Raw genomic sequence first — 71,001 nt, forward strand, 5'->3', positions numbered from 1 at the left:
GCCCCCAGACTTCAGCTCAGCCCCCAGACTCCTGCTCAGCTCCCAGACTCCAGCTCAGCCCCCAGACTCCTGCTCAGCCCCAGACCCCTGCTCAGCCCCAGATTACTGCTCCTCAGCCCCCCAGACTCCTGCTCAGCCCCGAGACTCCAGTTCAGCCCTCAGACTCCTCCGCAGCTCCCAAACTCCTGCTCCTCAGGCCCAGACTCCTGCTCCTCAGCCTGCAGACTCCTGCTCAGCCTTCAGACTCCTGCTCATCCTCCAGACTCCTGCTCAGCCCCCAGACTCCTGCTCAGCACCAGACTCCTGCTCAGCCTCCAGCCTCCAGACTCCTGCTCAGCCCCACTACTCATGCTCAGCCCCCAGACTCATGCTCAGCCCCCATACTCCTGCTCAGCTCCCAGACTCCTGCTCAGCCCCAGACTCCTGCTCCTCAGCCCCCAGACCCCTGCTCCTCAGCCCCCAGACTCCTGCTCAGCCCACAGACTCCTGCTCAGCCCCCAGACTCCTGATCCTCAGCCCCCAGGTTCCAGCTCAGCCCCCAGACCCCTGCTCAACCCACAGACTCCTGCTCAGACAGTCTCCTGCTCAGCCCCCAGGCTCCTGCTCAACCCCCAGACTCCTGCTCAACCCCCAGACTCCTGCTCAGACAGTCTTCTGCTCAGCCCCCAGACTCCTGCTCATCCCCCAGACTCCTGCTCAGCCCCCAGACTCCTGCAATCCCCCAGACTCCTGTTCAGCCCCCAGACTCCTGCTCAGTCCCCAGACTCCAGCTGAGCCCCCAGACTCCTGCTCCTCAGCCTCCAGACTCCTTCTCACCCTCCAGACTCCAGACTTCAGCCCCCAGGCTCCTGCTCAACACCCAGACACCTGCTCAGACAGACTCCTGCTCAGCCCTCAGACTTCAGCTCAGCCCCCAGACTCCTGCTCAGCCCCCAGACTCCAGCTCAGCCCCCAGACTCCTGCTCAGCCCCAGACCCCTGCTCAGCCCCAGATTCCTGCTCCACAGCCCCCCAGACTCCTGCTCAGCCACCAGACTCCTGCTCAGACAGTCTCCTGCTAAGCCCCCAGCCTCCTGATCAGCAGCCAGACTCCTGCTCAGCCTCCAGACTCCTGCTCAGCCCCACTACTCAAGCTCTCCCCATACTCCTGCTCACCTCCCAGACTCCTGCTCAGCCCCCAGACTCCTGCTCCTCAGCCCCCAGACTCCTGCTCAGCCGCCAGACTCCTGATCCTCAGCCCCCAGGCTCCTGCTCAGCCCCCAGACTCCTGCTCAACCCCCAGACTCCTGCTCAGACCCCAGACTCCTGCTCAGCCCCCAGCCTCCTGCTCCTCAGCCCCCAGGCTCCTGCTCAACCCCCAGACTCCTGCTCAACCCCCAGACTCCTGCTCAGACAGTCTCCTGCTCAGCCCCCAGACTCCAGCTCAGACCCCAGACTCCAGCTCAGACCCCAGACTCCAGCTCAGACCCCAGACTCCAGCTCAGCCCCCAGACTCCTGCTCAACCCCCAGACTCCTGCTCAACCCCGAGACCCCTGCTCAGCCCCAGATTACTGCTCCTCAGCCCCCCAGACTCCTGCTCAGCCCCGAGACTCCAGTTCAGCCCTCAGACTCCTTCTCCTCAGCTCCCAAACTCCTGCTCCTCAGCCCCCAGACTCCTGCTCCTCAGCCTGCACACTCCATCTCAGCCTTCAGACTCCTGCTCAGCCTCCAGACTCCTGCTCAGATCCCAGACTCCTGCTCAGCACCAGACTCCTGCTCAGCCTCCAGCCTCCAGACTCCTGCTCAGCCCCACTACTCATGCTCAGCCCCCAGACTCATGCTCAGCCCCCATACTCCTGCTCAGCTCCCAGACTCCTGCTCAGCCCCCAGACTCCTGCTCCTCAACCCCCAGACCCCTGCTCCTCAGCCCCCAGACTCCTGCTCAGCCCACAGACTCCTGCTCAGCCCCCAGACTCCTGATCCTCAGCCCTCAGGTTCCTGCTCAGCCCTCAGACTCCTGCTCAACCCACAGACTCCTGCTCAGACAGTCTCCTGCTCAGCCCCCAGGCTCCTGCTCAACCCCCAGACTCCTGCTCAACCCTGAGACTCCTGCTCAGACAGTCTCCTGCTCAGCCCCCAGACTCTTACTCAGACCCCAGACTCCTGCTCAGACCCCGGACTCCAGCTCAGACCCAGACTCCAGCTCAGCCCCCAGACTCCTGCTCAGCCCCCAGACTCCTGCTCAGCCCCCAGACTCCTGCTCAGCCCCCAGACACCAGCTCAGCCTCCAGACTCCTGCTCATCCCCCAGACTCCTGCTCATCACCCAGACTCCAGACTCCAGCCCCCAGACTCCTGCTTAGCACCCATTCTCCTGCTCAGCACCCGGACTCCTGCTCAGCCCCCAGACTCCTGCTCAGCCCCCAGACTCCTGCTCAGACTCCAGACTCCTGCTCAGCCCCCAGACTCCTGCTCAGCCCCCGACTCCAGTTCAGCCCCCAGACTCTTGCTCAGCCCCCAGACTCCTGCTCAGCCCCCAGACTCCAGACTCCAGCCCCCAGACTCCTGCTTAGCACCCATTCTCCTGCTCAGCCCCCAGACTCCAGCTCAGCCCCCAGACTCCTGATCCTCAGCCCCCAGGCTCCTGCTCAACCCCAGACTCCTGCTCAGACAGTCTCCTGCTCAGCCCCCAGACTCCTGCTCAGCCCCCAGACTCCTGCTCAGCCCCCAGACTCCTGCTCCTCAGCCCCCAGGCTCCTGCTCAACCCCAAGACTCCTGCTCAACCCCCAGACTCCTGCTCAGACAGTCTCCTGCTCAGCCCCCAGACTCCTACTCAGACCACAGACTCCTGCTCAGACCCCAGACTCCAGCTCAGACCCCAGACTCCAGCTCAGACCCCAGACTCCAGCTCATCCCCCAGACTCCAGCTCAGCCCCCAGACTCCTGCTCAGCCCCCAGACTCCTGCTCAGCCCCCAGACTCCTGCTCATCCCCCAGACACCAGCTCTGCCTCCAGACTCCTGTTCATCCCCTAGAGTCCTGCTCAGACTACAGACTCCTGCTCAGCCCCCAGACTCCTGCTCAGCCCCCGACTCCAGTTCAGCCCCCAGACTCCTGCTCAGCCCCCACACTACTGCTCAGCCCCCAGACTCCAGCTCAGCCCCCAGACTCCTGATCCTCAGCCCCCAGGCTCCTGCTCAGCCCCCAGACTCCTGCCCAACCCCCAGACTCCTGCTCAGACAGTCTCCTGATCAGCCCCCAGACTCCTGCTCAGCCCCCAGACTCCTGTTCAGCCCCCAGCCTCCTGCTCCTCAGCCCCGAGGCTCCTGCTCAACACCCAGACTCCTGCTCAACCCCCAGACTCCTGCTCAGTGTTAGACGGACCGGGAGGGTCGGCCGAGGTTACGGGGAGAGGTCTCCAGGGAGAGCCGTCTCCAACGACTGTACAGATAAGTAACTCCCCCCCCACAGACGGACACCACACAAGGTTGAAGGTTAACGAGACTTTATATGCAATTCTTAGGTTACGATGATGGATACAAGGAGGTCCGGACTCAGGGGTCCCCTCGGTTCTAGTCTCTGGTTTAGGAAAGGGGTAGCGGGACAGTCTTAGTTACCAATGAGTACAAAATAGCTCTCAATCCTCGAGCTCGGCGTTCTAGATGATCGGGCCGTGGAGGAGCCAAGCAGGTCCCGAGATGGATGAAGGAAGGACGACGGTCCGCGGCGGAGCCTGCAGGTCCCGGTGGAAGATGACGGTTACAACGGTCCGCGGCCACGCCAGCAGATCCCGACGACGATGAAGGATGAAGGTTACGACGGCTGTGGCAGCGCCAACAGGCAGGACGATGGTGCACAGGACAGAGCTATGGCAGCGCCAGTAGTCCGTCCAGGATGAGTTCCTCTTTACGTCTCTCGACTCCAAGATACAACTGCCTTCCTGCTCTGGAGCTGCCCCAGTTATAGGGCTGGCGGGCTTTGATGTCCGGACCCTCGCACTTGGAGGTCGGGAGGTCCGGGATGGGGGAGTCCAGACACCCAGCAGGGGGGTGGAGCCAGCGCCCGGGGAGGCGATGGGCGAGCGGCACTTGGTGGGGGAGAGCCATCGGCACCTCTTTCTCCCATTGACGTGCCAAGTAGCCCGCTCACCTCCTGGGTGGAGGGTGGTGCCGGAATGTCTGAGGCCGGGCCAGGCCCAGGGTTGAGGTCGATCGGGGGCCAGGCGGCCTCGTGGTGGAGTGTCCAAGATGGCGCCCCAGGCTGGGCGCGTGGGCCGGCAGTGGATCGGACCCACGAGGTCGGCAGGCTCGAGGGCAGGGGTCCCTGAGGGGACGGAGGACGTGCAATGGTGGTGTGTGGTACTTGCGGGACTGGGCTCAGGCCTGGTTGGGCCGGGGGAGAGCGGCCCTTCATGTGGCCTGTCCAACATGCGTCCCCCCCAGCTGAAGGCGGGGAGAGTTACCCATCCTCTTGGGGACTCTCCTCGTCGAGGCGGAAAAACCGGGACAGGCCATCCGCGTTGGCGTGATCTGGCCCAGGCCGGTGTTCGACTGTGAAGTCCATACCTTGCAAGGAGATGGACCAGCGTAGCAACTTTGGGTTCTCCCCCCGCATATGCATCAGCCATTGCAGGGGTCGGTGATCGGTCTGCACCCGAAAGTGGGTGCCGAAAAGGTAGGGCCGGAGCTTCTTGAGGGCCCATACCACAGCGAAGGCTTCCCTCTCTATGGTGCTCCAGCGTCGCTCCCGTGGTAGGAGTCTCCGGCTGATGAAGGCCACCGGTTGATCAAGGCCTTCGGTGTTCACTTGAGACAGGACTGCCCCAATGCCCTGGTCGGAGGCGTCCGTCTGGACGACCAACTCCCGGCTGTAGTCTGGGGCCTGGAGCACAGGGGCGGAACACATGGCGGCCTTTAATTGTTCAAATGCAGTTTGACACTCTGGGGTCCAGGTGACTTTCTTGGGTTGGTTCTTTGACGTGAGTTCTGTGAGGGGCCCCACTATGGTACCATAGTCTTTTACGAACCTTCGGTAGTAGCCCGTGAGGCCCAGGAAGGCTCGTACCTCGGTTTGGGTGATGGGGGGCTGCCAGGCCTGGATGGCGGCAATTTTCAGCTGTAGCGGGGCCACTAGGCCGCTTCCCACCTGGTGTCCGAGGTAGGTTACAGACCCTTGCCCAATTTGACACTTGCTGGCCTTGATCGTGAGGCCAGCTCGCTGAAGGGCTTGCAGCACTGCTCGGAGGTGGTGGAGGTGCTCGGTCCAATGGTGGCTGTATACAGCGATGTCGTCTAGGTAGGCGGCGCTGAATCCTTCGAGCCCCGCTAGGACCTGATTGACGAGCCGTTGGAATGTTGCTGGGGCATTCTTCATGCCGAAGGGCATGACCGTGAAATGGTAATGGCCATCGGGGGTGGAGAAGGCAGAACGTTCTTGCGCCCGGGGTGTGAGGCCGATCTGCCAATAGCCTGCTGTCAGGTCGAAGATGCTGAGGTAGCGGGCAGCTCCCATTCGGTCGACTAGTTCATCTGCCCGGGGGATGGGGTGCGCGTCTGTTCTGGTGACCGCATTCAAGCCCCGGTAGTCGACGCAGAACCGGAGTTCTGGTGTGGTGCCGGGGGCAGCTGCTTTGGGGACCAGTACGACAGGGCTGGCCCAGGGACTGTCTGAGGGCTCGATGACCCCGATCGTGAGCATCTTGGCTATTTCTTCCTGGATGCAGGCCCGTACCCGGTCTGGCACGCGGTAGGCCCGGTGGCGGATAGGGGGGCTGTCCCCGGTATCCACATCGTGCACACACCAGGAAGTGACACCCGGGGTGAGGGAGAACAGGCTGGCGAACTGTGATAGGAGGGCTTGACACTCCTGGCGTTGTTCTCTGGTGAGGGCCTCTGAGAGCCGGACCCCATCCACGGAGCCGTCTTGCTCTTGAGTCCGCAGGAGGTCAGGGAGAGGCTCGGAGTCTTCTTCAACCCCAGTGTCTGTGGCCATCAGGAGGCTGAGCTCTGTTCGCACAAAGTGGGGCTTTAGTCTGTTAGCGTGGAGGACCCGGAGAGGGTTCCGGGAGGATTCCATGTCGATGAGATAAGTGGCAGGACCCTTGCGCTCTATTACTTTGAAGGGCCCCGTCCATTTGTCTTGCAGGGCGCATGGCTCAGTGGGGGACATCACCCATACCTGTTGGCCAGGTTCGAATTCGATGGATGAGGCATTCTGGTCATACCATTTTTTCATGTCCTCTTGACTGGCCTCTAGGTTGGCCTTCGCTAGTTCTCTGAACCGCCGGGTCTGGTTGCGGAGGGTGAGGAGGTACCGGAAGACATCTGGAGGGTTCTTTAGCGGAGGCATCTCCCAGCCTTCTTTGACGAGACTGAGCGGCCCTCGCACTGGGTGTCCATATAGCAGTTCAAAGGGGCTGAAGCCCAGGGATTTCTGGGGGACTTCTCGATATGCGAAGAGGAGGCACGGCAGCAGCACATCCCACTGGCGACGGAGAGGCTCTTCCAATCCCCCGATCATTCCCTTTAGCGTGCGGTTGAACCGCTCAACGAGTCCGTTCCCTTGAGGGTGATAGGGGGTTGTGAATCTGTAGGTGACCCCGCACTGTTGCCAGAGGGACTTCATGTATTTGGAAATAAAGTTCGTGCCTCTGTCGCTGACGACTTCTCGGGGGAAGCCCACACGGGAGAAGATCCCCATCAGGGCCCGGCCGACCACCGGGGCTGTCACAGTTCGCAGAGGAACAGCCTCAGGGTAGCGGGTGGCGTGGTCCACTAGCACCAGGATGAATCGATGGCCTTGTTTTGTGCGTGGGTCCAAGGGCCCCACAATGTCTATTCCGACTCTCTCAAACGGGGTAGTGACCACGGGAAAAGGTTGCAGGGGAGCCTTTAGTTTGCGGCCGCTCTTCCCACTGGCTTGGCACGTGGGGCAAGATCGGCAATGCTGGTGCACATCGTTTCTCATTTTGGGCCAGAAGAAGTGGGTCACTAGGCGACTGTAGGTTTTATCTTGTCCCAGATGTCCTGCCAGGGGGACATCGTGGGCCAGGTTTAACAGGAAGTCTCTGAAACAGAGGGGTACCACTAGTACTCGGTTGCTCCCCAGCTCGGCGATTCTTTGCTCGCTGTACAGCAGATCATTGTCCCAGTAGACCCAATGAGTTCCGGGGGTATCCCCTGCGCTTTGGGCGAGCGCTTGCTGGCGGAGTCCCTCGAGGGAGGGACAGGTCTTCTGTTCTTTGCGAAATTGTTCTTGCGTGGGCCCCCCTTCTTGAGGCCACTGGTCGAGGTTAGCGAGGTCGGTAGGTTGAGCTGGTTCGGCGGGAAGGTTACGGTCGGTGTTTTCGGCCGGGGCGACCGGAGGCGGTGGCGCCGGCCATTCGGGTTCTTCTGGCTGGTGGTTGGCACGGGCGGCCATGGAACGGGTGGTGACGCACGCCCAGTCTGGGACGCCCAACATCCCCAGGTGCTCCTTTCGCTCCACGGCGGCCCACGGAGAGCTTTCCAGGTCATTGCCCAGGAGGCAGTCTACGGGGGCATCGTCTCGGACCGTCACTTTCAACATGCCGGAGACCCCCCCCCATTCGAAGGGGACGCAGGCCATCCGACACAGGCTCTCCGAGTTATCGGCTGATCGTACAGGGCAGAGAATGTTCGGTAGATACTGTTCTGGGGCCACCAGGTGACAGCGGACGGCTGTTACACTGGCCCCGGTGTCACGAAGGGCTTCGGCCTGGTGTCCATTGATGCTCACCCATTGGCTGTACTTCTGGGTGTTAGCGGGTAGGGGGACCCGCGGGACCATGTCTTTCCCCCCTAAGCAGGCTAGAGTCATGGCGGCTGGCTCCCACTCTTGATGCTCTTGTTCGTACTCTTCCTGTTCCTCGGAGATCTGTTCTTCCCCTAGGGCTGCAGCGGCCACTTGGCGGGGTCTCGGGCTCTGGTACTGCGGGCAGTTTGGGTCGTTCGCATAGTGGCCGACTCGTTGACATCGGTGACACGTGACATTGGCTCTGTACCCCGGTCGCGCTGGGGTGCTGCCCCGGGTGGCCGGGGGGGTGGTGTTGGTAGCGGGGGCGACCGGGGCGTTGTCTCTTCCTCGCCCTTGGCCCCCTCCTCCTCCTCTGGGTCGGTGCTGACCATTGTTGTTCCGGTTCTGTTCGTAGGACCCATTCCGGCCCACTCTGGTGATCTCCCACCGGTCAGCTTCGGCTGCGAGCTGCCGGGGATCCGTTAACTTGCTGTCGAGGAGGTGTTGGCGGAGTTCAATGAAGCAATTGTTCGACAGATGCTCCCATACCATCAGGTTAAATAGTTGCTCGTAGGTCGTGACGTTGCTTCCTCGGATCCAGCCCTCGAAGGCTCGGCTAAAGTATGTTACATAGTCCACCCAAGTTGTACCCGGGATGCGGGTGCAGTCTCGGAACCTCTGACGGTACATCTCGGGTGTGAGACCATAGCGGGTGAGGAGGGCCGCTTTCATATGGTCGTAGGAGGTCATCTGGTGGTCCGGGAGCTGTAGTAGGGTGTCGCGGCCCTCATTGAGGAATCTTCCCCAGAGACCGGCTCCCCAGTCGCTTCTATCGATCCGGTGTGCAGTCATAGCGATTTCATAGGCTTTAAACCATTGCTGGATGTCGTCCTCTCTGAAGTATTCTCGGACAACATCCTTGGGGATGTGTACCTTTTTGTCTGTGGCCCCTGGGGTGGGGGGTCGCTCGGGCACCCCTGCTTCTTTATTGTGCTTGCGTAGGTTGATCTCGGCTAGGTTTCGTTCGTGTTCGTACGCTAGTTTTTTTTTCTCGAGCTCCCTTTGTCTCTGTTTCTCCTCTCTTTCTTCTCGGAGACGCAGGTGCTCTAAGTTGATTTTTTGTTCGGCCAACTTAAGTTCAACGTCCATTTTAAGTCGGGCCATTTCTAGTTCGTGTAGTCGGGTCCTTTCTCTTTCCTGGATCTCGCCTTGCGAGAGACCCGTTCTTTGCCCTTCCGGGGCCGTGGTCGTTTTCTCTACGGTGCTTTGATCAGGGGTTCCGGCAGCCCCGGTTTCTGCCCAAGATTCTAGGGCATGCTTAAAATCGTCCTTTGTACTCAGTCCGGTGGTAGCGATACCCAGTTCGATGCAGAATTGTTTAAGTTCACGATGGTTGTACTCCTCCAATTTCTCCATTTGGAATTTCTCGGTTGATCCGCTCTCTTTCGTGGTCATTGTGACTTCGTCGTGGGGTGAGCTACTCTCTGTACGTTTATGCGGTGATTCGGATCGCGCCGCTGGCCACCAATGTTAGACGGACCGGGAGGGTCGGCCGAGGTTACGGGGAGAGGTCTCCAGGGAGAGCCGTCTCCAACGACTGTACAGATAAGTAACTTCCCCCCCACAGACGGACACCACACAAGGTTGAAGGTTAACGAGACTTTATATGCAATTCTTAGGTTACGATGATGGATACAAGGAGGTCCGGACTCAGGGGTCCCCTCGGTTCTAGTCTCTGGTTTAGGAAAGGGGTAGCGGGACAGTCTTAGTTACCAATGAGTACAAAATAGCTCTCAATCCTTGAGCTCGGCGTTCTAGATGATCGGGCCGTGGAGGAGCCAAGCAGGTCCCGAGATGGATGAAGGAAGGACGACGGTCCGCGGCGGAGCCTGCAGGTCCCGGTGGAAGATGACGGTTACAACGGTCCGCGGCCACGCCAGCAGATCCCGACGACGATGAAGGATGAAGGTTACGACGGCTGTGGCAGCGCCAACAGGCAGGACGATGGTGCACAGGACAGAGCTATGGCAGCGCCAGTAGTCCGTCCAGGATGAGTTCCTCTTTACGTCTCTCGACTCCAAGATACAACTGCCTTCCTGCTCTGGAGCTGCCCCAGTTATAGGGCTGGCGGGCTTTGATGTCCGGACCCTCGCACTTGGAGGTCGGGAGGTCCGGGATGGGGGAGTCCAGACACCCAGCAGGGGGGTGGAGCCAGCGCCCGGGGAGGCGATGGGCGAGCGGCACTTGGTGGGGGAGAGCCATCGGCACCTCTTTCTCCCATTGACGTGCCAAGTAGCCCGCTCACCTCCTGGGTGGAGGGTGGTGCCGGAATGTCTGAGGCCGGGCCAGGCCCAGGGTTGAGGTCGATCGGGGGCCAGGCGGCCTCGTGGTGGAGTGTCCAAGATGGCGCCCCAGGCTGGGCGCGTGGGCCGGCAGTGGATCGGACCCACGAGGTCGGCAGGCTCGAGGGCAGGGGTCCCTGAGGGGACGGAGGACGTGCAATGGTGGTGTGTGGTACTTGCGGGACTGGGCTCAGGCCTGGTTGGGCCGGGGGAGAGCGGCCCTTCATGTGGCCTGTCCAACACTCAGACAGTCTCCTGCTCAGCCCCCAGACTCCTACTCAGACCCCAGACTCCTGCTCAGACCCCAGACTCCAGCTCAGACCCCAGACTCCAGCTCAGCCCCCAGACTCCTGCTCAGCCCCCAGACTCCTGCCCAGCCCCCAGACACCAGCTCAGCCTCCAGACTCCTGCTCATCCCCAGACTCCCGCTCATCACCCAGACTCCATACTCCAGCCCCCAGACTCCTGCTCAGCCCCCAGACTCCCGCTCAGCCCCCAGACTCCTGCTTAGCACCCAGACTCCTGCTCAGCCCCCAGACTCCTACTCAGCCCCCAGACTCCTGCTCAGCCACCAGACTCCTGCTCAGACTCCAGACACCTGCTCACCCTCCAGACTCCTGCTCAGCCCCCGAATCCAGTTCAGCCCCCAGACTCTTGCTCAGCCCCCAGACTCCTGCTCAGACCCCAGACGCCAGCTCAGCCCCCAGACTCCTGCTCATCCCCCAGACTCCTGCTCAGCCCCCAGACTCCTGCTCAGCCCCCAGACTCCTGCCATCCCCAGACTCCTGTTCAGCCCCCAGACTCCTGCTCAGTCCCCAGACTCCAGCTCAGCCCCCAGACTCCTGCTTCTCAGCCTCCAGACTCCTTCTCACCCTCCAGACTCCAGACTTCAGCCCCCAGGCTCCTGCTCAACCCCCAGACACCTGCTCAGACAGACTCCTGCTCAGCCCTCAGATTCCTGCTCTGTCTCCAGACTCCCGCTCAGCCCCCAGACTTCAGCTCAGCCCCCAGACTCCTGCTCATCCCCCAGACTCCAGCTCAGCCCCCAGACTCCTGCTCAGCCCCAGACCCCTGCTCAGCCCCAGATTCCTGCTCCTCAGCCTCCCAGACTCCTGCTCATTCCCCAGACTCCTGCTCCTTAGCCTGCAGACTCCTGGTCAGCCTCCAGACTCCTGCTCAGCCACCAGACTCCTGCTCAGCCCCCAGACTCCTGCTCAGCACCCAGACTCCTGCTCAGCCTCCAGACTCCTGCTCAGCCCCACTACTCATGCTCAGCCCCCAGACTCATGCTCAGCCCCCATACTCCTGCTCAGCTCCCAGACTCCTGCTCAGCTCCCAGACTCCTGCTCCTCAGCCCCCAGACCCCTGCTCCTCAGCCCCCAGACTCCTGCTCAGCCCCCAGACTCCTGATCCTCAGCCCCCAGGCTCCTGCTCAGCCCCCAGACTCCTGCTCAACCCCCAGGCTCCTGCTCAGACAGTCTCCTGCTAAGCCCCCAGACTCCTGCTCAGACCCCAGACTCCTGCTCAGCCCCCAGCCTCCTGCTCCTCAGCCCCCATGCTCCTGCTCAACCCCCAGACTCCTGCTCAACCCCCAGACTCCTGCTCAGACAGTCTCCTGCTCAGCCCCCAGACTCCTACTCAGACCCCAGACTCCTGCTCAGACCCCAGACCCCAGCTCAGACCCCAGACTCCAGCTCAGCCCCCAGACTCCTGTTCAGCCCCCAAACTACTGTTCAGCCCCCAGACACCAGCTCAGCCCCCAGACACCAGCTCAGCCCCCAGACTCCTGCTCAGACTCCAGACTTCTGCTCACCCCCCAGACTCCTGCTCAGCCCCCGACTCCAGTTCAGCCCCCAGACTCTTGCTCAGCCCCCAGAGTCCTGCTCAGTCCCCAGACTCCAGCTCAGCCCCCAGGCTCCTGATCCTCAGCCCCCAGGCTCCTGCTCAACCCCCAGACTCCTGCCCAGACAGTCTCCTGCTCAGCCCCCAGACTCCTGCTCAGCCCCAGACTCCTGCTCAGCCCCCAGCCTCCTGCTCCTCAGCCCCCAGGCTCCTGCTCAACCCCCAGACTCCTGCTCAACCCCCAGACTCCTGCTCAGACAGTCTCCTACTCCTCAGCCCCCAGACTCCTACTCAGACCCCAGACTCCTGCTCAGACCCAAGACACCAGCTCAGCCTCCAGACTCCTGCTCATCCCCCAGTCTCCTGCTCATCACCCAGACTCCAGACTCCAGCCCCCAGACTCCTGCTCAGCCCTTAGACTCCCGCTCAGCCCCCAGACTCCTGCTTAGCACCCAGACTCCTGCTCAGTCCCCAGACTCCTGCTCAGCCCCCAAACTCCTGCTCAGCCCCCAGACTCCTGCTCAGACTCCAGACTCCTGCTCAGACTCCAGACTCCTGCTCAGCCCCCAGACTCCTGCTCAGCCCCCGACTCCAGTTCAGCCCCCAGTCTCTTGCTCAGCCCCCTGACTCCTGCTCAGACCCCAGACGCCAGCTCAGCCCCCAGACTCCTGCTCATCCCCCGAACTCCTGCTCAGCCCCCAGACTCCTGCTCAGCCCCCAGACTTCAGCCCCCAGGCTCCTGCTCAACCCCCAGACACCTGCTCAGACAGACTCCTGCTCAGCCCTCAGATTCCTGCTCTGCATCCAGACTCCAGCTCAGCCCCCAGACTTCAGCTCAGCCCCCAGACTCCTGCTCAGCTCCCAGACTCCAGCTCAGCCCCCAGAGTCCTGCTCAGCCCCAGACCCCTGCTCAGCCCCAGATTACTGCTCCTCAGCCCCCCAGACTCCTGCTCAGCCCCGAGACTCCAGTTCAGCCCTCAGACTCCTCCGCAGCTCCCAAACTCCTGCTCCTCAGCCCCCAGACTCCTGCTCCTCAGCCTGCAGACTCCTGCTCAGCCTTCAGACTCCTGCTCAGCCTCCAGACTCCTGCTCAGCCCCCAGACTCCTGCTCAGCACCAGACTCCTGCTCAGCCTCCAGCCTCCAGACTCCTGCTCAGCCCCACTACTCATGCTCAGCCCCCAGACTCATGCTCAGCCCCCATACTCCTGCTCAGCTCCCAGACACCTGCTCAGCCCCCAGACTCCTGCTCCTCAGCCCCAGACCCCTGCTCCTCAGCCCCCAGACTCCTGCTCATCCCACAGACTCCTGCTCAGCCCCCAGACTCCTGATCCTCAGCCCCCAGGTTCCTGCTCAGCCCCCAGACCCCTGCTCAACCCACAGACTCCTGCTCAGACAGTCTCCTGCTCAGCCCCCAGGCTCCTGCTCAACCCCCAGACTCCTGCTCAACCCCCAGACTCCTGCTCAGACAGTCTTCTGCTCAGCCCCCAGACTCTTACTCAGACCCCAGACTCCTGCTCAGACCCCAGACTCCAGCTCAGACCCCAGACTCCAGCTCAGACCCCAGACTACTGCTCAGCCCCCAGACTCCTGCTCAGCCCCCAGACACCAGCTCAGCCTCCAGACTCCTGCTCATCCCCCAGACTCCTGCTCATCACCCAGACTCCAGACTCCAGCCCCCAGACTCCTGCTCAGCCCCCAGACTCCTGCTCAGCCCCCAAACTCCTGCTCAGCCCCCAGACTCCCGCTCAGACTCCAGACTCCTGCTCAGCCCCCAGACTCCTGCTCAGCCCCCGACTCCAGTTCAGCCCCCAGTCTCTTGCTCAGCCCCCTGACTCCTGCTCAGACCCCAGACGCCAGCTCAGCCCCCAGACTCCTGCTCATCCCCCAAACTCCTGCTCAGCCCCCAGACTCCTGCTCAGCCCCCAGACTTCAGCCCCCAGGCTCCTGCTCAACCCCCAGACACCTGCTCAGACAGACTCCTGCTCAGCCCTCAGATTCCTGCTCTGCATCCAGACTCCAGCTCAGCCCCCAGACTTCAGCTCAGCCCCCAGACTCCTGCTCAGCTCCCAGACTCCAGCTCAGCCCCCAGACTCCTGCTCAGCCCCAGACCCCTGCTCAGCCCCAGATTACTGCTCCTCAGCCCCCCAGACTCCTGCTCAGCCCCGAGACTCCAGTTCAGCCCTCAGACTCCTCCGCAGCTCCCAAACTCCTGCTCCTCAGCCCCCAGACTCCTGCTCCTCAGCCTGCAGACTCCTGCTCCTCAGCCTGCAGACTCCTGCTCAGCCTTCAGACTCCTGCTCAGCCTCCAGACTCCTGCTCAGCCCCCAGACTCCTGCTCAGCACCAGACTCCTGCTCAGCCTCCAGCCTCCAGACTCCTGCTCAGCCCCACTACTCATGCTCAGCCCCCAGACTCATGCTCAGCCCCCATACTCCTGCTCAGCTCCCAGACTCCTGCTCAGCCCCAGACTCCTGCTCCTCAGCCCCCAGACCCCTGCTCCTCAGCCCCCAGACTCCTGCTCAGCCCACAGACTCCTGCTCAGCCCCCAGACTCCTGATCCTCAGCCCCCAGGTTCCTGCTCAGCCCCCAGACCCCTGCTCAACCCACAGACTCCTGCTCAGACAGTCTCCAGCTCAGCCCCCAGGCTCCTGCTAAACCCCCAGACTCCTGCTCAACCCCCAGACTCCTGCTCAGACAGTCTTCTGCTCAGCCCCCAGACTCCTGCTCAGCCCCCAGACTTGCGCTCAGCCCCCAGACTCCTGCTCAGACTCCAGACTCCTGCTCAGCCCCCAGACTCCTGCTCAGCCCCCAGACTCCTGCTCAGCCCCCAGACACCAGCTCAGCCTCCAGACTCCTGCTCATCCCCCAGACTCCTGCTCATCACCCAGACTCCAGACTCCAGCCCCCAGACTCCTGCTCAGCCCCCAGACTTGCGCTCAGCCCCCAGACTCCTGCTCAGACTCCAGACTCCTGCTCAGCCCCCAGACTCCTGCTCAGCCCCCAGACTCCTGCTCAGACTCCAGACTCCTGCTCAGCCCCCAGACTCCTGCTCAGCCCGCGACTCCAGTTCAGCCCCCAGACTCTTGCTCAGCCCCCAGACTCCTGCTCAGCCCCCAGACTACTGCTCAGCCCCCAGACTCCAGCTTAGCCCCCAGACTCCTGATCCTCAGCCCCCAGGCTCCTGCTCAGCCCCCAGACTCCTGCTCAACCCCCAGACTCCTGCTCAGACAGTCTCCTGCTCAGCCCCCAGACTCCTGCTCAGCCCCCAGACTCCTGCTCAGCCCCCAGCCTCCTGCTCCTCAGCCCCCAGGCTCCTGCTCAACCCCAAGACTCCTGCTCAACCCCCAGACTCCTGCTCAGACAGTCTCCTGCTCAGCCCCCAGACTCCTACTCAGACCCCAGACTCCAGCTCAGCCCCCAGACTCCTGATCCTCAGCCCCCAGGCTCCTGCTCAGCCCCCAGACTCCTTCCTAACCCCCAGACTCCTGCTCAGACAGTCTCCTGATCAGCCCCCAGACTGCTGCTCAGCCCCCAGACTCCTGCTCAGCCCCCAGACTCCTGTTCAGCCCCCAGCCTCCTGCTCCTCAGCCCCGATGCTTCTGCTCAACCCACAGACTCCTGCTCAGACAGTCTCCTGCTCAGCCCCCAAGCTCCTGCTCAACCCCCAGACTCCTGCTCAACCCCCAGACTCCTGCTCAGACAGTCTTCTGCTCAGCCCCCAGACTCTTACTCAGACCCCAGACTCCTGCTCAGACCCCAGACTCCAGCTCAGACCCCAGACTCCAGCTCAGCCCCCAGACTACTGCTCTGCCCCCAGACTCCTGCTCAGCCCCCAGACTTGCGCTCAGCCCCCAGACTCCTGCTCAGACTCCAGACTCCTGCTCAGCCCCCAGACTCCTGCTCAGCCCCCAGACTCCTGCTCAGACTCCAGACTCCTGCTCAGCCCCCAGACTCCTGCTCAGCCCGCGACTCCAGTTCAGCCCCCAGACTCTTGCTCAGCCCCCAGACTCCTGCTCAGCCCCCAGACTACTGCTCAGCCCCCAGACTCCAGCTTAGCCCCCAGACTCCTGATCCTCAGCCCCAGGCTCCTGCTCAGCCCCCAGACTCCTGCTCAACCCCCAGACTCCTGCTCAGACAGTCTCCTTCTCAGCCCCCAGACTCCTGCTCAGCCCCCAGACTCCTGCTCATCCCCCGGCCTCCTGCTCCTCAGCCCCCAGGCTCCTGCTCAACCCCAAGACTCCTGCTCAACCCCCAGACTCCTGCTCAGACAGTCTCCTGCTCAGCCCCCAGACTCCTACTCAGACCCCAGACTCCAGCTCAGCCCCCAGACTCCTGATCCTCAGCCCCCAGGCTCCTGCTCAGCCCCCAGACTCCTTCCTAACCCCCAGACTCCTGCTCAGACAGTCTCCTGATCAGCCCCCAGACTCCTGCTCAGCCCCCAGACTCCTGCTCAGCCCCCAGACTCCTGTTCAGCCCCCAGCCTCCTGCTCCTCAGCCCCGATGCTCCTGCTCAACCCCCAGACTCCTGCTCAGACAGTCTCCTGCTCAGCTCCCAGACTCCTACTCAGACCCCAGACTCCTGCTCAGACCCCAGACTCCAGCTCAGACCCCAGACTCCAGCTCAGACCCCAGACTCCAGCTCAGCCCCCAGATTCCTGCTCAGCCCCCAGACTCCAGCTCAGCCCCCAGACTCCTGCTCAGCCCCAGACCCCTGTTCAGCCCCAGATTCCTGCTCCTCAGCCCCCAGACTCCTGCTCAGCCACCAGACTCCTGCTCAGACAGTCTCCTGCTAAGCCCCCAGCCTCCTGATCAGCAGCCAGACTCCTGCTCAGCCTCCAGACTCCTGCTCAGCCCCACTACTCAAGCTCAGCCCCCATACTCCTGCTCAGCTCCCAGACTCCTGCTCAGCCCCCAGACTCCTGCTCCTCAGCCCCCAGACTCCTGCTCAGCCCCCAGACTCCTGATCCTCAGCCCCCAGGCTCCTGCTCAGCCCCCAGACTCCTGCTCAACCCCCAGACTCCTGCTCAGACAGTCTCCTGCTAAGCCCCCAGCCTCCTGCTCCTCAGCCCACAGACTCCTGCTCAGCCCCCAGACTCCTGATCCTCAGCCCCCAGGCTCCTGCTCAGCCCCCAGACTCCTGCTCAACCCCCAGACTCCTGCTCAGACCCCAGACTCCTGCTCAGCCCCCAGCCTCCTGCTCCTCAGCCCCCAGGCTCCTGCTCAACCCCCAGACTCCTGCTCAACCCCCAGACTCCTGCTCAGACAGTCTCCTGCTCAGCCCCCAGACTCCTACTCAGACCCCAGACTCCAGCTCAGACTCCAGACTCCAGCTCAGCCCCCAGACTCCTGCTCAACCCCCAGACTCCTGCTCAACCCCCAGACTCCTGCTCAGACAGTCTCCTGCTCAGCCCCCAGACTCCTACTCAGACCCCAGACTCCAGCTCAGACCCCAGACTCCAGCTCAGCCCCCAGACTCCTGCTCAACCCCCAGACTCCTGCTCAACCCCGAGACCCCTGCTCAGCCCCAGATTACTGCTCCTCAGCCCCCCAGACTCCTGCTCAGCCCCGAGACTCCAGTTCAGCCCTCAGACTCCTTCTCCTCAGCTCCCAAACTCCTGCTCCTCAGCCCCCAGACTCCTGCTCCTCAGCCTGCAGACTCCATCTCAGCCTTAGACTCCTGCTCAGCCTCCAGACTCCTGCTCAGCCCCCAGACTCCTGCTCAGCACCAGACTCCTGCTCAGCCTCCAGCCTCCTGCTCAGCCCCACTACTCATGCTCAGCCCCCAGACTCATGCTCAGCCCCCAATGCTCCTGCTCAGCTCCCAGACTCCTGCTCAGCCCCCAGACTCCTGCTCCTCAGCCCCCAGACCCCTGCTCCTCAGCCCCAGACTCCTGCTCAGCCCACAGACTCCTGCTCAGCCCCCAGACTCCTGATCCTCAGCCCTCAGGTTCCTGCTCAGCCCCCAGACTCCTGCTCAACCCACAGACTCCTGCTCAGACAGTCTCCTGCTCAGCCCCCAGGCTCCTGCTCAACCCCCAGACTCCTGCTCAACCCCGAGACTCCTGCTCAGACAGTCTCCTGCTCAGCCCCCAGACTCTTACTCAGACCCCAGACTCCTGCTCAGACCCCGGACTCCAGCTCAGACCCAGACTCCAGCTCAGCCCCCAGACTCCTGCTCAACCCCCAGACTCCTGCTCAGCCCCCAGACACCAGCTCAGCCTCCAGACTCCTGCTCATCCCCCAGACTCCTGCTCATCACCCAGACTCCTGCTCATCACCCAGACTCCAGACTCCAGCCCCCAGACTCCTGCTCAGCCCGCAGACTTGCGCTCAGCCCCCAGACTCCTGCTTAGCACCCATTCTCCTGCTCAGCACCCGGACTCCTGCTCAGCCCCCAGACTCCTGCTCAGCCCCCAGACTCCTGCTCAGCCCCCAGACTCCTGCTCAGCCCCCAGACTCCTGCTCAGCCCCCAGACTCCTGCTCAGACTCCAGACTCCTGCTCAGCCCCCAGACTCCTGCTCAGCCCCCGACTCCAGTTCAGCCCCCAGACTCTTGCTCAGCCCCCAGACTCCTGCTCAGCCCCCAGACTACTGCTCAGCCCCCAGACTCCAGCTCAGCCCCCTGACTCCTGATCCTCAGCCCCCAGGCTCCTGCTCAACCCCAGACTCCTGCTCAGACAGTCTCCTGCTCAGCCCCCAGACTCCTGCTCAGCCCCCAGACTCCTGCTCAGCCCCCAGACTCCTGCTCCTCAGCCCCCAGGCTCCTGCTCAACCCCAAGACTCCTGCTCAACCCACAGACTCCTGCTCAGACAGTCTCCTGCTCAGCCCGCAGACTCCTACTCAGACCACAGACTCCAGCTCAGACCCCAGACTCCAGCTCAGACCCCAGACTCCAGCTCAGCCCCCAGACTCCAGCTCAGCCCCCAGACTCCAGCTCAGCCCCCAGACTCCTGCTCAGCCCCCAGACTCCTGCTCATCCCCCAGACACCAGCTCAGCCTCCAGACTCCTGCTCAGCCTCCAGAGTCCTGCTCAGCCCCCAGACTCCTGCTCAGCCCCCAGACTCCTGCTCAGCCCCCAGACTCCAGTTCAGCCCCCAGACTCCTGCTCAGCCCCCACACTACTGCTCAGCCCCCAGACTCCAGCTCAGCCCCCAGACTCCTGATCCTCAGCCCCCAGGCTCCTGCTCAGCCCCCAGACTCCTGCCCAACCCCCAGACTCCTGCTCAGACAGTCTCCTGATCAGCCCCCAGACTCCTGCTCAGCCCCCAGACTCCTGTTCAGCCCCCAGCCTCCTGCTCCTCAGCCCCGAGGCTCCTGCTCAACACCCAGACTCCTGCTCAACCCCCAGACTCCAGCTCAGACAGTCTCCTGCTCAGCCCCCAGACTCCTACTCAGACCCCAGACTCCTGCTCAGACCCCAGACTCCAGCTCAGACCCCAGACTCCAGCTCAGCCCCCAGACTCCTGCTCAGCCCCCAGACTCCTGCGCAGCCCCCAGACACCAGCTCAGCCTCCAGACTCCTGCTCATCCCCAGACTCCTGCTCATCACCCAGACTCCATACTCCAGCCCCCAGACTCCTGCTCAGCCCCCAGACTCCCGCTCAGCCCCCAGACTCCTGCTTAGCACCCAGACTCTTACTCAGACCCCAGACTCCTGCTCAGACCCCGGACTCCAGCTCAGACCCCGGACTCCAGCTCAGACCCAGACTCCAGCTCAGCCCCCAGACTCCTGCTCAGCCCCCAGACTCCTGCTCAGCCCCCAGACACCAGCTCAGCCTCCAGACTCCTGCTCATCCCCTAGACTCCTGCTCATCACCCAGACTCCAGACTCCAGCCCCCAGACTCCTGCTCAGCCCACAGACTTGCGCTCAGCCCCCAGACTCCTGCTTAGCACCCATTCTCCTGCTCAGCACCCGGACTCCTGCTCAGCCCCCAGACTCCTGCTCAGCCCCCAGACTCCTGCTCAGACTCCAGACTCCTGCTCAGCCCCCTGCTCAGCCCCCGACTCCAGTTCAGCCCCCAGACTCTTGCTCAGCCCCCAGACTCCTGCTCAGCCCCCAGACTACTGCTCAGCCCCCAGACTCCAGCTCAGCCCCCAGACTCCTGATCCTCAGCCCCCAGGCTCCTGCTCAACCCCAGACTCCTGCTCAGACAGTCTCCTGCTCAGCCCCCAGACTCCTGCTCAGCCCCCAGACTCCTGCTCCTCAGCCCCCAGGCTCCTGCTCAACCCCAAGACTCCTGCTCAACCCCCAGACTCCTGCTCAGACAGTCTCCTGCTCAGCCCCAAGACTCCTACTCAGACCACAGACTCCTGCTCAGACCCCAGACTCCAGCTCAGACCCCAGACTCCAGCTCAGACCCCAGACTCCAGCTCAGACCCCAGACTCCAGCTCAGCCCCCAGACTCCTGCTCAGCCCCCAGACTCCTGCTCATCCCCCAGACACCAGCTCAGCCTCCAGACTCCTGCTCATCCCCCAGAGTCCTGCTCAGACTACAGACTCCTGCTCAGCCCCCAGACTCCTGCTCAGCCCCCGACTCCAGTTCAGCCCCCAGACTCCTGCTCAGCCCCCACACTACTGCTCAGCCCCCAGACTCCAGCTCAGCCCCCAGACTCCTGATCCTCAGCCCCCAGGCTCCTGCTCAGCCCCCAGACTCCTGCCCAACCCCCAGACTCCTGCTCAGACAGTCTCCTGATCAGCCCCCAGACTCCTGCTCAGCCCCCAGACTCCTGTTCAGCCCCCAGCCTCCTGCTCCTCAGCCCGAGGCTCCTGCTCAACACCCAGACTCCTGCTCAACCCCCAGACTCCTGCTCAGACAGTCTCCTGCTCAGCCCCCAGACTCCTACTCAGACCCCAGACTCCTGCTCAGACCCCAGACTCCAGCTCAGACCCCAGACTCCAGCTCAGCCCCCAGACTCCAGCTCAGCCCCCAGACTCCAGCTCAGACCCCAGACTCCAGCTCAGCCCCCAGACTCCTGCTCAACCCCCAGACTCCTGCTCAACCCCGAGACCCCTGCTCAGCCCCAGATTACTGCTCCTCAGCCCCCCAGACTCCTGCTCAGCCACGAGACTCCAGTTCAGCCCTCAGACTCCTTCTCCTCAGCTCCCAAACTCCTGCTCCTCAGCCCCCAGACTCCTGCTCCTCAGCCTGCAGACTCCATCTCAGCCTTAGACTCCTGCTCAGCCTCCAGACTCCTGCTCAGCCCCCAGACTCCTGCTCAGCACCAGACTCCTGCTCAGCCTCCAGCCTCCAGACTCCTGCTCAGCCCCACTACTCATGCTCAGCCCCCAGACTCATGCTCAGCCCCCAATGCTCCTGCTCAGCTCCCAGACTCCTGCTCAGCCCCCAGACTCCTGCTCCTCAGCCCCCAGACCCCTGCTCCTCAGCCCCCAGACTCCTGCTCAGCCCACAGACTCCTGCTCAGCCCCCAGACTCCTGATCCTCAGCCCTCAGGTTCCTGCTCAGCCCCCAGACTCCTGCTCAACCCACAGACTCCTGCTCAGACAGTCTCCTGCTCAGCCCCCAGGCTCCTGCTCAACCCCCAGACTCCTGCTCAACCCCGAGACTCCTGCTCAGCCCCCAGACTCTTACTCAGACCCCAGACTCCTGCTCAGACCCCGGACTCCAGCTCAGACCCAGACTCCAGCTCAGCCCCCAGACTCCTGCTCAACCCCCAGACTCCTGCTCAGCCCCCAGACACCAGCTCAGCCTCCAGACTCCTGCTCATCCCCCAGACTCCTGCTCATCACCCAGACTCCAGACTCCAGCCCCCAGACTCCTGCTCAGCCCGCAGACTTGCGCTCAGCCCCCAGACTCCTGCTTAGCACCCATTCTCCTGCTCAGCACCCGGACTCCTGCTCAGCCCCCAGACTCCTGCTCAGCCCCCAGACTCCTGCTCAGCCCCCAGACTCCTGCTCAGACTCCAGACTCCTGCTCAGCCCCCAGACTCCTGCTCAGCCCCCGACTCCAGTTCAGCCCCCAGACTCTTGCTCAGCCCCCAGACTCCTGCTCAGCCCCCAGACTACTGCTCAGCCCCCAGACTCCAGCTCAGCCCCCTGACTCCTGATCCTCAGCCCCCAGGCTCCTGCTCAACCCCAGACTCCTGCTCAGACAGTCTCCTGCTCAGCCCCCAGACTCCTGCTCAGCCCCCAGACTCCTGCTCAGCCCCCAGACTCCTGCTCCTCAGCCCCCAGGCTCCTGCTCAACCCCAAGACTCCTGCTCAACCCACAGACTCCTGCTCAGACAGTCTCCTGCTCAGCCCGCAGACTCCTACTCAGACCACAGACTCCTGCTCAGACCCCAGACTCCAGCTCAGACCCCAGACTCCAGCTCAGACCCCAGACTCCAGCTCAGACCCCAGACTCCAGCTCAGCCCCCAGACTCCAGCTCAGCCCCCAGACTCCAGCTCAGCCCCCAGACTCCTGCTCAGCCCCCAGACTCCTGCTCATCCCCCAGACACCAGCTCAGCCTCCAGACTCCTGCTCATCCCCCAGAGTCCTGCTCAGACTACAGACTCCTGCTCAGCCCCCAGACTCCTGCTCAGCCCCCGACTCCAGTTCAGCCCCCAGACTCCTGCTCAGCCCCCACACTACTGCTCAGCCCCCAGACTCCAGCTCAGCCCCCAGACTCCTGATCCTCAGCCCCCAGGCTCCTGCTCAGCCCCCAGACTCCTGCCCAACCCCCAGACTCCTGCTCAGACAGTCTCCTGATCAGCCCCCAGACTCCTGCTCAGCCCCCAGACTCCTGTTCAGCCCCCAGCCTCCTGCTCCTCAGCCCCGAGGCTCCTGCTCAACACCCAGACTCCTGCTCAACCCCCAGACTCCAGCTCAGACAGTCTCCTGCTCAGCCCCCAGACTCCTACTCAGACCCCAGACTCCTGCTCAGACCCCAGACTCCAGCTCAGACCCCAGACTCCAGCTCAGACCCCAGACTCCAGCTCAGCCCCCAGACTCCTGCGCAGCCCCCAGACACCAGCTCAGCCTCCAGACTCCTGCTCATCCCCAGACTCCTGCTCATCACCCAGACTCCATACTCCAGCCCCCAGACTCCTGCTCAGCCCCCAGACTCCCGCTCAGCCCCCAGACTCCTGCTTAGCACCCAGACTCTTACTCAGACCCCAGACTCCTGCTCAGACCCCGGACTCCAGCTCAGACCCAGACTCCAGCTCAGCCCCCAGACTCCTGCTCAGCCCCCAGACTCCTGCTCAGCCCCCAGACACCAGCTCAGCCTCCAGACTCCTGCTCATCCCCTAGACTCCTGCTCATCACCCAGACTCCAGACTCCAGCCCCCAGACTCCTGCTCAGCCCACAGACTTGCGCTCAGCCCCCAGACTCCTGCTTAGCACCCATTCTCCTGCTCAGCACCCGGACTCCTGCTCAGCCCCCAGACTCCTGCTCAGCCCCCAGACTCCTGCTCAGACTCCAGACTCCTGCTCAGCCCCCAGACTCCTGCTCAGCCCCCGACTCCAGTTCAGCCCCCAGACTCTTGCTCAGCCCCCAGACTCCTGCTCAGCCCCCAGACTACTGCTCAGCCCCCAGACTCCAGCTCAGCCCCCAGACTCCTGATCCTCAGCCCCCAGGCTCCTGCTCAACCCCAGACTCCTGCTCAGACAGTCTCCTGCTCAGCCCCCAGACTCCTGCTCAGCCCCCAGACTCCTGCTCAGCCCCCAGACTCCTGCTCCTCAGCCCCCAGGCTCCTGCTCAACCCCAAGACTCCTGCTCAACCCCCAGACTCCTGCTCAGCCCCAAGACTCCTACTCAGACCACAGACTCCTGCTCAGACCCCAGACTCCAGCTCAGACCCCAGACTCCAGCTCAGACCCCAGACTCCAGCTCAGACCCCAGACTCCAGCTCAGCCCCCAGACTCCAGCTCAGCCCCCAGACTCCAGCTCAGCCCCCAGACTCCTGCTCAGCCCCCAGACTCCTGCTCATCCCCCAGACACCAGCTCAGCCTCCAGACTCCTGCTCATCCCCCAGAGTCCTGCTCAGACTACAGACTCCTGCTCAGCCCCCAGACTCCAGCTCAGCCCCCAGACTCCTGATCCTCAGCCCCCAGGCTCCTGCTCAGCCCCCAGACTCCTGCCCAACCCCCAGACTTCTGCTCAGACAGTCTCCTGATCAGCCCCCAGACTCCTGCTCAGCCCCCAGACTCCTGTTCAGCCCCCAGCCTCCTGCTCCTCAGCCCGAGGCTCCTGCTCAACACCCAGACTCCTGCTCAACCCCCAGACTCCTGCTCAGACAGTCTCCTGCTCAGCCCCCAGACTCCTACTCAGACCCCAGACTCCTGCTCAGACCCCAGACTCCAGCTCAGACCCCAGACTCCAGCTCAGCCCCCAGACTCCAGCTCAGCCCCCAGACTCCTGCTCAGCCCCCAGACTCCTGCGCAGCCCCCAGACACCAGCTCAGCCTCCAGACTCCTGCTCATCCCCAGACTCCTGCTCATCACCCAGACTCCATACTCCAGCCCCCAGACTCCTGCTCAGCCCCCAGACTCCCGCTCAGCCCCCAGACTCCTGCTTAGCACCCAGACTCCTGCTCAGCCCCCAGACTCCTACTCAGCCCCCAGACTCCTGCTCAGCCACCAGACTCCTGCTCAGACTCCAGACACCTGCTCACCCTCCAGACTCCTGCTCAGCCCCCGAATCCAGTTCAGCCCCCAGTCTCTTGCTCAGCCCCCAGACTCCTGCTCAGACCCCAGACGCCAGCTCAGCCCCCAGACTCCTGCTCATCCCCCAGACTCCTGCTCAGCCCCCAGACTCCTGCTCAGCCCCCAGACTCCTGCCATCCCCAGACTCCTGTTCAGCCCCCAGACTCCTGCTCAGTCCCCAGATTCCAGCTCAGCCCCCAGACTCCTGCTCCTCAGCCTCCAGACTCCTTCTCACCCTCCAGACTCCAGACTTCAGCCCCCAGGCTCCTGCTCAACCCCCAGACACCTGCTCAGACAGACTCCTGCTCAGCCCTCAGATTCCTGCTCTGTCTCCAGACTCCAGCTCAGCCCCCAGACTTCAGCTCAGCCCCCAGACTCCTGCTCATCCCCCAGACTCCAGCTCAGCCCCCAGACTCCTGCTCAGCCCCAGACCCCTGCTCAGCCCCAGATTCCTGCTCCTCAGCCTCCCAGACTCCTGCTCATTCCCCAGACTCCTGCTCCTTAGCCTGCAGACTCCTGGTCAGCCTCCAGACTCCTGCTCAGCCACCAGACTCCTGCTCAGCCCCCAGACTCCTGCTCAGCACCCAGACTCCTGCTCAGCCTCCAGACTCCTGCTCAGCCCCACTACTCATGCTCAGCCCCCAGACTCATGCTCAGCCCCCATACTCCTGCTCAGCTCCCAGACTCCTGCTCAGCTCCCAGACTCCTGCTCCTCAGCCCCCAGACCCCTGCTCCTCAGCCCCCAGACTCCTGCTCAGCCCCCAGACTCCTGCTCAGCCCCCAGACTCCTGATCCTCAGCCCCCAGGCTCCTGCTCAGCCCCCAGACTCCTGCTCAACCCCCAGGCTCCTGCTCAGACAGTCTCCTGCTAAGCCCCCAGACTCCTGCTCAGACCCCAGACTCCTGCTCAGCCCCCAGCCTCCTGCTCCTCAGCCCCCATGCTCCTGCTCAACCCCCAGACTCCTGCTCAACCCCCAGACTCCTGCTCAGACAGTCTCCTGCTCAGCCCCCAGACTCCTACTCAGACCCCAGACTCCTGCTCAGACCCCAGACCCCAGCTCAGACCCCAGACTCCTGTTCAGCCCCCAAACTACTGTTCAGCCCCCAGACACCAGCTCAGCCCCCAGACTCCTGCTCAGCCCCCAGACTCCTGCTCAGACTCCAGACTTCTGCTCACCCCCCAGACTCCTGCTCAGCCCCCGACTCCAGTTCAGCCCCCAGACTCTTGCTCAGCCCCCAGAGTCCTGCTCAGTCCCCAGACTCCAGCTCAGCCCCCAGGCTCCTGATCCTCAGCCCCCGGGCTCCTGCTCAACCCCCAGACTCCTGCCCAGACAGTCTCCTGCTCAGCCCCCAGACTCCTGCTCAGCCCCAGACTCCTGCTCAGCCCCCAGCCTCCTGCTCCTCAGCCCCCAGGCTCCTGCTCAACCCCCAGACTCCTGCTCAACCCCCAGACTCCAGACTCCAGCCCCCAGACTCCTGCTCAGACCCCAGACTCCTGCTCAGACCCCAGACTCCTGCTCAGACCCAAGACACCAGCTCAGCCTCCAGACTCCTGCTCATCCCCCAGTCTCCTGCTCATCACCCAGACTCCAGACTCCAGCCCCCAGACTCCTGCTCAGCCCTTAGACTCCCGCTCAGCCCCCAGACTCCTGCTTAGCACCCAGACTCCTGCTCAGTCCCCAGACTCCTGCTCAGCCCCCAAACTCCTGCTCAGCCCCCAGACTCCTGCTCAGACTCTAGACTCCTGCTCAGCCCCCAGACTCCTGCTCAGCCCCCGACTCCAGTTCAGCCCCCAGTCTCTTGCTCAGCCCCCTGACTCCTGCTCAGACCCCAGACGCCAGCTCAGCCCCCAGACTCCTGCTCATCCCCCAAACTCCTGCTCAGCCCCCAGACTCCTGCTCAGCCCCCAGACTTCAGCCCCCAGGCTCCTTCTCAACCCCCAGACACCTGCTCAGACAGACTCCTGCTCAGCCCTCAGATTCCTGCTCTGCATCCAGACTCCAGCTCAGCCCCCAGACTTCAGCTCAGCCCCCAGACTCCTGCTCAGCTCCCAGACTCCAGCTCAGCCCCCAGACTCCTACTCAGCCCCAGACCCCTGCTCACCCCCAGATTACTGCTCCTCAGCCCCCCAGACTCCTGCTCAGCCCCGAGACTCCAGTTCAGCCCTCAGACTCCTCCGCAGCTCCCAAACTCCTGCTCCTCAGCCCCCAGACTCCTGCTCCTCAGCCTGCAGACTCCTGCTCAGCCTTCAGACTCCTGCTCAGCCTCCAGACTCCTGCTCAGCCCCCAGACTCCTGCTCAGCACCAGACTCCTGCTCAGCCTCCAGACTCCTGCTCAGCCCCACTACTCATGCTCAGCCCCCAGACTCATGCTCAGCCCCATACTCCTGCTCAGCTCCCAGACTCCTGCTCATCCCCCAGACTCCTGCTCCTCAGCCCCCAGACCCCTGCTCCTCAGCCCCCAGACTCCTGCTCATCCCCCAGACTCCTGCTCATCCCACAGACTCCTGCTCAGCCCCCAGACTCCTGATCCTCAGCCCCCAGGTTCCTGCTCAGCCCCCAGACCCCTGCTCAACCCACAGACTCCTGCTCAGACAGTCTCCTGCTCAGCCCCCAGGCTCCTGCTCAACCCCCAGACTCCTGCTCAACCCCCAGACTCCTGCTCAGACAGTCTTCTGCTCAGCCCCCAGACTCTTACTCAGACCCCAGACTCCTGCTCAGACCCCAGACTCCAGCTCAGACCCCAGACTCCAGCTCAGCCCCCAGACTACTGCTCAGCCCCCAGACTCCTGCTCAGCCCCCAGACACCAGCTCAGCCTCCAGACTCCTGCTCATCCCCCAGACTCCTGCTCATCACCCAGACTCCAGACTCCAGCCCCCAGACTCCTGCTCAGCCCCCAGACTCCTGCTCAGCCCCCAAACTCCTGCTCAGCCCCCAGACTCCCGCTCAGACTCCAGACTCCTGCTCAGCCCCCAGACTCCTGCTCAGCCCCCGACTCCAGTTCAGCCCCCAGTCTCTTGCTCAGCCCCCTGACTCCTGCTCAGACCCCAGATGCCAGCTCAGCCCCCAGACTCCTGCTCATCCCCCAAACTCCTGCTCAGCCCCCAGACTCCTGCTCAGCCCCCAGACTTCAGCCCCCAGGCTCCTGCTCAACCCCCAGACACCTGCTCAGACAGACTCCTGCTCAGCCCTCAGATTCCTGCTCTGCATCCAGACTCCAGCTCAGCCCCCAGACTTCAGCTCAGCCCCCAGACTCCTGCTCAGCTCCCAGACTCCAGCTCAGCCCCCAGACTCCTGCTCAGCCCCAGACCCCTGCTCAGCCCCAGATTACTGCTCCTCAGCCCCCCAGACTCCTGCTCAGCCCCGAGACTCCAGTTCAGCCCTCAGACTCCTCCGCAGCTCCCAAACTCTTGCTCCTCAGCCCCCAGACTCCTGCTCCTCAGCCTGCAGACTCCTGCTCAGCCTTCAGACTCCTGCTCATCCTCCAGACTCCTGCTCAGCCCCCAGACTCCTGCTCAGCACCAGACTCCTGCTCAGCCTCCAGCCTCCAGACTCCTGCTCAGCCCCACTACTCATGCTCAGCCCCCAGACTCATGCTCAGCCCCCATACTCCTGCTCAGCTCCCAGACTCCTGCTCAGCCCCAGACTCCTGCTCCTCAGCCCCCAGACCCCTGCTCCTCAGCCCCCAGACTCCTGCTCAGCCCACAGACTCCTGCTCAGCCCCCAGACTCCTGATCCTCAGCCCCCAGGTTCCTGCTCAGCCCCCAGACCCCTGCTCAACCCACAGACTCCTGCTCAGACAGTCTCCTGCTCAGCCCCCAGGCTCCTGCTCAACCCCCAGACTCCTGCTCAGACAGTCTTCTGCTCAGCCCCCAGACTCCTGCTCATCCCCCAGACTCCTGCTCAGCCCCCAGACTCCTGCAATCCCCCAGACTCCTGTTCAGCCCCCAGACTCCTGCTCAGTCCCCAGACTCCAGCTGAGCCCCCAGACTCCTGCTCCTCAGCCTCCAGACTCCTTCCCACCCTCCAGACTCCAGACTTCAGCCCCCAGGCTCCTGCTCAACACCCAGACACCTGCTCAGACAGACTCCTGCTCAGCCCTCAGACTTCAGCTCAGCCCCCAGACTCCTGCTCAGCCCCCAGACTCCAGCTCAGCCCCCAGACTCCTGCTCAGCCCCAGACCCCTGCTCAGCCCCAGATTCCTGCTCCACAGCCCCCCAGACTCCTGCTCAGCCACCAGACTCCTGCTCAGACAGTCTCCTGCTAAGCCCCCAGCCTCCTGATCAGCAGCCAGACTCCTGCTCAGCCTCCAGACTCCTGCTCAGCCCCACTACTCAAGCTCAGCCCCCATACTCCTGCTCAGCTCCCAGACTCCTGCTCAGCCCCCAGACTCCTGCTCCTCAGCCCCCAGACTCCTGCTCAGCCCCCAGACTCCTGATCCTCAGCCCCCAGGCTCCTGCTCAGCCCCCAGACTCCTGCTCAACCCCCAGACTCCTGCTCAGACAGTGTCCTGCTAAGCCCCCAGCCTCCTGCTCCTCAGCCCCCAGACTCCTGCTCAGCCCCCAGACTCCTGATCCTCAGCCCCCAGGCTCCTGCTCAGCCCCCAGACTCCTGCTCAACCCCCAGACTCCTGCTCAACCCCCAGACTCCTGCTCAGACCCCAGACTCCTGCTCAGCCCCCAGGCTCCTGCTCAACCCCCAGACTCCTGCTCAACCCCCAGACTCCTGCTCAACCCCCAGACTCCTGCTCAGCCCCCAGACTCCTACTCAGACCCCAGACTCCTACTCAGACCCCAGACTCCAGCTCAGACCCCAGACTCCAGCTCAGACCCCAGACTCCAGCTCAGCCCCCAGACTCCTGCTCAACCCCCAGACTCCTGCTCAACCCCGAGACCCCTGCTCAGCCCCAGATTACTGCTCCTCAGCCCCCCAGACTCCTGCTCAGCCCCGAGACTCCAGTTCAGCCCTCAGACTCCTTCTCCTCAGCTCCCAAACTCCTGCTCCTCAGCCCCCAGACTCCTGCTCCTCAGCCTGCACACTCCATCTCAGCCTTCAGACTCCTGCTCAGCCTCCAGACTCCTGCTCAGATCCCAGACTCCTGCTCAGCACCAGACTCCTGCTCAGCCTCCAGCCTCCAGACTCCTGCTCAGCCCCACTACTCATGCTCAGCCCCCAGACTCATGCTCAGCCCCCAATGCTCCTGCTCAGCTCCCGGACTCCTGCTCAGCCCCCAGACTCCTGCTCAGCCCCCAGACTCCTGCTCCTCAACCCCCAGACCCCTGCTCCTCAGCCCCCAGACTCCTGCTCAGCCCACAGACTCCTGCTCAGCCCCCAGACTCCTGATCCTCAGCCCTCAGGTTCCTGCTCAGCCCTCAGACTCCTGCTCAGCCCCCAGACTCCTGCTCAGCCCCCAGACTCCTGCTCCTCAACCCCCAGACCCCTGCTCCTCAGCCCCCAGACTCCTGCTCAGTCCCCAGACTCCAGCTGAGCCCCCAGACTCCTGCTCCTCAGCCTCCAGACTCCTTCTCACCCTCCAGACTCCAGACTTCAGCCCCCAGGCTCCTGCTCAACACCCAGACACCTGCTCAGACAGACTCCTGCTCAGCCCTCAGACTTCAGCTCAGACCCCAGACTCCTGCTCAGCCCCCAGACTCCTGCTCAGCCCCAGACCCCTGCTCAGCCCCAGATTCCTGCTCCACAGCCCCCCAGACTCCTGCTCAGCCACCAGACTCCTGCTCAGACAGTCTCCTGCTAAGCCCCCAGCCTCCTGATCAGCAGCCAGACTCCTGCTCAGCCTCCAGACTCCTGCTCAGCCCCACTACTCAAGCTCAGCCCCCATACTCCTGCTCAGCTCCCAGACTCCTGCTCAGCCCCCAGACTCCTGCTCCTCAGCCCCCAGACTCCTGCTCAGCCCCCAGACTCCTGATCCTCAGCCCCCAGGCTCCTGCTCAGCCCCCAGACTCCTGCTCAACCCCCAGACTCCTGCTCAGACCCCAGACTCCTGCTCAGCTCCCAGACTCCAGCTCAGCCCCCAGACTCCTGCTCAGCCCCAGACCCCTGCTCAGCCCCAGATTACTGCTCCTCAGCCCCCCAGACTCCTGCTCAGCCCCAAGACTCCAGTTCAGCCCTCAGACTCCTCCGCAGCTCCCAAACTCCTGCTCCTCAGCCCCCAGACTCCTGCTCCTCAGCCTGCAGACTCCTGCTCAGCCTTCAGACTCCAGCTCATCCTCCAGACTCCTGCTCAGCCCCCAGACTCCTGCTCAGCACCAGACTCCTGCTCAGCCTCCAGCCTCCAGACTCCTGCTCAGCCCCACTACTCATGCTCAGCCCCCAGACTCATGCTCAGCCCCCATACTCCTGCTCAGCTCCCAGACTCCTGCTCAGCCCCAGACTCCTGCTCCTCAGCCCCCAGACCCCTGCTCCTCAGCCCCCAGACTCCTGCTCAGCCCACAGACTCCTGCTCAGCCCCCAGACTCCTGATCCTCAGCCCCCAGGTTCCTGCTCAGCCCCCAGACCCCTGCTCAACCCACAGACTCCTGCTCAGACAGTCTCCTGCTCAGCCCCCAGGCTCCTGCTCAACCCCCAGACTCCTGCTCAACCCCCAGACTCCTGCTCAGACAGTCTTCTGCTCAGCCCCCAGACTCCTGCTCATCCCCCAGACTCCTGCTCAGCCCCCAGACTCCTGCAATCCCCCAGACTCCTGTTCAGCCCCCAGACTCCTGCTCAGTCCCCAGACTCCAGCTGAGCCCCCAGACTCCTGCTCCTCAGCCTCCAGACTCCTTCTCACCCTCCAGACTCCAGACTTCAGCCCCCAGGCTCCTGCTCAACACCCAGACACCTGCTCAGACAGACTCCTGCTCAGCCCTCAGACTTCAGCTCAGCCCCCAGACTCCTGTTCCTCAGCCCCCAGGTTCCTGCTCAGCCCCCAGACCCCTGCTCAACCCACAGACTCCTGCTCAGACAGTCTCCAGACTTCAGCCCCCAGGCTCCTGCTCAACACCCAGACACCTGCTCAGACAGACTCCTGCTCAGCCCTCAGACTTCAGCTCAGCCCCCAGACTCCTGCTCAGCCCCCAGACTCCAGCTCAGCCCCCAGACTCCTGCTCAGCCCCAGACCCCTGCTCAGCCCCAGATTCCTGCTCCACAGCCCCCCAGACTCCTGCTCAGCCACCAGACTCCTGCTCAGACAGTCTCCTGCTAAGCCCCCAGCCTCCTGATCAGCAGCCAGACTCCTGCTCAGCCTCCAGACTCCTGCTCAGCCCCACTACTCAAGCTCAGCCCCCATACTCCTGCTCAGCTCCCAGACTCCTGCTCAGCCCCCAGACTCCTGCTCAGCCCCCAGACTCCTGCTCAGCCCCCAGACTCCTGATCCTCAGCCCCCAGGCTCCTGCTCAGCCCCCAGACTCCTGCTCAACCCCCAGACTCCTGCTCAGACAGTCTCCTGCTAAGCCCCCAGCCTCCTGCTCCTCAGCCCCCAGACTCCTGCTCAGCCCCCAGACTCCTGATCCTCAGCCCCCAGGCTCCTGCTCAGCCCCCAGACTCCTGCTCAACCCCCAGACTCCTGCTCAGACCCCAGACTCCTGCTCAGACCCCAGACTCCTGCTCAGCCCCCAGCCTCCTGCTCCTCAGCCCCCAGGCTCCTGCTCAACCCCCAGACTCCTGCTCAACCCCCAGACTCCTGCTCAGACAGTCTCCTGCTCAGCCCCCAGACTCCTACTCAGACCCCAGACTCCAGCTCAGACCCCAGACTCCAGCTCAGACCCCAGACTCCAGCTCAGCCCCCAGACTCCAGCTCAGCCCCCAGACTCCTGCTCAACCCCGAGACCCCTGCTCAGCCCCAGATTACTGCTCCTCAGCCCCCCAGACTCCTGCTCAGCCCCGAGACTCCAGTTCAGCCCTCAGACTCCTTCTCCTCAGCTCCCAAACTCCTGCTCCTCAGCCCCCAGACTCCTGCTCCTCAGCCTGCAGACTCCATCTCAGCCTTCAGACTCCTGCTCAGCCTCCAGACTCCTGCTCAGATCCCAGACTCCTGCTCAGCACCAGACTCCTGCTCAGCCTCCAGCCTCCAGACTCCTGCTCAGCCCCACTACTCATGCTCAGCCCCCAGACTCATGCTCAGCCCCCAATGCTCCTGCTCAGCTCCCGGACTCCTGCTCAGCCCCCAGACTCCTGCTCCTCAACCCCCAGACCCCTGCTCCTCAGCCCCCAGACTCCTGCTCAGCCCACAGACTCCTGCTCAGCCCCCAGACTCCTGATCCTCAGCCCTCAGGTTCCTGCTCAGCCCTCAGACTCCTGCTCAACCCACAGACTCCTGCTCAGACAGTCTCCTGCTCAGCCCCCAGGCTCCTGCTCAACCCCCAGACTCCTGCTCAACCCTGAGACTCCTGCTCAGACAGTCTCCTGCTCAGCCCCCAGACTCCTGCTCATCCCCCAGACTCCTGCTCAGCCCCCAGACTCCTGCAAACCCCCAGACTCCTGTTCAGCCCCCAGACTCCTGCTCAGTCCCCAGACTCCAGCTGAGCCCCCAGACTCCTGCTCCTCAGCCTCCAGACTCCTTCTCACCCTCCAGACTCCAGACTTCAGCCCCCAGGCTCCTGCTCAACACCCAGACACCTGCTCAGACAGACTCCTGCTCAGCCCTCAGACTTCAGCTCAGACCCCAGACTCCTGCTCAGCCCCCAGACTCCAGCTCAGCCCCCAGACTCCTGCTCAGCCCCAGACCCCTGCTCAGCCCCAGATTCCTGCTCCACAGCCCCCCAGACTCCTGCTCAGCCACCAGACTCCTGCTCAGACAGTCTCCTGCTAAGCCCCCAGCCTCCTGATCAGCAGCCAGACTCCTGCTCAGCCTCCAGACTCCTGCTCAGCCCCACTACTCAAGCTCAGCCCCCATACTCCTGCTCAGCCCCCATACTCCTGCTCAGCTCCCAGACTCCTGCTCAGCCCCCAGACTCCTGCTCCTCAGCCCCCAGACTCCTGCTCAGCCCCCAGACTCCTGATCCTCAGCCCCCAGACTCCTGCTCAACCCCCAGACTCCTGCTCAACCCCCAGACTCCTGCTCAGACCCCAGACTCCTGCTCAGCTCCCAGACTCCAGCTCAGCCCCCAGACTCCTGCTCAGCCCCAGACCCCTGCTCAGCCCCAGATTACTGCTCCTCAGCCCCCCAGACTCCTGCTCAGCCCCGAGACTCCAGTTCAGCCCTCAGACTCCTCCGCAGCTCCCAAACTCCTGCTCCTCAGCCCCCAGACTCCTGCTCCTCAGCCTGCAGACTCCTGCTCAGCCTTCAGACTCCTGCTCATCCTCCAGACTCCTGCTCAGCCCCCAGACTCCTGCTCAGCCCCCAGACTCCTGCTCAGCCTCCAGCCTCCAGACTCCTGCTCAGCCCCACTACTCATGCTCAGCCCCCAGACTCATGCTCAGCCCCCATACTCCTGCTCAGCTCCCAGACTCCTGCTCAGCCCCAGACTCCTGCTCCTCAGCCCCCAGACCCCTGCTCCTCAGCCCCCAGACTCCTGCTCAGCCCACAGACTCCTGCTCAGCCCCCAGACTCCTGATCCTCAGCCCCCAGGTTCCTGCTCAGCCCCCAGACCCCTGCTCAACCCACAGACTCCTGCTCAGACAGTCTCCTGCTCAGCCCCCAGGCTCCTGCTCAACCCCCAGACTCCTGCTCAACCCCCAGACTCCTGCTCAGACAGTCTTCTGCTCAGCCCCCAGACTCCTGCTCATCCCCCAGACTCCTGCTCAGCCCCCAGACTCCTGCAATCCCCCAGACTCCTGTTCAGCCCCCAGACTCCTGCTCAGTCCCCAGACTCCAGCTGAGCCCCCAGACTCCTGCTCCTCAGCCTCCAGACTCCTTCTCACCCTCCAGACTCCAGACTTCAGCCCCCAGGCTCCTGCTCAACACCCAGACACCTGCTCAGACAGACTCCTGCTCAGCCCTCAGACTTCAGCTCAGCCCCCAGACTCCTGCTCAGCCCCCAGACTCCAGCTCAGCCTCCAGACTCCTGCTCAGCCCCAGACCCCTGCTCAGCCCCAGACCCCTGCTCAGCCCCAGATTCCTGCTCCACAGCCCCCCAGACTCCTGCTCAGCCACCAGACTCCTGCTCAGACAGTCTCCTGCTAAGCCCCCAGCCTCCTGATCAGCAGCCAGACTCCTGCTCAGCCTCCAGACTCCTGCTCAGCCCCACTACTCAAGCTCAGCCCCCATACTCCTGCTCAGCTCCCAGACTCCTGCTCAGCCCCCAGACTCCTGCTCCTCAGCCCCCAGACTCCTGCTCAGCCCCCAGACTCCTGATCCTCAGCCCCCAGGCTCCTGCTCAGCCCCCAGACTCCTGCTCAACCCCCAGACTCCTGCTCAGCCCCCAGCCTCCTGCTCCTCAGCCCCCAGGCTCCTGCTCAACCCCCAGACTCCTGCTCAACCCCCAGACTCCTGCTCAGACAGTCTCCTGCTCAGCCCCCAGACTCCTACTCAGACCCCAGACTCCAGCTCAGACCCCAGACTCCAGCTCAGACCCCAGACTCCAGCTCAGCCCCCAGACTCCTGCTCAACCCCCAGACTCCTGCTCAACCCCGAGACCCCTGCTCAGCCCCAGATTACTGCTCCTCAGCCCCCCAGACTCCTGCTCAGCCCCAAGACTCCAGTTCAGCCCTCAGACTCCTTCTCCTCAGCTCCCAAACTCCTGCTCCTCAGCCCCCAGACTCCTGCTCCTCAGCCTGCAGACTCCATCTCAGCCTTCAGACTCCTGCTCAGCCTCAAGACTCCTGCTCAGATCCCAGACTCCTGCTCAGCACCAGACTCCTGCTCAGCCTCCAGCCTCCAGACTCCTGCTCAGCCCCACTACTCATGCTCAGCCCCCAGACTCATGCTCAGCCCCCAATGCTCCTGCTCATCTCCCAGACTCCTGCTCAGCCCCCAGACTCCTGCTCCTCAACCCCCAGACCCCTGCTCCTCAGCCCCCAGACTCCTGCTCAGCCCACAGACTCCTGCTCAGCCCCCAGACTCCTGATCCTCAGCCCTCAGGTTCCTGCTCAGCTCTCAGACTCCTGCTCAACCCACAGACTCCTGCTCAGACAGTCTCCTGCTCAGCCCCCAGGCTCCTGCTCAACCCCCAGACTCCTGCTCAACCCTGAGACTCCTGCTCAGACAGTCTCCTGCTCAGCCCCCAGACTCTTACTCAGACCCCAGACTCCTGCTCAGACCCCGGACTCCAGCTCAGACCCAGACTCCAGCTCAGCCCCCAGACTCCTGCTCAGCCCCCAGACTCCCGCTCAGCCCCCAGACACCAGCTCAGCCTCCAGACTCCTGCTCATCCCCCAGACTCCTGCTCATCACCCAGACTCCAGACTCCAGCCCCCAGACTCCTGCTCAGCCCACAGACTTGCGCTCAGCCCCCAGACTCCTGCTTAGCACCCATTCTCCTGCTCAGCACCCGGACTCCTGCTCAGCCCCCAGACTCCTGCTCAGCCCCCAGACTCCTGCTCAGACTCCAGACTCCTGCTCAGCCCCCAGACTCCTGCTCAGCCCCCGACTCCAGTTCAGCCCCCAGACTCTTGCTCAGCCCCCAGACTCCTGCTCAGCCCCCAGACTACTGCTCAGCCCCCAGACTCCAGCTCAGCCCCCAGACTCCAGCTCAGCCCCCAGACTCCTGATCCTCAGCCCCCAGGCTCCTGCTCAACCCCAGACTCCTGCTCAGACAGTCTCCTGCTCAGCCCCCAGACTCCTACACAGACCACAGACTCCTACACAGACCACAGACTCCTGCTCAGACCCCAGACTCCAGCTCAGACCCCAGACTCCAGCTCAGACCCCAGACTCCAGCTCAGCCCCCAGACTCCAGCTCAGCCCCCAGACTCCTGCTCAGCCCCCAGACTCCTGCTCATCCCCCAGACACCAGCTCAGCCTCCAGACTCCTGTTCATCCCCCAGAGTCCTGCTCAGACTACAGACTCCTGCTCAGCCCCCAGACTCCTGCTCAGCCCCCGACTCCAGTTCAGCCCCTAGACTCCTGCTCAGCCCCCACACTACTGCTCAGCCCCCAGACTCCAGCTCAGCCCCCAGACTCCTGATCCTCAGCCCCCAGGCTCCTGCTCAGCCCCCAGACTCCTGCCCAACCCCCAGACTCCTGCTCAGACAGTCTCCTGATCAGCCCCCAGACTCCTGCTCAGCCCCCAGACTCCTGTTCAGCCCCCAGCCTCCTGCTCCTCAGCCCCGAGGCTCCTGCTCAACACCCAGACTCCTGCTCAACCCCCAGACTCCTGCTCAGACAGTCTCCTGCTCAGCCCCCAGACTCCTACTCAGACCCCAGACTCCTGCTCAGACCCCAGACTCCAGCTCAGACCCCAGACTCCAGCTCAGCCCCCAGACTCCTGCTCAGCCCCCAGACTCCTGCCCAGCCCCCAGACACCAGCTCAGCCTCCAGACTCCTGCTCATCCCCAGACTCCCGCTCAGCCCCCAGACTCCTGATCCTCAGCCCCCAGGCTCCTGCTCAGCCCCCAGACTCCTGCCCAACCCCCAGACTTCTGCTCAGACAGTCTCCTGATCAGCCCCCAGACTCCTGCTCAGCCCCCAGACTCCTGTTCAGCCCCCAGCCTCCTGCTCCTCAGCCCGAGGCTCCTGCTCAACACCCAGACTCCTGCTCAACCCCCAGACTCCTGCTCAGACAGTCTCCTGCTCAGCCCCCAGACTCCTACTCAGACCCCAGACTCCTGCTCAGACCCCAGACTCCAGCTCAGACCCCAGACTCCAGCTCAGCCCCCAGACTCCAGCTCAGCCCCCAGACTCCTGCTCAGCCCCCAGACTCCTGCGCAGCCCCCAGACACCAGCTCAGCCTCCAGACTCCTGCTCATCCCCAGACTCCTGCTCATCACCCAGACTCCATACTCCAGCCCCCAGACTCCTGCTCAGCCCCCAGACTCCCGCTCAGCCCCCAGACTCCTGCTTAGCACCCAGACTCCTGCTCAGCCCCCAGACTCCTACTCAGCCCCCAGACTCCTGCTCAGCCCCCGAATCCAGTTCAGCCCCCAGTCTCTTGCTCAGCCCCCAGACTCCTGCTCAGACCCCAGACGCCAGCTCAGCCCCCAGACTCCTGCTCATCCCCCAGACTCCTGCTCAGCCCCCAGACTCCTGCTCAGCCCCCAGACTCCTGCCATCCCCAGACTCCTGTTCAGCCCCCAGACTCCTGCTCAGTCCCCAGATTCCAGCTCAGCCCCCAGACTCCTGCTCCTCAGCCTCCAGACTCCTTCTCACCCTCCAGACTCCAGACTTCAGCCCCCAGGCTCCTGCTCAACCCCCAGACACCTGCTCAGACAGACTCCTGCTCAGCCCTCAGATTCCTGCTCTGTCTCCAGACTCCAGCTCAGCCCCCAGACTTCAGCTCAGCCCCCAGACTCCTGCTCATCCCCCAGACTCCAGCTCAGCCCCCAGACTCCTGCTCAGCCCCAGACCCCTGCTCAGCCCCAGATTCCTGCTCCTCAGCCTCCCAGACTCCTGCTCATTCCCCAGACTCCTGCTCCTTAGCCTGCAGACTCCTGGTCAGCCTCCAGACTCCTGCTCAGCCACCAGACTCCTGCTCAGCCCCCAGACTCCTGCTCAGCACCCAGACTCCTGCTCAGCCTCCAGACTCCTGCTCAGCCCCACTACTCATGCTCAGCCCCCAGACTCATGCTCAGCCCCCATACTCCTGCTCAGCTCCCAGACTCCTGCTCAGCTCCCAGACTCCTGCTCCTCAGCCCCCAGACCCCTGCTCCTCAGCCCCCAGACTCCTGCTCAGCCCCCAGACTCCTGCTCAGCCCCCAGACTCCTGATCCTCAGCCCCCAGGCTCCTGCTCAGCCCCCAGACTCCTGCTCAACCCCCAGGCTCCTGCTCAGACAGTCTCCTGCTAAGCCCCCAGACTCCTGCTCAGACCCCAGACTCCTGCTCAGCCCCCAGCCTCCTGCTCCTCAGCCCCCATGCTCCTGCTCAACCCCCAGACTCCTGCTCAACCCCCAGACTCCTGCTCAGACAGTCTCCTGCTCAGCCCCCAGACTCCTACTCAGACCCCAGACTCCTGCTCAGACCCCAGACCCCAGCTCAGACCCCAGACTCCTGTTCAGCCCCCAAACTACTGTTCAGCCCCCAGACACCAGCTCAGCCCCCAGACTCCTGCTCAGCCCCCAGACTCCTGCTCAGACTCCAGACTTCTGCTCACCCCCCAGACTCCTGCTCAGCCCCCGACTCCAGTTCAGCCCCCAGACTCTTGCTCAGCCCCCAGAGTCCTGCTCAGTCCCCAGACTCCAGCTCAGCCCCCAGGCTCCTGATCCTCAGCCCCCAGGCTCCTGCTCAACCCCCAGACTCCTGCCCAGACAGTCTCCTGCTCAGCCCCCAGACTCCTGCTCAGCCCCAGACTCCTGCTCAGCCCCCAGCCTCCTGCTCCTCAGCCCCCAGGCTCCTGCTCAACCCCCAGACTCCTGCTCAACCCCCAGACTCCAGACTCCAGCCCCCAGACTCCTGCACAGACCCCAGACTCCTGCTCAGACCCCAGACTCCTGCTCAGACCCAAGACACCAGCTCAGCCTCCAGACTCCTGCTCATCCCCCAGTCTCCTGCTCATCACCCAGACTCCAGACTCCAGCCCCCAGACTCCTGCTCAGCCCTTAGACTCCCGCTCAGCCCCCAGACTCCTGCTTAGCACCCAGACTCCTGCTCAGTCCCCAGACTCCTGCTCAGCCCCCAAACTCCTGCTCAGCCCCCAGACTCCTGCTCAGACTCTAGACTCCTGCTCAGCCCCCAGACTCCTGCTCAGCCCCCGACTCCAGTTCAGCCCCCAGTCTCTTGCTCAGCCCCCTGACTCCTGCTCAGACCCCAGACGCCAGCTCAGCCCCCAGACTCCTGCTCATCCCCCAAACTCCTGCTCAGCCCCCAGACTCCTGCTCAGCCCCCAGACTTCAGCCCCCAGGCTCCTTCTCAACCCCCAGACACCTGCTCAGACAGACTCCTGCTCAGCCCTCAGATTCCTGCTCTGCATCCAGACTCCAGCTCAGCCCCCAGACTTCAGCTCAGCCCCCAGACTCCTGCTCAGCTCCCAGACTCCAGCTCAGCCCCCAGACTCCTGCTCAGCCCCAGACCCCTGCTCACCCCCAGATTACTGCTCCTCAGCCCCCCAGACTCCTGCTCAGCCCCGAGACTCCAGTTCAGCCCTCAGACTCCTCCGCAGCTCCCAAACTCCTGCTCCTCAGCCCCCAGACTCCTGCTCCTCAGCCTGCAGACTCCTGCTCAGCCTTCAGACTCCTGCTCAGCCTCCAGACTCCTGCTCAGCCCCCAGACTCCTGCTCAGCACCAGACTCCTGCTCAGCCTCCAGACTCCTGCTCAGCCCCACTACTCATGCTCAGCCCCCAGACTCATGCTCAGCCCCCATACTCCTGCTCAGCTCCCAGACTCCTGCTCATCCCCCAGACTCCTGCTCCTCAGCCCCCAGACCCCTGCTCCTCAGCCCCCAGACTCCTGCTCATCCCCCAGACTCCTGCTCATCCCACAGACTCCTGCTCAGCCCCCAGACTCCTGATCCTCAGCCCCCAGGTTCCTGCTCAGCCCCCAGACCCCTGCTCAACCCACAGACTCCTGCTCAGACAGTCTCCTGCTCAGCCCCCAGGCTCCTGCTCAACCCCCAGACTCCTGCTCAACCCCCAGACTCCTGCTCAGACAGTCTTCTGCTCAGCCCCCAGACTCTTACTCAGACCCCAGACTCCTGCTCAGACCCCAGACTCCAGCTCAGACCCCAGACTCCAGCTCAGCCCCCAGACTACTGCTCAGCCCCCAGACTCCTGCTCAGCCCCCAGACACCAGCTCAGCCTCCAGACTCCTGCTCATCCCCCAGACTCCTGCTCATCACCCAGACTCCAGACTCCAGCCCCCAGACTCCTGCTCAGCCCCCAGACTCCTGCTCAGCCCCCAAACTCCTGCTCAGCCCCCAGACTCCCGCTCAGACTCCAGACTCCTGCTCAGCCCCCAGACTCCTGCTCAGCCCCCGACTCCAGTTCAGCCCCCAGTCTCTTGCTCAGCCCCCTGACTCCTGCTCAGACCCCAGATGCCAGCTCAGCCCCCAGACTCCTGCTCATCCCCCAAACTCCTGCTCAGCCCCCAGACTCCTGCTCAGCCCCCAGACTTCAGCCCCCAGGCTCCTGCTCAACCCCCAGACACCTGCTCAGACAGACTCCTGCTCAGCCCTCAGATTCCTGCTCTGCATCCAGACTCCAGCTCAGCCCCCAGACTTCAGCTCAGCCCCCAGACTCCTGCTCAGCTCCCAGACTCCAGCTCAGCCCCCAGACTCCTGCTCAGCCCCAGACCCCTGCTCAGCCCCAGATTACTGCTCCTCAGCCCCCCAGACTCCTGCTCAGCCCCGAGACTCCAGTTCAGCCCTCAGACTCCTCCGCAGCTCCCAAACTCTTGCTCCTCAGCCCCCAGACTCCTGCTCCTCAGCCTGCAGACTCCTGCTCAGCCTTCAGACTCCTGCTCATCCTCCAGACTCCTGCTCAGCCCCCAGACTCCTGCTCAGCACCAGACTCCTGCTCAGCCTCCAGCCTCCAGACTCCTGCTCAGCCCCACTACTCATGCTCAGCCCCCAGACTCATGCTCAGCCCCCATACTCCTGCTCAGCTCCCAGACTCCTGCTCAGCCCCAGACTCCTGCTCCTCAGCCCCCAGACCCCTGCTCCTCAGCCCCCAGACTCCTGCTCAGCCCACAGACTCCTGCTCAGCCCCCAGACTCCTGATCCTCAGCCCCCAGGTTCCTGCTCAGCCCCCAGACCCCTGCTCAACCCACAGACTCCTGCTCAGACAGTCTCCTGCTCAGCCCCCAGGCTCCTGCTCAACCCCCAGACTCCTGCTCAACCCCCAGACTCCTGCTCAGACAGTCTTCTGCTCAGCCCCCAGACTCCTGCTCATCCCCCAGACTCCTGCTCAGCCCCCAGACTCCTGCAATCCCCCAGACTCCTGTTCAGCCCCCAGACTCCTGCTCAGTCCCCAGACTCCAGCTGAGCCCCCAGACTCCTGCTCCTCAGCCTCCAGACTCCTTCCCACCCTCCAGACTCCAGACTTCAGCCCCCAGGCTCCTGCTCAACACCCAGACACCTGCTCAGACAGACTCCTGCTCAGCCCTCAGACTTCAGCTCAGCCCCCAGACTCCTGCTCAGCCCCCAGACTCCAGCTCAGCCCCCAGACTCCTGCTCAGCCCCAGACCCCTGCTCAGCCCCAGATTCCTGCTCCACAGCCCCCCAGACTCCTGCTCAGCCACCAGACTCCTGCTCAGACAGTCTCCTGCTAAGCCCCCAGCCTCCTGATCAGCAGCCAGACTCCTGCTCAGCCTCCAGACTCCTGCTCAGCCCCACTACTCAAGCTCAGCCCCCATACTCCTGCTCAGCTCCCAGACTCCTGCTCAGCCCCCAGACTCCTGATCCTCAGCCCCCAGACTCCTGCTCAGCCCCCAGACTCCTGATCCTCAGCCCCCAGGCTCCTGCTCAGCCCCCAGACTCCTGCTCAACCCCCAGACTCCTGCTCAGACAGTGTCCTGCTAAGCCCCCAGCCTCCTGCTCCTCAGCCCCCAGACTCCTGCTCAGCCCCCAGACTCCTGATCCTCAGCCCCCAGGCTCCTGCTCAGCCCCCAGACTCCTGCTCAACCCCCAGACTCCTGCTCAACCCCCAGACTCCTGCTCAGACCCCAGACTCCTGCTCAGCCCCCAGGCTCCTGCTCAACCCCCAGACTCCTGCTCAACCCCCAGACTCCTGCTCAACCCCCAGACTCCTGCTCAGCCCCCAGACTCCTACTCAGACCCCAGACTCCTACTCAGACCCCAGACTCCAGCTCAGACCCCAGACTCCAGCTCAGACCCCAGACTCCAGCTCAGCCCCCAGATTCCTGCTCAACCCCCAGACTCCTGCTCAACCCCGAGACCCCTGCTCAGCCCCAGATTACTGCTCCTCAGCCCCCCAGACTCCTGCTCAGCCCCGAGACTCCAGTTCAGCCCTCAGACTCCTTCTCCTCAGCTCCCAAACTCCTGCTCCTCAGCCCCCAGACTCCTGCTCCTCAGCCTGCACACTCCATCTCAGCCTTCAGACTCCTGCTCAGCCTCCAGACTCCTGCTCAGATCCCAGACTCCTGCTCAGCACCAGACTCCTGCTCAGCCTCCAGCCTCCAGACTCCTGCTCAGCCCCACTACTCATGCTCAGCCCCCAGACTCATGCTCAGCCCCCAATGCTCCTGCTCAGCTCCCGGACTCCTGCTCAGCCCCCAGACTCCTGCTCAGCCCCCAGACTCCTGCTCCTCAACCCCCAGACCCCTGCTCCTCAGCCCCCAGACTCCTGCTCAGCCCACAGACTCCTGCTCAGCCCCCAGACTCCTGATCCTCAGCCCTCAGGTTCCTGCTCAGCCCTCAGACTCCTGCTCAGCCCCCAGACTCCTGCTCAGCCCCCAGACTCCTGCTCCTCAACCCCCAGACCCCTGCTCCTCAGCCCCCAGACTCCTGCTCAGTCCCCAGACTCCAGCTGAGCCCCCAGACTCCTGCTCCTCAGCCTCCAGACTCCTTCTCACCCTCCAGACTCCAGACTTCAGCCCCCAGGCTCCTGCTCAACACCCAGACACCTGCTCAGACAGACTCCTGCTCAGCCCTCAGACTTCAGCTCAGACCCCAGACTCCTGCTCAGCCCCCAGACTCCTGCTCAGCCCCAGACCCCTGCTCAGCCCCAGATTCCTGCTCCACAGCCCCCCAGACTCCTGCTCAGCCACCAGACTCCTGCTCAGACAGTCTCCTGCTAAGCCCCCAGCCTCCTGATCAGCAGCCAGACTCCTGCTCAGCCTCCAGACTCCTGCTCAGCCCCACTACTCAAGCTCAGCCCCCATACTCCTGCTCAGCTCCCAGACTCCTGCTCAGCCCCCAGACTCCTGCTCCTCAGCCCCCAGACTCCTGCTCAGCCCCCAGACTCCTGATCCTCAGCCCCCAGGCTCCTGCTCAGCCCCCAGACTCCTGCTCAACCCCCAGACTCCTGCTCAGACCCCAGACTCCTGCTCAGCTCCCAGACTCCAGCTCAGCCCCCAGACTCCTGCTCAGCCCCAGACCCCTGCTCAGCCCCAGATTACTGCTCCTCAGCCCCCCAGACTCCTGCTCAGCCCCAAGACTCCAGTTCAGCCCTCAGACTTGAGGAAATATAATTTTTGATCGAGTAGTGTTCCCCAGCGAGTACCCCACCGTCTCCATGTACTAGCTTGCAGTGCATGTTATTTCCCTCCTGTGCCAGCTACGAAGACGCAAATACATTTGCGTCCATCTCTAACTTGTCCTCTTTCAGATCCGCCATGAACGGATTGAATATTCAGTTTCTATATATGCTGTGCCAACGTCTTTTTGTGGTACACTTTACACGTTTTTCAGCTCTGGCGAGGTAGGCCCAGAACATGCCATTGAGCCTTTTTCGAGTTCTCTCCTGTTTCCTGACTCCGAGGGCCTCAGCCCAGGCTACCTCTGTACCAGTGGCCCCCACCTTATTCCTTGCGCGGCTCCGGCGCATAGCCTAACCTCTGCCTGCCAAGACCGTCTTCAACCTTCGAATTATCTGCTCCACTCCTCGAAAACACATTCCTGTCTCGTAGCTCAAGTAAACATCCTCCCAGCTGCAGGAGCAGAGGGCCCGGTTCTTCTGTCTCCGTGCAAGAAATTCATAGACTCCGTTGCCATGGTAGGCCCATGCCCCCTCACCCTGCATGCCAACACGTAGACGCATACATGCAGACAGTATAGAGTAGCCTCCGCCCGAGAGACCTTTTCCCTTCCAGACACTACTGTTCCTTAAACATACGATACCAGATACGATTTGGGATTAGGTTGATCTGACATCCCAGACTTATGTCTACACTTATGTCTACACTTGTAGTGCTAAATGTCAAGTCCTTTCACCTCCTGGTTATACGTCAGATTCACGTCAAGCTGCTGCGCGCGCATCTCTGTCATATATTTCTGCTGACATTGCAATATTCTTATGTATCCACCCATTTTGTGACCTCATGATTAATGACGTTTCAAGTATACGCCTTCATACACGCCTATTATACCGCCTTTTTAATGACGTTCAATGACGTTTCCATGTTTTATCTCTACTTTTCCAGTTGTTACGCCTATTGTATGCTCATACATTGTAATGCATTGACTATATATATGTACTTCTGTAAACAATATGTTGTCTGTCTTCCCTTCCTGAACCCTGTGTGGTGAATGGAATGGTTATGCCACCTTGGCTCGAGCCAATAACCCAATTCCTTTTACAGGAATAAAACCCTTTTGAGTTAACCTCAATATCCCGGATTTTGCCTCTTATTTTACTGAGTTATTCTTATTGATTATTGATAGCAAATTAAGTATAGGTAATCGATATTACCACAGTTTTGGCGCCCGAACAGGGACCCCTCCCCCACCCCACGCGCCGGCGGTGCGTTGCAGGCCTAGCCCCCTGCCACAGCCGGACGGACAACTACGCGTATCCGCAGGATTTCCTGTATCTCCCTCAGGCCAACGGAGGTGACTGAGGCTGCGATCGACACCCAGACGAGGCGGTGAGGAGTGCGGAGGATCCCAACCCGAGCCTAGCTGAGAGAGCAAGATCCGTGATATACCGAGGCCCGCCAGGTTCCGAAGTTCCGAAGTATCTGCGTCAAGTCCGAATCCAGTCCGAGTCCGAGTCCAGTCCAGAGTTTCCGAGGCCTTCTGTTTCCGTGCTTCCTGGTGAGTACCGTTGCTAGGGATGCATCCTGACGTGCGCATTAGTTTGTGCCGGTCTAGACGGGTTCGGGTACACGAGCCTGTTCTGCACTGTTAAGCAGTGTATCTGTACTGTATAGCAGTATATCTAGTTTGCACCTGTAAGGTGTATCTGTGCCGTTTAGCGGTACATCCTGTTGCACTTGTTATCTATTAAATGTGTTTTTGTTCCTGAAATGTTATAATGTGTCATTCAAATGTCGTGGTATGAGTGAATGTTCGATTTTCATTGTTGTGTCTCATGTATAGTGTGTTCATATCCGAGTAAGAATCAAGTAGCCAGATTTCAGAATGCCGTTGTTCTCTAAACTAAGACAAATAAAAACCCGAAAAGGGGTTCTAGAAGAAGCTGTTCCCATTCCACCTAGGGACACTCCAGGGTACTTTATGTACCACAAACACGGCCTAGATGCTGTTTTATTTCTCGACTTATGGGTAGACTACACTAAAGAACTGTCAGAGAATCAGAGATGGCCCGCTGCAGGGACATGGGATGCAGATTGCATCATGAGAGTAGAAGAAGCATTATGGAAAAAGAAAGCCAGACAGTCACAGAAAGATGCCATCGAGTTATGGCGTAAAGAGTCGCATAGGCGCACAGAAAAAGCTCACAGACTAGAAGAAAAGAATAAGGAAGAACCCGACAAGGTTCAAGAAAACGCATTAGTTGAGGAAGGTATCAGAGTAAAATTAGAACAAGTAGACAGACAGCGTAATACGCTTATGAATGGCATGTTCCCCGTCCTGTCCAAAGGCCTGCCGAAGGCCTCTCCAGAAACACCGAAGGACCTTCCACCTCCATTGCTCCCGATTAAGACACATCCGAGGACAGCAAAGGACGTTTTCCTTTCTTCCTACTTAGATGATGTTGCTCCTACCTATGTTAATACCCCATTACCTGCCCCCTTGCCTGCGCCGGGGCCTGTGCCTAACGGTCTGAACCCTTATGCTCTTCCGCCACCACAAGCTACTCCTCCCCAGAATCCTCCTCCTATTTCTCTTGATACAGATCTGACTAACCCTTTCGGAGACGGTGCCTCAGGAGGTGCGTCCGGAGGGGCAGGTTACCAGACTCCGCCACCAGCTCATCGTCTGAGTCTTAGAGAAATAGCGCAACAGCGTACACCTAGAACAGATATTACATTTTATGGAGATCGCCTTGCAGATTGTAGATATGATCCAGTACCTGGTAAAAGGAATGATGTAGACATGTTACTTGCATCAGTACGTTTAAGACGAGTCACGAACTTCCTAATGTCACTACCTGAAATGACAGAACATATGGATCGAATATATAAGTTTGTGCAGACAGGATTAGGGCCTGAAAGTATTAAAGAGGCCATGGAACATCAGAAAGTGGATACTAAAGCCAAGTTATTACGGTTTCTAATTAACTGTTTTATTCGAGAAGCAGATAGGCCGGGTGCGAACCCGGAAGATTTGAAAGCACTCCACAAGTGGGGCCGACATATAGCCGATGGACAACATGACAAAGAAGCCAGTATAGACAACATGTACCGAAGAATCAGAACTTCAATAACTAAGATGCACGAGAAAAGACAGGCTGCACTAGAAGCAGATGCAGATAAACGTGAATCCACAGAGGAGGAGGCAGAGGAAGAACCAGAGACACTAGCACAAGCACAGTTGCCAGTCAGAGAAATGGTAGCGTATGTAGGTAAAGGTAGACCGTTTAATAATTCGGTGCGCCCAGTGCGCCCGGAATGTAAAAGAATATATCAGGAAGCCATGTGTAATCCTAAAACACCCGAACACTTGTTCCAAGCCACCGACCGAGCACTCCAAGAGCGCTTGGGGTATCATGTACTTGATTCTATGGATGAACAAGAATTAGCCAGGTCAGCCGTGCAATGGGCTGACAGCTCTGAGAAATATGGTGATGATGCATTAGCGCATACGTTCCTGAACTTGACACCGAGCGAACAGCGTTTAGCTGGTATGTACATGATACAGCATCTGCTCTTATTATATAAGAGCCAACGTTCTGATCCAGGTCCCCTGCGCGATATACTAATAGAACTGGTCACGTATAGATGGAAAGGTCTAAGTACTGACCTGATTAAAGTAATTCTAGAACACCGTCACAAGTATAGTACATTCTTATGTCCACAGATTAACGCAGCACCCGTTATGGAACGAAAGACCATGTATTACATGGATAGGCAGAATCCGTTGCGAGAAGTGCACCCCGTACAGAATGCAGACCACACGCTTAGACGCGTGTTTGTATATACACCTGTAACTAAAATGGAATTATTGGAAATGAAGAAATTAGTACCCAGTCACGATAAAGACCCTGCAGGTTTTCACCGCGAAATAAAAGACATGTTATTAATGGGCGATTACACTTATCCCGACCTTATGAAAATTCTGAAAGTATTACTGCCTCCAGGCATATACGAAAAACTCAAGGAAAAAGAGTGGGAGGTGGGTGATGCAAAGATTGATTGGGCTGCATTGCAGGATGAAGAGAATACCCGAGTGCCAGGCCTAGGGCTTGGAGATAAAGTTAAACTGTTACCAGGTTTATTAGTGCAAGTGTTGCCACGTTTATTGAGTACGAAAAAGGAAGATTGGGGAGCAATTTCAGCATGTAAACAGAAGCCTGATGAAGACACTAGTGATTTTTATACACGATTTGAGAAATGTTTTGGTATTAACAGTGGTCTGAAAGCAAGTAGCGAGTCATATCCGCACCTTTTTGTAACGAAATTAGTCGAGAATTCCTTACCCCAGGTCAAGAACAGAGTACTGAAAGTAGAAAGTACTTGGCAAGCTAACACCCCTTCGCAAATGTTACAAATGTTACAGTATCACCAGAATAGACTTAGAGAAGAACAAGAACATGAACAGAGACGTATGAAAGATACGAAAATGAAAATGTTAGTTGCTCAGTCAGTTCCTGCTGATGGTCAGAAAAAGGGTGCGAACCAATCTGGTAATTCGTCAGCTCCCGTAAAGGGGGTATGTAATTATTGCAAGCAGCCAGGTCATTATATAAATGAATGTGCCGTTCTGAAACATAATATTGCCACGGGCAAAATAAAAGAGAGACCGCGTCCTCCTAGACAAGATCAGACTTCACAACCAGTACCCCAGAACACACAGCAGAACGCACCCATGCCAGCTCCTTCACAGACAGTAGCGATACCTCAGCAACAGCCCATTACTGCTACACAAACCACGACACAGCAAATGTATCAGTATGCACAGAACGATTACCCTGATTACCAACGATACACATGAGACAGCCTGGAGAGTGAATTCCGCTTGCCTCTTATTGAAGTTCCTGTAGATCAGAATGGTCCTTACGTACATAGTCAAGTTTTAGGGAAAGACAGAAAGTTTCTCATTGATACAGGGGCAAGCAGAACCACGATAAGTCACAATGAAGTACCAGGGGCACCCCTCTCAGGCTCACAGAACGTGTCCCTCGGATTTTCAGGAAAACCCATTATTAACGAAGTGTCACAACCCCTCCCTCTTGCAGTAGGTCCTCTGATACGGACTACAGATTTATTGCTTACGAAATCATGTCCGGAAAATCTATTAGGCATAAAAACACTGAAAGCTCTAGGAGCTATTATTTGTTGTTCTCCCGAGGGAGTACGATTATTTTTGCGAGATTTCAAAGGCCATTATGTGTTGAGAGATATGGATCCCCGACTACAGAACGTCCCTGCCCACCTGTGGGCGCAGGGCCCCACTGATGTAGGTTGCATGCACATTACCCCGTATCGAGTCACACTTAAAGCAGGAGTGGTATTACCACGAATTCGACAATACAAGTTACCTCCAGACGCTGTAGTGGCTTTACTGAGAATCATTGACGAGCTAATCGCACAAGGAGTGGTTGTGGAAACCGACTCCAATGTGTGTAATTCTCCTATCATTCCTGTCCTCAAACGTACTGACCCGAATACTCCACCTGTTTATAGATTGGTTATTGATTTACGCGAATTGAACAAATGCATTGTACCGCAGTACCCTGTGGTCCCAGATATCTCTTCATTACTGACAGCCATTGATTCCGAAGCAGCGTTCTTTACTGTAATCGATCTCAAGAATGCTTTCTTCAGTGTCCCTATTGATCTGGAGAGCCAATATTTGTTCGGATTCAGTTTAAATGGACGATCTTTTAAATTTGCCCGTGCACCTCAAGGATTCACAGAAAGCCCCAGTATCTATAGCCAAGCATTGAAAAAACAACTAGACAGTATCCACATGCCAGTTCACACTGCTCTGCTTCAGTATGTCGATGATCTGCTGATCACCGCTCGAAGCGAACCCGAATGTGAAAAAGCATCTTTGATTGTTTTGAACTTCCTGGCTGACAAGGGACACAAGGTGTCTCCTTCGAAGCTGCAATTCTGTGTTCAGCAAGTTGTGTACCTGGGTCACTTGCTGTCCAAAGTGGGGAGACAGCTCACACCTGACCGCATTCAGTTAATTGCAAACATGTCACCACCCAGAAACCAAAAGGAGGTACGGGCCTTCATAGGCCTCACCTCATACTGTAGACAATGGATTCCCCAATATGCATTTCTAGCAAAACCACTCATTCAGTTAACAACACAGGAGGCAGCGACTTCGTCTGTCCTCCCTTGGACTCAGGAACATACACAAGCTTTTGAGGATTTAAAGAAAGCCTTATGTCAAGCACCTGTTTTAGCAACACCATGTTACAGTAAGCCTTTTACACTTTTTGTCACAGAACGTGAAGGTACTGCATTGTCAGTCCTTACCCAGGAACAAGCAGGTTCACACAAGCCGTGTGCTTATTTTTCCAGTACATTAGACCCAGTCGCACAAGCCCTTCCAGCATGTTTGAAATCTGTTGCAGCGACAGCTTTAGCAATTAGACAGAGTGATTCTATTGTGTTAGGACATCCATTGACAGTACAGGTTCCACATTCTGTAGAAGTCCTTTTGAATCGAACTCAGACCCAACACCTGACCATAGCGAGATTAACAGGTTATGAATTGACATTGTTTCAGCCACACATCGAAATCAGACGCTGCAGCACATTGAATCCTGCCACGTTATTGCCAGTAAATGGAGTGGATCCATTAGCACATGATTGCATCGAAGTTATCACTATCACAACAAAACCCAGACAAGACTTAACAGATGTTCCGTTACTAGATCCGGACCTGACACTTTATGTGGATGGTTCATGTATGAGAACAAGGACAGGTGAATTAGTGGCAGCTTATGCCGTCACGACAGACACGGAAGTCATTGAAACCAATTGTATTGACACTTTGTCAGCTCAAGCCGCAGAGCTTATTGCTCTGACACAAGCATGTATCCAAGCTCGAAATAAGAGAGTCAACATATATACTGATTCACGTTATGCATTCGGAGTCGTTCACGACTTTGGAGTCCTCTGGCGAGAGAGAGGTTACTTAACTTCTCACGGTGCCAACATCCAACATGGTCCCCTTATTCAAGCTCTGTTAGACGCAATACATCTACCTACCGCAATCTCTATCATGAAATGCAAAGCACACACTAAGGTTAATGATGTCATTTCCCAGGGTAACGACCTGGCAGATCGAACAGCAAAGCAAACAGCTCAAAATCGAACTCATGTAACTGATCAGACGAAAATAGAGGTATCAGCACACTGCATGACAGTTAGGAATCCCGCACATGATGTTATCGACATACAGTCACATGCAACACCAGATGAAATTAAGGAATGGACTAAACTAGGAGGGGTCCAAACAGACCAGGGATGGATGACGAAGGGAAAATCTACATGGTTTCTCCCCGATTCTATGGTACAAGTCATCATTAATACAATACATAGTCCTGCACACCTTGGTGAGAAAGCAATGCTAGACAGTATTCAACACATATGGTCCAATAAAAACTTACGGGCAGCAGCCAAACAGAAAGTGCGTACTTGCATGATTTGTGGTCAGTTCAATCCAGGTAAAAGCATCCCCGTAGAGCAAGGTGGATTCCAGCCTCCCGATCACCCTTTTGAAGTCCTCCAGATGGATTATATCCAGATGGAACGATGTCGAGGATTCAAGTATGTTCTCGTAGTCGTGTGTGCTCTTTCCCGATGGATAGAGGCATACCCAGTTCCCGATTACACTGCTCCGACCACCGCCAAGCAGTTGGTTCGTGAATACTTCCCGCGGTATGGTTTGCCCCGTATCGTGTACTCAGATAATGGTCAGCCATTCTCATCCGAACTAGTGAAACACATTACACTTCTGTTAGGTTACCAGTGGAAGTTCCATTGTGTCCGGCATCCCGAGGCAGCAGGTCTCGTGGAGCGCCATAATCAAACACTGAAAATCCGACTTTCCAAGATCTGTAGAGATAAAGGTATAGACTGGATAGTTGCCTTGCCGGTCGCCCTCTTCTATATGAGGATGGTGGCCCATTCTCGTTCTGGACTATCCCCGTATGAAGTGGTCTTCGGTAGGCCACCGAATATGTGGGGGACGCCCATTCCACGTAAAATAACCAATGTTGATTGTCTTATGCTGACAGATTACCTTGCCTCCTTGATGTCTGCACTACAATCTTGTCGTTCACAGGTAGCTGCAGCCTTTCCCGACAACACCGAAACGAAGCCTCATGAGGTGGTTCCTGGCGATTTCGTATACGTGAGGAATTTTGATCGGAAGAGTCCGCTGGAGCCCCGCTGGCAATCCCCGAAGTTGGTTCTGCTTACGACGAGGACAGCTGTTAAGATAGAGGGCAGGAAGGGATGGCTGCATTCCAGCCATATTAAAAAATACTTTGGACTTCCTTCGGACTTGGACACTAAGCCCTGCCCTCCTCCACAAACTGACACAAAACTCCCTTTGGTTGAGAAAACTGCTTCAGAACTTTACAGACAAAAGTTACGATCTAGCAAGTCAGACAGTTTAATTGTTTAAGTCCTCCCCTAGGTGAATCGGTTAAATTAGTTTCTGACATGTATCCCCTAGATCAAGATAGAGAGACAGATAGACAAAGACAACATAAGAAAAAGGCGTATTGCAAATCACTTCGTAGTCGCTGTATAGTGACATTACTTGTTATGTTTTTTATATGTTTGCTGATTATCATTGCTGGTATTCTTTTGCATATCTATTATCCTATATTCAGGCGTGCACAATCTACTTATAATACTACTACTGAACATTCTTTTAGTGAATTACCGCCTCATGAATTATCATATAGACTCGCGCTGCGCAACAACACTTTCATTAGTATGTTACATCACTCCCATCAGACTACCAATGCTACAAATTGTTGGATATGTGGCAGACTCCCTCCTTACCAAGAAAACAAGGGTGTTTTGCCCCTTTTCCCGTACCCGTTCACTCACAATGGCACATGTGCCGCATGGTTTAAAATGCTCAATTCCCTAGTATCTACTGCTGCTATTTATGAAGGTAACTGGGTTTGGGGAAACCTGAACTTAGTCCTGCTTAAGGTATGTTACCCTGACAAGGAGGGACTCCCCGTTGACACTGGAACTGATCTAGAAAACGAAGTATATGGGTTAGGAAATTATACAGTCACTTTCATGATTTTATCTGTCGAATCCGAAGCTGCTCCTGTTCTACCTGCTATGGCGGTATTGCCTGTTACTGGTGAACTATGTGTTCGCAAGAATGGTTCTGTACACGTAGGTCATAGTAAATGTACCACTGTAGTTGAATTCACTGATCATGGTAGATCCACGTTTAGGGCTATACGTCATTCCTATTTTGTTTGTGGTCATACTGCATATGTCCGTTTACCTTTAGACTGGGATGGCACCTGTTATATTGCATTCCTTCTGCCACCTGTTTTCCTAGCCCCTCCTGACTATCATAGAAACTCCAATCTGATTAAGCATCGATATCAACGAGATCTCCCACTTGTTGACTATAAGGAAACTACATGGGAACAATATACAGATTTCAATAAAGGTTTCTTCCCCTATCTAGGCACTGTTTCAAATAGTAAACTAATTCGTAGATTAACCAGAACCCTCGAAGCGGTGGTACTTGAGACCACTTCAGCTCTAGGTAACTTAACGGAGGAGCAGTCCGCTATGCGGGTCGTTGTTCTTCAAAATCGTCTTGTTATTGACGTCATCTTGGCAGATAGGGGTGGAGCTTGTAAGGTCATCGGGTCAAGCTGCTGTGTTTTCATTCCACAGAATGCGCCATCCGTGTACAAAGCTATTACCCGTCTCCATAAGATTGCAAGTTTAATTCACCAGACTCCAGGCACCTGGACTTGGTCCGGTTGGTTCTGGACAACGTTGTCAGCCTGGGGGTGGAAGATCCTATCCCTCCTAGGTATTGGTTTTCTTGTAGTATTCAGTTGTTGCCTGTGTATCCAATGCGGACCGGCAATTTGCGGCCTGTGTGCCACTTCATGTGTTCCAAGTTCAAGTCCCCATTCAAAGCGCATAAAGCAAGAAGAGCAAATGATGTTAAGTGAACAAGTCGATCAATTAATGAGAATCGATGTATCATGAAGGGTCCGTGGGGAACAAGGAGGGAATGAGGAAATATAATTTTTGATCGAGTAGTGTTCCCCAGCGAGTACCCCACCGTCTCCATGTACTAGCTTGCAGTGCATGTTATTTCCCTCCTGTGCCAGCTACGAAGACGCAAATACATTTGCGTCCATCTCTAACTTGTCCTCTTTCAGATCCGCCATGAACGGATTGAATATTCAGTTTCTATATATGCTGTGCCAACGTCTTTTTGTGGTACACTTTACACGTTTTTCAGCTCTGGCGAGGTAGGCCCAGAACATGCCATTGAGCCTTTTTCGAGTTCTCTCCTGTTTCCTGACTCCGAGGGCCTCAGCCCAGGCTACCTCTGTACCAGTGGCCCCCACCTTATTCCTTGCGCGGCTCCGGCGCATAGCCTAACCTCTGCCTGCCAAGACCGTCTTCAACCTTCGAATTATCTGCTCCACTCCTCGAAAACACATTCCTGTCTCGTAGCTCAAGTAAACATCCTCCCAGCTGCAGGAGCAGAGGGCCCGGTTCTTCTGTCTCCGTGCAAGAAATTCATAGACTCCGTTGCCATGGTAGGCCCATGCCCCCTCACCCTGCATGCCAACACGTAGACGCATACATGCAGACAGTATAGAGTAGCCTCCGCCCGAGAGACCTTTTCCCTTCCAGACACTACTGTTCCTTAAACATACGATACCAGATACGATTTGGGATTAGGTTGATCTGACATCCCAGACTTATGTCTACACTTATGTCTACACTTGTAGTGCTAAATGTCAAGTCCTTTCACCTCCTGGTTATACGTCAGATTCACGTCAAGCTGCTGCGCGCGCATCTCTGTCATATATTTCTGCTGACATTGCAATATTCTTATGTATCCACCCATTTTGTGACCTCATGATTAATGACGTTTCAAGTATACGCCTTCATACACGCCTATTATACCGCCTTTTTAATGACGTTCAATGACGTTTCCATGTTTTATCTCTACTTTTCCAGTTGTTACGCCTATTGTATGCTCATACATTGTAATGCATTGACTATATATATGTACTTCTGTAAACAATATGTTGTCTGTCTTCCCTTCCTGAACCCTGTGTGGTGAATGGAATGGTTATGCCACCTTGGCTCGAGCCAATAACCCAATTCCTTTTACAGGAATAAAACCCTTTTGAGTTAACCTCAATATCCCGGATTTTGCCTCTTTTTTTACTGAGTTATTCTTATTGATTATTGATAGCAAATTAAGTATAGGTAATCGATATTACCACAGACTCCTCCGCAGCTCCCAAACTCCTGCTCCTCAGCCCCCAGACTCCTGCTCCTCAGCCTGCAGACTCCTGCTCAGCCTTCAGACTCCAGCTCATCCTCCAGACTCCTGCTCAGCCCCCAGACTCCTGCTCAGCACCAGACTCCTGCTCAGCCTCCAGCCTCCAGACTCCTGCTCAGCCCCACTACTCATGCTCAGCCCCCAGACTCATGCTCAGCCCCCATACTCCTGCTCAGCTCCCAGACTCCTGCTCAGCCCCAGACTCCTGCTCCTCAGCCCCCAGACCCCTGCTCCTCAGCCCCCAGACTCCTGCTCAGCCCACAGACTCCTGCTCAGCCCCCAGACTCCTGATCCTCAGCCCCCAGGTTCCTGCTCAGCCCCCAGACCCCTGCTCAACCCACAGACTCCTGCTCAGACAGTCTCCTGCTCAGCCCCCAGGCTCCTGCTCAACCCCCAGACTCCTGCTCAACCCCCAGACTCCTGCTCAGACAGTCTTCTGCTCAGCCCCCAGACTCCTGCTCATCCCCCAGACTCCTGCTCAGCCCCCAGACTCCTGCAATCCCCCAGACTCCTGTTCAGCCCCCAGACTCCTGCTCAGTCCCCAGACTCCAGCTGAGCCCCCAGACTCCTTCTCCTCAGCCTCCAGACTCCTTCTCACCCTCCAGACTCCAGACTTCAGCCCCCAGGCTCCTGCTCAACACCCAGACACCTGCTCAGACAGACTCCTGCTCAGCCCTCAGACTTCAGCTCAGCCCCCAGACTCCTGTTCCTCAGCCCCCAGGTTCCTGCTCAGCCCCCAGACCCCTGCTCAACCCACAGACTCCTGCTCAGACAGTCTCCAGACTTCAGCCCCCAGGCTCCTGCTCAACACCCAGACACCTGCTCAGACAGACTCCTGCTCAGCCCTCAGACTTCAGCTCAGCCCCCAGACTCCTGCTCAGCCCCCAGACTCCAGCTCAGCCCCCAGACTCCTGCTCAGCCCCAGACCCCTGCTCAGCCCCAGATTCCTGCTCCACAGCCCCCCAGACTCCTGCTCAGCCACCAGACTCCTGCTCAGACAGTCTCCTGCTAAGCCCCCAGCCTCCTGATCAGCAGCCAGACTCCTGCTCAGCCTCCAGACTCCTGCTCAGCCCCACTACTCAAGCTCAGCCCCCATACTCCTGCTCAGCTCCCAGACTCCTGCTCAGCCCCCAGACTCCTGCTCAGCCCCCAGACTCCTGCTCAGCCCCCAGACTCCTGATCCTCAGCCCCCAGGCTCCTGCTCAGCCCCCAGACTCCTGCTCAACCCCCAGACTCCTGCTCAGACAGTCTCCTGCTAAGCCCCCAGCCTCCTGCTCCTCAGCCCCCAGACTCCTGCTCAGCCCCCAGACTCCTGATCCTCAGCCCCCAGGCTCCTGCTCAGCCCCCAGACTCCTGCTCAACCCCCAGACTCCTGCTCAGACCCCAGACTCCTGCTCAGACCCCAGACTCCTGCTCAGCCCCCAGCCTCCTGCTCCTCAGCCCCCAGGCTCCTGCTCAACCCCCAGACTCCTGCTCAACCCCCAGACTCCTGCTCAGACAGTCTCCTGCTCAGCCCCCAGACTCCTACTCAGACCCCAGACTCCAGCTCAGACCCCAGACTCCAGCTCAGACCCCAGACTCCAGCTCAGCCCCCAGACTCCAGCTCAGCCCCCAGACTCCTGCTCAACCCCGAGACCCCTGCTCAGCCCCAGATTACTGCTCCTCAGCCCCCCAGACTCCTGCTCAGCCCCGAGACTCCAGTTCAGCCCTCAGACTCCTTCTCCTCAGCTCCCAAACTCCTGCTCCTCAGCCCCCAGACTCCTGCTCCTCAGCCTGCAGACTCCATCTCAGCCTTCAGACTCCTGCTCAGCCTCCAGACTCCTGCTCAGATCCCAGACTCCTGCTCAGCACCAGACTCCTGCTCAGCCTCCAGCCTCCAGACTCCTGCTCAGCCCCACTACTCATGCTCAGCCCCCAGACTCATGCTCAGCCCCCAATGCTCCTGCTCAGCTCCCGGACTCCTGCTCAGCCCCCAGACTCCTGCTCCTCAACCCCCAGACCCCTGCTCCTCAGCCCCCAGACTCCTGCTCAGCCCACAGACTCCTGCTCAGCCCCCAGACTCCTGATCCTCAGCCCTCAGGTTCCTGCTCAGCCCTCAGACTCCTGCTCAACCCACAGACTCCTGCTCAGACAGTCTCCTGCTCAGCCCCCAGGCTCCTGCTCAACCCCCAGACTCCTGCTCAACCCTGAGACTCCTGCTCAGACAGTCTCCTGCTCAGCCCCCAGACTCCTGCTCATCCCCCAGACTCCTGCTCAGCCCCCAGACTCCTGCAATCCCCCAGACTCCTGTTCAGCCCCCAGACTCCTGCTCAGTCCCCAGACTCCAGCTGAGCCCCCAGACTCCTGCTCCTCAGCCTCCAGACTCCTTCTCACCCTCCAGACTCCAGACTTCAGCCCCCAGGCTCCTGCTCAACACCCAGACACCTGCTCAGACAGACTCCTGCTCAGCCCTCAGACTTCAGCTCAGACCCCAGACTCCTGCTCAGCCCCCAGACTCCAGCTCAGCCCCCAGACTCCTGCTCAGCCCCAGACCCCTGCTCAGCCCCAGATTCCTGCTCCACAGCCCCCCAGACTCCTGCTCAGCCACCAGACTCCTGCTCAGACAGTCTCCTGCTAAGCCCCCAGCCTCCTGATCAGCAGCCAGACTCCTGCTCAGCCTCCAGACTCCTGCTCAGCCCCACTACTCAAGCTCAGCCCCTGTTAGAACCGGGACCCTGGCCGGCCAAGACTCGCGTCGAGGTCAGTCAGGGATCGCCACTTCTAAGTGTCAGGGCAAGGGAGTCACACACCAAGGCAACCCCTACTCGCCCTCTAGGTAACGTGGCGCGAGCAGCAAGGCTAAACTTGGAGGCGATATGAGTTAAGTATTTGCGCACGCACCCCAGCAACAACACCCAAGGCCCACCACAAAGGAAACTCCACACAAGGATATATATAAAAATAGCCTTTGTATTACACCAAACACATTAGATAAAACACACACTTTACAATGTGCCAGGGGCACGGGCAGAATTTACAGGGGATATTGTACAAGACAGGGCCACCTGGACCACTGTCAGGAATCAGAAGTAGCACTTTCAAAAATAGCACTTAGAATGTAAAATCTTTAGCACCAAAATAGCACACAATATAAAAATAGAGCGCACAACCAGTAATCACTGGTAACCAGGATCTCACTAGCACCACCTGTGACTGTCCCTAGGCCCTCTGGCCTTGTTGGGGCTAGGACGCCCTGTGTCCAATGTCAGGGGGCCTAAACGTTGCAGTTGCCCACAAAGTGCTGGGCAACTGTGTAGCAATTGATGGGGCAAAACACACGTGGGAGCCTCGCAGGCTCTGTGCCCTAGAGCAAAGATGTGCCCCCTAGAGCCTCGCTGGGCTCTTAACACAAATGTGGCGCTGTGGAGCCTCTCTGGGCTCTTAAACAACAATGGGGGGCTCAAGAGCCTCTCTGGGCTCTTCAAAACAACTTTGGCGCCTGGAGCCTCTCTCCGGGCCCTAAGAAATAAATGTGGCCCTCCAGAGCCTCACTGGGCTCTACACAAGTGTGCCGCCTTGGTGGAGTCTCCCACGGGGGACTCTGAGCGTGCAATTGCCCCCTTGAGCCTCGCAGGCTCTATGCCCAGCTGTCGCCTTTTGGAGCCTTCTGCAGGCTCGACACACCAAAGGGGAGGGGCGCGGGCACCAGCAATGTACCCCGACGGCCCCCCCTTTCCCAGTTGCTCACTCACCGGCTGTCGGTAGCTGCTGCGGCGGCTGTCGGCAGAGAGCTCCCGCTCCTCGGGACTCTCCTCACAGGCTGCAGCTGGAAGGCTCCCGCCCCTCCCACGAGACGGGCCAGAAGTCCGGGGCTCTCCTCTCACTCGGGAGCCTCGGCAGGACGTGCAGGCTGCTTCCTGCTTCTCCGCCTGGCCCCGTCACGCTGCAACTTGCCTGGCTTCCTGCCTCGGGTGTCCGCCAATGGCAGCGCGGCCCCGAGCAGGGAGGCGGGCACTTCCGGGTCGCACTTGGCAGCGGCCCGGCAACGTTTTTAAACACCCCGGGCTGCAGCGGTGAGTCTCCCAGGCACGAAGTCGAGGTGGGCACTCGCTATAATGGGCACGAAAATAGCGGCACGGTCCCTGGCGAGGTGGGCACTCGCCAGGGTCTTCAAAAATCGGCAAATTAGACGGCAAATGCCGGGTGGGCACCGGCTCGGGACAATAAAGCGCCCTGAGGCGCTGGCAGGAAATCGAGCGCGCTCTCAGCGCTAGAGGGGTGACCACAGCGCTCCCAAGCGCTGCAAGCAAAATAAAGCGCTCTTAAGCGCTAAAAGGCAATCAAAAGCGCTCCCAGGCGCTAGGGGCCAACAAGCCCAGCAAAAGTCCTTTCAAGGGCAGGGGGCAAGGCTGGGCCCAGAGCCAGCACACTGGGTCTCCAGGCAGGGAGACACCCCAAGTGGCGGTCCTCTGGCCCAGCAGCAGCAACAGCAGCCCCCTCAGGATCCTGGAACAAGAACAAGTTCAGTGGGGACACAGCCCCATTTTTATACAGTGCATTCCTTTGTCCAAGGGTGCAGAGTGGGGGCGGAACCAGTCGCAGCTGGTTCTTGAGTACTCTGTTTACCTCAACCACCCTCTCTATTCACTGGCAGGGCTTGGGTCATTAGACGCACCACAGGGGGGCGGAGCCAGCATTGTGTGGGGAAAACCCAGCCCCTCCAGGACACAGGTACACTCCTCCCACACATCACTCATGCTAATCTCCCACTCACCACCGGGGCAGACCCATCCAGACTTCCTGGAGCCTGGCATGCCAGCCAGCTCCAGCCAATCACACGCCAGCACCCTCACAGCACACGTACAGCCATGTCTAGAAATGGCGCTTCCCTACTAGACACATACATGCTGCATACACCATCTCGCAGCATTCACTCTCACGAGTTCACACATACCAGACTCAAGCCTGTACACCCCACGCATCAGGAACTACCAGGGACACATACATTCCCCATGCATTCCTATGGACGGGCAGGCCTAGCTCAGCACATGCACTCAGAGTGCGCACGCACTTTCCACTGGGACACAGTGAAAGTGCGCAGAATCCCTAAAATCATCATTGCCAGGTCACCATTTCACGCAAAAAGTCTAGGGGTGAACCTGCCCTAAGGGCCAAAGTCCAACACAACCCCCTTCCAGCCAAAACGCAGGGTAGAACAATCACCACCGTGATGGACTTCCCTGCTTGGGGCGATAGAACACGGACGCGGGCCCGCAACTGCAGGGACACCCTCCTGTTCTATGCCACGGTGAACCCATGGGATTCCTTCTCAACACATTGTCTGGACCAACTGGGCTACCCCACTGGTACTCCCAAGCTGTCCGCGGCCAGGACCAGGCCCTGGGCCACCCAGGTGCCACCGGTCCTTGCCTATTCACAGAGTGGGGGGTAGTAACCCCTGGTACGTAGTAGCCATTCTCCACTCTTCCTGTCTGCAAGACAGGACTAGACTGCCACTGGTTCACCAGCCTTTGGTCTACAACCTCCGGCGGACCAGGAGTCTCAGGGAAGGCTCTCCTCCCCCTACCTCTTCTTCTAGGGTTCCTCCTCCTCCGGCGAGGGGTACACCTAGCACGCCATTCCAACCCAGGGTTTAACCCCTCAGGTTGCACCGGGGTCAGAGGTGGGCTCTCCCACCCTCTGCACCCCCTTCCAGAGGTCTGCCCTCTCCCAACTGGAGAAGTTCCTCTGGAAGAACCGGTCAGGACACTGGTTACAGTCGTCCTACCCTTCAGGTCAGGCTGAACCTGGCCTCCCAACCTCCGGTCTAAAACCTTTGGCGGAATAATTGCCTGGCACTCCAGGACTTCTGGGGACTCACACGCAATCCCCCTGAGGCTGACACATGACCCATGTGTCGTGTGACTGTCTGCCTGGCGCAGATCTCCCGCCTCCTGTCCACCTGACAGTGCGCAAAGATCCCCCAGCACAGAAGTGGCGCCACCCGGGTCCCCCCAAGAAGATCTAGCCCAACTGGCTAGTCTCTGGTCCACTGGTGCATCCACTGGGAAACTCATCCCCCAATCACTCCTCACTTCGGACTTCTGTGCACTCCCTCCTGGAGTAGCACTGCCGGACACTGGAACCACTGGAGCTCTAGTTACAGATGCTCCAGGTTCCCTAGACACTAGGAGATCATCCTCAAATGGACTAACAGGACAGCCTAGGTCCCCAACCTGGTGTTCCCTTAAGAAACCATCCAAGTCCTGAGGCAGGGCTTTGGGCGTCTGGGGACCCTCGGTCTCCCCCTCACTCCTGCTCCACTGAGCCAGGCAGTGAGCCCCTACACCCTCCTCGCTATCCTGGGACCTAGCTGGACTACACTGAGCCTCCTCCACCACGCTGGGCTGGAGGATACCTGAACCACTACTTTTGGAGTCACTCCCTAATGACTCTAGAGAACCTCTAGCACTCTCCCAGCGGTCTGCTTCATCTGCAAGCTCACATGCGTCAGACAATCCACACCCCAACAGGTGTGTGCGCAACCCTGGAGAACAACAACTGAGCAACTGCTCTCTGAGAAACATATCAAACAATAGGTCCCAATCACATTTCGTAGGCTCCCGTACCCAATCACACAGGGCTCCACAACAGTCATCCTCAAAATCTACCCAAGACTGGTGAGACGGTTTCCTAAGGTTCCTAAACCTCAACCTATTCTCCTCCTCTGGGGAAACAGGAACCATACTCGGGGGACTGGGAGTGGGATTTCCTACACTGAAATCTATGTAGCTGCCACCACTGGACTCAACCCTCCCTGGAGAATCCAGACAAGCAACACTGCGCGCAGGGGATAGTCCACCCTCCAGAGCTACTTTGCCTCTGGTGGAGGCCCTCTCAGCCTCCTCCTGCGCTAAGACCCTCTCAGTCTCTAGCTGTTGCTTCTTAACCTCCAGCTGTTGCTTTCTAACACCCAGCTGTGCCATAGCCTGGGCATGCTCCAACCTGAGCTTTTCTAAAGACAGCTGGTGCTCCCTTTCTCTCCTCCTATCTTCCAGCTCCTCTGGGGACAGGGAAAGGGATGAGGCGCTGCCTCCTACACTGGACCCAGCAAGGGACTCCCTATCTATGGGGTCCTCACTATCTGCTGGCATCCCTGTGCTATCATCTTCTTCCTCCTCTTCTGAATCTTCAGGGCTCCCCACAGACCCACCACCCTCCTGGTGTGAGGCCCGGGCCCTTTCCTCACTGCGCTCAAGATCCCATTGATCCTCTTGCCATTTGACCATGCATCTCCTAAGTGCATACCAGCCTGACTGATCCGCCCCTATGCCTCTCTCTTCACAGAACTTTCTCAGCTCCCACACACCGTATGTGGCTAGATCATTGAAATCAAAAACAAGCTCCATTCTGGCAGACGTTCTGGTGAAAAGATTACACAGGGAACCTAGGGGTCTGAGCTAACACAGGAGTACACAATTCACAAAGGTTCAGCAAGTTCCCTCTCCCAGAGAACTCACACTCACTTGCCTAGTGCCACACACCATTCATTCACACACAACCCCCCCCTCGGACTGGTAAGGCAGTTTCTACCACCCCTGATACCTCAACCTGACCACACGTGACACAGGTACCAAACTCTGGGCGCGGGGCAGGGGAACAAATGTACTGGACACAATTAAACAATGATACCTTCAGGAGAAGAAAATAATGGAACTTCAAAAACAATAATCCCCTAAAATGTGGTCATCTAAAATGCAGAGTTTTGTAATGTGGCCTGTCGCCACTGTGGTACAACGCAAACACAAATTCTCATCCTCACCGCTTGCCGCCAATGTTAGAACCGGGACCCTGGCCGGCCAAGACTCGCGTCGAGGTCAGTCAGGGATCGCCACTTCTAAGTGTCAGGGCAAGGGAGTCACACACCAAGGCAACCCCTACTCGCCCTCTAGGTAACGTGGCGCGAGCAGCAAGGCTAAACTTGGAGGCGATATGAGTTAAGTATTTGCGCACGCACCCCAGCAACAACACCCAAGGCCCACCACAAAGGAAACTCCACACAAGGATATATATAAAAATAGCCTTTGTATTACACCAAACACATTAGATAAAACACACACTTTACAATGTGCCAGGGGCACGGGCAGAATTTACAGGGGATATTGTACAAGACAGGGCCACCTGGACCACTGTCAGGAATCAGAAGTAGCACTTTCAAAAATAGCACTTAGAATGTAAAATCTTTAGCACCAAAATAGCACACAATATAAAAATAGAGCGCACAACCAGTAATCACTGGTAACCAGGATCTCACTAGCACCACCTGTGACTGTCCCTAGGCCCTCTGGCCTTGTTGGGGCTAGGACGCCCTGTGTCCAATGTCAGGGGGCCTAAACGTTGCAGTTGCCCACAAAGTGCTGGGCAACTGTGTAGCAATTGATGGGGCAAAACACACGTGGGAGCCTCGCAGGCTCTGTGCCCTAGAGCAAAGATGTGCCCCCTAGAGCCTCGCTGGGCTCTTAACACAAATGTGGCGCTGTGGAGCCTCTCTGGGCTCTTAAACAACAATGGGGGGCTCAAGAGCCTCTCTGGGCTCTTCAAAACAACTTTGGCGCCTGGAGCCTCTCTCCGGGCCCTAAGAAATAAATGTGGCCCTCCAGAGCCTCACTGGGCTCTACACAAGTGTGCCGCCTTGGTGGAGTCTCCCACGGGGGACTCTGAGCGTGCAATTGCCCCCTTGAGCCTCGCAGGCTCTATGCCCAGCTGTCGCCTTTTGGAGCCTTCTGCAGGCTCGACACACCAAAGGGGAGGGGCGCGGGCACCAGCAATGTACCCCGACGGCCCCCCCTTTCCCAGTTGCTCACTCACCGGCTGTCGGTAGCTGCTGCGGCGGCTGTCGGCAGAGAGCTCCCGCTCCTCGGGACTCTCCTCACAGGCTGCAGCTGGAAGGCTCCCGCCCCTCCCACGAGACGGGCCAGAAGTCCGGGGCTCTCCTCTCACTCGGGAGCCTCGGCAGGACGTGCAGGCTGCTTCCTGCTTCTCCGCCTGGCCCCGTCACGCTGCAACTTGCCTGGCTTCCTGCCTCGGGTGTCCGCCAATGGCAGCGCGGCCCCGAGCAGGGAGGCGGGCACTTCCGGGTCGCACTTGGCAGCGGCCCGGCAACGTTTTTAAACACCCCGGGCTGCAGCGGTGAGTCTCCCAGGCACGAAGTCGAGGTGGGCACTCGCTATAATGGGCACGAAAATAGCGGCACGGTCCCTGGCGAGGTGGGCACTCGCCAGGGTCTTCAAAAATCGGCAAATTAGACGGCAAATGCCGGGTGGGCACCGGCTCGGGACAATAAAGCGCCCTGAGGCGCTGGCAGGAAATCGAGCGCGCTCTCAGCGCTAGAGGGGTGACCACAGCGCTCCCAAGCGCTGCAAGCAAAATAAAGCGCTCTTAAGCGCTAAAAGGCAATCAAAAGCGCTCCCAGGCGCTAGGGGCCAACAAGCCCAGTGTTGGACAGGCCACATGACGGGCCGCTCTCCCCCGGCTCGACCAGGCCCGAGCCCAGTCACGCAAGCACCACACACCCCCCATTACACGTCCTACGTCCCCTCAGGGACCCTTGCCCTCGAGCATGACAACCTCGTGGGTCCGATTCACTGCCGGCCCATGCGCCCAGCCCGGGCCGCCATCTTGGACACTTCGCCACGAGGCCACCTGGCCCCCGATCGACCTCAACCCTGGGCCTAGCCCGGCCTCAGACATTCCGGCACCACCCTCCACCCAGGAGGTGAGCGGACTACTTGGCAAGTCAATGGGAGAAAGAGGTGCCGATAGCTCTCCCCCGCCTAGTGCCGCTCGCCCATCGCCTCCCCGGGCGCTGGCTCCACCCCCCTGCTGGGTGTCTGGACTCCCTCATCCCGGACCTTCCGACCTCCAAGTGCGAGGGTCCGAACATCAAAGCATGCCAGCCCTATAACTGGGGCAGCTCCAGAGCAGGAAGGCAGTTGTATCTTGGAGTCGAGAGACGTAAGAGGAACTCATCCTGGACGGACTACTGGCGCTGCCGTAGCTCTGTCCTGTGCACCATCGTCCTGCCTGTTGGCGCTGCCACAGCCGTCGTAACCTTCATTCTTCACCGTCGTCCGGATCTGCTGGCGAGGCCGCGGACCGTTGTAACCATCATCTTCATCGGGACCTGCTTGGCTTCTCCACGGCCCGTCGACCATCCTTCATCCATCTCGGGACCTGCTTGGCTCCTCCACGGCCCGATCAGCCACCACGCCGAGCTCGAGGATTGAGAGCTATTTAACTCATTGGTAACTAAGACTGTCCCGCTACCCTTTCTCCTCAACCAGAGATCAGAACCGAGGGGACCCCTGAGTCCAGACCTCCTTGTATCATAACGACGTAACCTAAGAATTGCATATAAAGTCTCGTTAACCTTCAATCTTGTGTGGTGTCCGTCTGTGGGGGGGAAGTTACTTACCTGTACAGTCGTTGGAGACGGCTCTCCCTGGAGACCTCTCCCCGTAATCTCGGCCGACCCTCCCGGTCCGTCTAACATTGGTGGCCAGCGGCGCGATCCGAATCACCGCATAACGTACAGAGAGTAGCTCACCCCACAACGAACAACAATGTCGACTAAAGAGAGCGGATCAACTGAGAAGTTCCAAATGGAAAAACTAGAGGAATACAGCCATCGTGAACTAAAACAGTTCTGCATCGAACTAGGTATCGCTACCACCGGACTAAATACCAAGGACGATTTTAAGCATGCCCTAGAATCTTGGGCAGAGACCGGGGATGTCGAAGCCCCTGAGCAAAACACCGCGAAAAAGACCAACACGGCCCCTAAAGAGCAAAGAACGGGTCTCTCGCAAGACGAGATCCAAGAAAGAGAAAAAGCCCGACTACACGAACTCGAAATGGCCCGACTTAAGATGGACATAGAACTCAAATTGGCCGAGCAAAAAATAAACTTAGAGCACCTTCGCCTCCGAGAAGAAAGAGAAGAGAAACAGAGGCAAAGGGAGCTCGAGGAAAAAAGACTAACGTACGAGCACGAGCGGAACCTAGCCGAGATCAACCTGCGCAAACAGAATAAAGAGTTAGGGGTGTCCGACAGACCGTCCACCCCAGGGACCACGGACAAAAAAGTGCACATCCCCAAGGATGTGGTCCGAGAATATTTTCGAGAAGACGACATCCAGCAATGGTTTAAGGCATATGAAATCGCGATGACTGCGCACCGGATCGATAGAGCCGACTGGGGGGCCGGCCTATGGGGCAAATTCCTCAATGAGGGCCGCGATACTCTGTTACAGCTCCCAGACCACCAGATGACCTCCTACGACCATATGAAAGCGGCCCTCCTCGCTCGCTATGGCCTCACGCCCGAGATGTACCGTCAGAGGTTCCGAGACTGCACACGCATTCCAGGTACAACTTGGGTGGACTATGTAACGTACTTCAGCCGAGCCTTCGAAGGCTGGATCAGAGGGAACAACGTCACGACCTACGAGCAGTTGTTCAATCTGATGGTATGGGAACATCTGTCCAACAATTGCTTCATTGAACTACGCCAACACCTCCTCGACAGCAAGTTAACCGACCCCCGGCAGCTCGCAGCTGAAGCTGACCGGTGGGAGATCACCCGAGTGGGCCGGAATGGGTCCTACGAGCAGAACAGGAACAACAATGGTCACCACCGATCCAGAGGAGGAGGAGGGGGCCAAGGACGAGGAAGAGACAACACTCCGGCCGCCCCCACTACCAGCACCACCCCCCCGGCCAACCGGGGCAGCACCCCGGCGCGACCGGGATACAGAGCCAATGTTACATGTCACCGATGCCAACGAGTCGGCCACTATGCAAACGACCCAAGCTGCCCGCAGTATCAGAGTCCAAGACCCCGCCAGGTGGCCGCCGCGGCACTAGGGGAAGAACAGATCTCCGAGGAACAAGAGACAGACGAGCAAGAGTATCAAGAGTGGGAGCCAGCCGCCATGACTCTCGCGTGCTTAGGGGGAAGAGACATGGTTCCGCGGGTCCCCCTGCCCGCTAACACCCAGAAGTACAGCCAGTGGGTGAGCATCAATGGACAACGGGCCGAAGCCCTTCGGGACACCGGGGCCAGTGTGACAGCCGTCCGCTGTCATCTGGTGACCCCAGAACAATATCTACCGAACATTCTCTGCCCTGTGCGATCAGCCGACAACTCGGAGAGTCTGTGTCGGATGGCCTGCGTCCCCTTTGAGTGGGGAGGGGTCTCCGGCATGTTGAAAGTAACGGTCCGAGACGACGCCCCCGTGGACTGCCTCCTCGGAAATGACCTGGAAAGCTCCCCGTGGGCAGCCGTGGAGCGAAAAGAACACTTGGGGATGTTGGGCGTCCCAGACTGGGCGTGCGTCACCACCCGGTCCATGGCCGCCCGTGCCAACCATCACCCGGAAGAACCTGAATGGCCGGCGCCTCCGCCTCCGGTCGCCCCCGCCGAGACCCCCGACCAGAGCATCCCCCCCGAACCTGCTCAACCTTCCGACCTTGCTAATCTCGACCAGTGGGCTCAAGAAGGGGGGCCCACACAAGAACAATTTCGTCAGGAGCAGAAGACCTGTCCCTCCCTTGAGGGACTCCGACAACAAGCGCTCGCCCAAAGCGCAGGGGATACCTCCGGAACTCATTGGGTCTACTGGGACCATGACCTATTGTACAGCGAGCAACGAATCGCCGAGCTGGGGGCCAACCGAGTACTAGTGGTGCCACTCCGCTTTAGAGACTTCCTGCTAAATCTGGCCCACGATGTCCCCCTGGCAGGGCACCTGGGACAAGATAAAACCTACAGCCGCCTAGTGACCCACTTCTTCTGGCCGAAAATGAGAAACGATGTGCACCAGCATTGCCGATCTTGCCCCACGTGCCAAGCCAGTGGGAAGAGCGGCCGCAAATTAAAGGCCCCCCTGCAACCCTTTCCCGTGGTCACGACCCCATTTGAGAGGGTCGGAATAGACATTGTGGGACCCCTAGACCCACGTACAAGACAAGGCCATCGCTTCATCCTAGTACTAGTGGACCACGCCACCCGCTACCCTGAGGCTATTCCTCTCCGGACCGTCACAGCCCCAGTGGTCGGCAGGGCCCTGATGGGGATCTTCTCCCGTGTGGGGTTCCCCCGAGAAGTCGTCAGTGACAGAGGCACGAACTTTATCTCCAAATATATGAAGTCCCTCTGGCAACAGTGTGGGGTCACCTACCGCTTCACGACCCCCTATCACCCCCAAGGAAACGGACTTGTTGAGCGGTTCAATCGCACGCTAAAAGGGATGATCGGGGGATTAGAAGAACCCCTCCGTCGCCAGTGGGACGTGCTGCTGCCGTGCCTCCTCTTCGCCTACCGGGAGGTCCCACAGAAGTCCCTAGGCTTCAGCCCATTCGAGCTGCTCTATGGGCACCCAGTACGGGGGCCACTCAGCCTGATCAAAGAAGGCTGGGAGATGCCTCCGGCCAAGAGTCCTCCAGATGTCTTCCGGTACCTCCTCACCCTCCGCAACCAGTCCCAGCGGTTCAGAGACCTAGCAAAAGCCAACCTAGAGGCCAGTCAAGAGGACATGAAGAAATGGTATGACCAGAACGCCTCATCTATTGAATTCGAGCCGGGGCAACAGGTCTGGGTAATGTCCCCCACAGAACCGTGCGCTCTCCAAGACAAATGGACGGGACCCTTCAAGGTAATCGAGCGCAAGGGTCCTGCCACCTATCTGATCGACATGGAGTCCGCCCGGAATCCGCTCCGAGTCCTCCACACCAACAGACTGAAACCCCACTTTGCACGAACAGAACTTAGCCTCTTGATGGCCACAGACAACGGGGTTGAAGACGACTCCGAGCCTCTCCCTGACCTCTTGCGGACCCAGGAGCAAGACGGCTCCGTGGATGGGGTCCGACTCTCGGAGACCCTCACCCAGGAACAACGCCAAGAGTGCCAAGCCCTCCTATCACGATTTGCCAGCCTGTTCTCCCTCACCCCAGGTGTCACTTCCTGGTGTGTGCACGATGTGGACACCGGAGACAGCCCTCCTGTCCGCCACCGGGCCTACCGCGTACCTGATCGGGTACGGGCCTGCATCCAGGCGGAAGTAACTAAGATGCTCACGCTCGGGGTCATCGAGCCCTCCGACAGTCCATGGGCCAGCCCGGTCGTACTGGTCCCCAAAGCAGCCGCCCCCGGAACCACACCCGAACTCCGGTTCTGTGTCGACTACCGGGGCCTGAATGAAGTCACCAGAACGGACGCACACCCCATCCCCCGGGCAGATGAACTGGTCGACCGAATGGGCGCTGCCCGCTACCTCAGCATCTTCGATCTAACGGCAGGCTATTGGCAGATCGGCCTCACACCCCGAGCACAAGAACGTTCTGCCTTCTCCACCCCCGATGGCCACTATCATTTCACGGTCATGCCCTTCGGCATGAAAAATGCCCCAGCGACTTTCCAACGGCTCGTCAATCAGGTCCTGGCGGGGCTCGAAGAGTTCAGCGCCGCCTACCTGGACGACATCGCTGTATACAGCCACCACTGGGCCGAGCACCTCCACCACCTCCAAGCAGTGTTGCAAGCCCTTCAGCGAGCTGGCCTCACGATCAAGGCCAGCAAATGTCAAATTGGACAAGGGTCAGTGACCTACCTCGGACACCAGGTGGGAAGCGGTCTAGTGGCCCCTCTACAACTGAAAATTGCCGCCATCCAGAACTGGCAACCCCCTATCACTCAAACTGAGGTGCGAGCCTTCCTGGGCCTCACGGGCTACTACCGAAGGTTCGTGAAGGACTATGGTACCATCGTGGGGCCCCTCACCGAACTCACGTCAAAAAATCAGCCCAGGAAGGTGAATTGGACCCCAGAGTGTCAAGCGGCCTTCGAACAACTTAAGGTCGCCATGTGTTCCGCTCCTGTGCTCCAGGCCCCAGACTACAGCCGGGAGTTCGTCGTCCAGACGGACGCCTCCGACCAGGGCATTGGGGCGGTCCTGTCCCAGGTGAACACCGAAGGCCTTGATCAACCGGTGGCCTTCATCAGCCGGAGACTCCTACCACGGGAACAACGCTGGAGCACCATAGAGAGGGAAGCCTTCGCTGTGGTATGGGCCCTCAAGAAGCTCCGGCCCTACCTTTTTGGCACCCACTTCCGGGTGCAGACTGACCACCGACCCCTGCAGTGGTTGATGCACATGCGGGGGGAGAACCCAAAATTGCTACGCTGGTCCATCTCCTTGCAAGGGATGGACTTCACAGTTGAACACCGGCCTGGGTCCGACCACGCCAACGCGGATGGCCTGTCCCGGTTTTTCCGCCTCGACGAAGAGAGTCCCCAAGAGGATGGGTAACTCTCCCCGCCTTCAGCTGGGGGGGACGCATGTTGGACAGGCCACATGACGGGCCGCTCTCCCCCGGCTCGACCAGGCCCGAGCCCAGTCACGCAAGCACCACACACCCCCCATTACACGTCCTACGTCCCCTCAGGGACCCTTGCCCTCGAGCATGACAACCTCGTGGGTCCGATTCACTGCCGGCCCATGCGCCCAGCCCGGGCCGCCATCTTGGACACTTCGCCACGAGGCCACCTGGCCCCCGATCGACCTCAACCCTGGGCCTAGCCCGGCCTCAGACATTCCGGCACCACCCTCCACCCAGGAGGTGAGCGGACTACTTGGCAAGTCAATGGGAGAAAGAGGTGCCGATAGCTCTCCCCCGCCTAGTGCCGCTCGCCCATCGCCTCCCCGGGCGCTGGCTCCACCCCCCTGCTGGGTGTCTGGACTCCCTCATCCCGGACCTTCCGACCTCCAAGTGCGAGGGTCCGAACATCAAAGC

This window comes from Lissotriton vulgaris, chromosome 8, assembly GCF_964263255.1.
Source record: "Lissotriton vulgaris chromosome 8, aLisVul1.2, whole genome shotgun sequence".
Lineage (NCBI taxonomy): Eukaryota > Metazoa > Chordata > Amphibia > Caudata > Salamandridae > Lissotriton > Lissotriton vulgaris.